General features: G+C 40.0%; 1 protein-coding gene across 1 annotated transcript; it reads right to left on the bottom strand.

Moving 5' to 3' along the window:
* Nucleotides 1-22511: 22511 nt before the first annotated feature.
* On the bottom strand, nt 22512-64750 carry LOC311141004 (uncharacterized protein; the record flags this gene model as incomplete). The annotated part of the gene is made up of 26 exons (XM_084176280.1): nt 64449-64750; nt 58938-59036; nt 54636-54752; nt 52054-52170; nt 51686-51770; nt 51328-51556; nt 48151-49942; nt 47685-47858; nt 47165-47333; nt 39113-39148; nt 37075-37152; nt 34600-34677; nt 33719-33796; nt 32840-32917; nt 31961-32038; nt 31090-31167; nt 30219-30296; nt 29348-29425; nt 28468-28545; nt 27588-27665; nt 26508-26558; nt 26236-26404; nt 26061-26126; nt 25498-25758; nt 25270-25359; nt 22512-23035 (listed from the first exon to the last, which is right to left on the bottom strand). Exons 2-26 carry the CDS (start codon nt 59018-59020, stop codon nt 22512-22514), a joined length of 4743 nt encoding a protein of 1580 aa, XP_084032406.1. The 5' UTR covers nt 59021-59036; nt 64449-64750.
* Between the last annotated feature and the right edge of the window lie 7339 nt (nt 64751-72089).

Below are 72089 nucleotides of genomic sequence, written 5' to 3'. Positions count from 1 at the left end.
TCCACTAAACATAAAATCAACATGTTTTATCTGTCTCTCTGTGACTGCCGATAGCTTCACAACGAAGTTGGACTACAAATACAACGTTGCCAATGTCTTTGCAATTGTTACAAACAAGCGAAGGATAAAAAAGACGCTTGAAATGAAAAGCGAGATGACTGCATTAAAAGATAAATGGCCTATTTGGAGCGGGCATGTCGGGGGAGAACACCGACAGCAGCAGCAGCACTTTCAGAGCAACGCTCTCAAACAGCGCGTCCTAATCCAGTGAAGGGGACACGCTACTTGATGACGGATCAATATGAGGAGACAGAACTGCTACTGCCGGTGTGATGAGAGAACTCTATCCGGTGGAATACGACGATACGAGGACTTCTTTCAGAGAGCGCTCCGTCAACCAGGCCCCAGTGGGCAGAGCTAGGCATGTTGGACTGGGACACGTTTTAATACCATAAAAAGCCTCTCATTTTACAGTGGGTCCACCATGTTCTGTGTAGTCTAGTTACGCTAATATATTTGCAGTTAATTTCGTTTTAGACTTAATCAGTGAAATATGTTTGAGTAGTAAACAGAGAAACAACAAGGAGTCCCAGACAGTTGACAATAGAACATACCAGAGGAGGGCATCGGTTACTAGGCAACCTACATTATTGGGATCATCTGGGCTCGTTGACAAAACAGACCATAAAACGCCTTTACACGCGAAGGTCCGCGGTGGGTCTGTGGAAACTAGCTGATTATATTGGAGACAGGTTTATAGCAGTGAATGGCATCTATTCATTTACTCTCATAGTATTTCTATGTAGAAGCAATATCAGCCAGGGAAACTAAAATTGTACTCACTTTATGATAGAACATTCAGACTTTTCTGCCTGACTGTGGCGTTATTTACCTGAATTGTTAGGATTTCCTGGTTGATCACAACAAAACAACCTAATTCGTTCAAATAGAGATAGAATTAAATGGGGTTTTCTTTGAAAAGATGGGCCTGGCCAGAATAGAACATTCCGGTTTCTGCCTGAGTATTACGAACATCGTGGCTTTAAAAGTCTAGGGTGGATGGAACAGAGTCCCATAACATAACTCATGTGAATTAGAATATTGACAAGGAACAGTGAGAACAAAATACACCAACAAACAAATGTTACCGTCAAACACAATGTTTATTATAAACACACGGTAAACGGTTTGTGGAAAAGGGCCTGAGCTGGACCCAAGGAATGAAACAATAAAGTCAAAAACCCCTAAACTGATCTTGCCTGCCTCAAGAACCGCTAAGCTTACTGCTAACCATACTAAAATACAGTGGGTGGTCCACTCAGGTCTAACTAGTGTGTTTAGACAAGGTTGTCCTACGGGTAGTGTATGCCCAAGGGCCACCTGTTAAACCCCCCTTTCCCCAGGAACAAACAAACAACATAGGTCCAATATGGACTAGACAGCAAACAACATAGGTCCAATATGGACTAGACAGCAAACAACATAGGTCCAATATGGACTAGACAGCAAACGAGTGAGTATACAAAAAACAAGACACCACAGTTGCCATACTCACAGAGAAAGAGAGTCTCTGTCAGAAAACACAACTGACTGGCTTTTAAAACCAGGGGATTCGATATGGTAATGCAAAACCAGAAACAGGCGGGGCAATACTGAGGAACGTCCACTGATTGGTCCACCTCAGCAATCAGCAGACGAACGGATGTCAGACAGGTGGGACACCCCAACGACCACCAATCAGGAAAACAAGGGACACCTGTGATTAGGGCTGAAGGAGAGGGAAAACAAACACACATACAGGATACCTGTTTCCATAACAACGTCTATACAAATCTTGTTTAGGTACTAAGTAAATTTTATTGGCCATCACACTCTGTGTTCAACCGATTTTAAAATCACGATTAAATAAGAAAACAGAGCTTTGGTAGCGTCCTCGTTGCTTTCCATAAAGTAGGATTTCCGGCTAGAATGTTTATTTGTAGTTTGTCTCTAGGGTTTTTGAACAAAACCAAGTAATTGGCGTTCAGGCTAATGGTACGGCTATTTTTACCTTGGTGAAACACATTTTGTACGAAGTAACACACTGACAAGTTTTGATGATGAGTATATTGAGTAAAAGCTTGAGCTATTTCAGGATGTTCACTACGGGCAAAAACCATATCATCCAAAACCAGCAGATTATTTTTTTAATGAGGAAGTAAGAATTCATCATCAGACAGGGATGCTGGTATCCCTTCAACAAATTAGATTTTTATTTTCTTCAACAACTCATCATACAAAAGTTGATAACATGAATAACACCACACAATATTGCCAGGTTTCTGAGATAATACATGTTCAGAATTCTCTAAAATCCTTTTTACAGAACAAGTTTGACCGCTATTGGATGGTCCTGCAATTAAGGCTGAAAATGGTAGTTGCAACCTAGGATCAAAACCTTCTACAGCATCCATTGTATCTTCAGTGTTAAGACACACAAGGATTGTAACATAAAGTCAGTAACCAAAGGGTAAGGTGGTCCCGTCAGGTAAAAGGATTGGAACATAAAGTCAGTAACCAAAGGGTAAGGTGGTCCCGTCAGGTAAAAGGATTGGAACATAAAGTCAGTAACCAAAGGGTAAGGTGGTCCCGTCAGGTAAAAGGATTGGAACATAAAGTCAGTAACCAAAGGGTAAGGTGGTCCCGTCAGGTAAAAGGATTGGAACATAAAGTCAGTAACCAAAGGGTAAGGTGGTCCCGTCAGGTAAAAGGATTGGAACATAAAGTCAGTAACCAAAGGGTAAGGTGGTCCCGTCAGGTAAAAGGATTGGAACATAAAGTCAGTAACCAAAGGGTAAGGTGGTCCCGTCAGGTAAAAGGATTGGAACATAAAGTCAGTAACCAAAGGGTAAGGTGGTCCCGTCAGGTAAAAGGATTGGAACATAAAGTCAGTAACCAAAGGGTAAGGTGGTCCCGTCAGGTAAAAGGATTGGAACATAAAGTCAGTAACCAAAGGGTAAGGTGGTCCCGTCCTGTAGGAGTTCAACATTTCTAAAACACTATTTCGGTCGTTTATAAAACCCTCAACTATGCGATTCCAAGTTTACACGCAGGGAATTTTGACAAAAACAAGCCCCAGGGGAGGGTAAACAGTTGCTTCTATCAAAGCAAAATAGTTTTGTGGTAAGTCAAAGTCACAGTGAATAATTTCAGGATGACCCAAAGGATAACAAGAGGAACTCATTACTTGAGGATAAAGGGAAGTATAATCTATATATCCAATTTCCTCATCAGCTATATAACGTGAGGTCAAAGCATTGGTACGGCCCCCAAACAAGGCCTGGCAGGGCTCCAGGGGTTGGGGTCAAAGGTGGAAAGGAAAGCTGGAACATGAGGATCAGACCTTGTGAGTTCTGTCCCCTCGTACTCCCACATCACCTTCCCTTTCACCCCATCAGCAGCCTGGAAAGAGGACCACTTGTCTTGGAACTCCTGGTACATTTCCCCCAAAGTCTTCTGGGTTAAGACACACATGGCCTGGGGCAAAAAGCAAGATTTACAACCATGGAAGAAACAACCGTTGTACTCAAACACTGTCTCAACAATCTGTGTGTACTCATCTACATGGTAGGGGCCAATCTTTTTTTCACCTTTATTCAAAGCATGTTGAATAAAGATGTTTTTAGCCTGGGACAAGTACTCCAACCATTGAATGGAGCCGCTAGAGTATGACTTGTATTGTCTACGGTAGTTGTCAGGGCGATGGAATAGCATTAGAGTCTGACTTGTATTGTCTACGGTAGTTGTCAGGGCGATGGAATAGCATTAGAGTCTGACTTGTATTGTCTACGGTAGTTGTCAGGGCGATGGAATAGCATTAGAGTCTGACTTGTATTGTCTACGGTAGTTGTCAGGGCGATGGAATAGCATTAGAGTATGACTTGTATTGTCTATGGTAGTTGTCAGGGCGATGGAATAGCTATAGAGGCTGGAGGTAAAAAGTGTCTACGATAAGTTTTCATGCATGCCGATGCAATAGTTGTTCAACTAAAGGGGTCAATGCATGCATCTTTGATTACCTCTGCTCTGAATCTGAGGCATCCTTCTCTTAGTATAACCACATCATTATCACAATATAATTCCATCTCTTTATGGAAATCAAAGGTATTATGGCGTACTGTCTCATACTAAGTCATGAATCTCTCTCTGTCTCTTTGGGAGACATTTGATCACACCTGTACATTTCGGGACCAGGATAAGATCCAATATAATGTCGATTCTCCTCAGACGTGAAGAAATGAGGAAACCATCCTTTCACAGAGTTTTCAAAACCCCAATGCCTCTGGCATTGGAGCCAATCTCATGGGCAAGAAACTTAAACTGTCAATGTATCTCTGGTTGAAGGCTGGGTCTACAAAACACAAGATTTGACTACCTTGGGCTATGACATTGGGTGCAACACCTTGTTGGCATTAGAGAGGGTAGTGTGTACGGCCCAGTACATCACTGGGACCAAGCTTCCTTCCATCCAGGGCCTCTATACCAGGCGGTGTCAGAGGAAGGCCCAAATAATTGTCAAAGACTCCAGCCACCCTAGTCATAGACTGTTCTCTCTGCTACCGCACGGCAAGCGGTACCAGAGCGCCAAGTCTAGGTCCAAAAGGCTTCTTAACAGCTTCTACCCCATTTTTACACTGCTGCTACTCTCTGTTTATTAACCATAGTCCATTTACCTCTACCTGCATGTACATATTACCTCAATTACCTGGACTAACCGGTGTCCCCGCACATTGACTCTGTACCGGTACCCCCTGTATATAGCCTCGCTACTGTTATTTTATTGTTGCTCCTTAATTATTATTATTATAATTTTTTTTTTTTTTACTTCAGTTTATTTTACTAAATACTTTCTTAACAATTTTTTTTCTTAAAACTGCATTGTTGGTTAAGGGCTTGTAAGTAAGTATTTCACTGTAAGGTCTACACCTGCTGTATTTGGCGCATGTGACAAATACCATTTGATTTGATTTGATCAAGGGATTGGAAAGAAAATAGGAATCACGGGATCTAGAATTGTGAGCTATAAAAGTGAAGTTTTTGTACTGGGGTTTTCAGAAACGTTTCAGAAAGAGTAGTGCACCATTGGGGTCCTCTGCCGACCACTTTTCACCCTTGAAAGTCCTGGTAGATACAGAAATAGGCAGATGAAACCCTGATTGCTGATTACTCTCAAAGTCATAAAACACACATTTCTCTGAATGTTCATCTTCATCTGATGGTTGAAGGTAGCACTCATGTTCCAATTCTTGAGCCACTTCTGGGTCTCTGCTTTTCAAAGGCCTTTTACAGATAGGGCAGTGTAGGACACCATATACGTGAGGTTGGGGGTTGTCTAATTTAAGGGTGGCGTTAGATCGTTAATTTGTTTAATTAAGGAGCTAAGTTCTGCGAGTACCTGTGATAATGTGTCCTCATTTGTATGAGTTAAAGGAGGTGTGTGTTGTTGTGTAGGGGTTGGTCCTAGATCCTTCATTTGTTTGATTAATGAGCTTAGTTCTAGGGGTATTCTAGAAGTATCCATGTTACATACTATATATCGTTTGTTTGGGCGTTTTTTAATCAGATTGCTGCTTATCAAATTTGACGTGTTTTTCTTCCAGATGGCTATGTCTTGGATGTACCGACATTTTAGAAAAGAAACCATACGTTTGTGTAACTGGACCTCTCTGGCTTTCAGAGCCCTGTAAAAGGCTGTGAGAAACCTATCTTGAAGATCTATTTCCTGATCCTCGTCCCCACTGACGCTGTCCTCAATCAGTGTAGGCTCTACCTCAGAATGTATTGTATCAAGATGATTAGCCGCATCATACCTCAACACATCATCCTCATCATACTTCAACACATCATCCTCATAATACCTCAACACATCATCCTCATCATAGCTCAACACATCATCCTCATCATACCTCAACACATCATCCTCATCATACCTCAACACATCATCCTCATCATACATCAACACATCATCCTCATCATACCTCAACACATCATCCTCATCATAGCTCAACACATCATCCTCATCATACCTCAACACATCATCCTCATCATAGCTCAACACATCATCCTCATCATACCTCAACACATCATCCTCATCATACATCAACACATCATCCTCATCATACCTCAACACACCATCCTCATCATACCTCAACACATCATCCTCATTATAGCTCAAAACATCATCCTCATCCTACCTCAACACATCATCCTCATCATACATCAACACATCATCCTCATCATACCTCAACACATCATCCTCATCATACCTCAACACATCATCCTCATCATACATCAACACATCATCCTCATCATACCTCAACACATCATCATCATCATACCTCAACACATCATCCTCATTATAGCTCAACACATCATCCTCATCATACCTCAACACATCATCCTCATCATAGCTCAACACATCATCCTCATCATACATCAATACATCATCCTCATTATAGCTCAACACAACATCCTCATCATAGCTCAACACATCATCCTCATCATACCTCAACACATCATCCTCATCATACCTCAACACATCATCCTCATCATAGCTCAACACATCATCCTCATCATACCTCAACACATCATCCTCATCATACCTCAACACATCATCCTCATCATACATCAACACATCATCCTCATCATACCTCAACACATCATCCTCATCATACCTCAGCACATCATCCTCATCATACCTCAACACATCATCCTCATCATACCTCAACACATCATCCTCATAGCTCAACACATCATCCTCATCATACATCAACACATCATCCTCATCATACATCAACACATCATCTTCATCATAGCTCAACACATCATCCTCATCATACATCAACACATCATCCTCATCATACCTCAACACATCATCCTCATCATACCTCAACACATCATCCTCATCATACCTCTACACATCATCCTCATCATAGCTCAACACATCATCCTCATCATACCTCAACACATCATCCTCATTATAGCTCAACACATCATCCTCATCATACCTCAACACATCATTCTCATCATAGCTCAACACATCATCCTCATCATAGCTCAACACATCATCCTCATCATACCTCAACACATCATCCTCATCATACATCAACACATCATCCTCATTATAGCTCAACACATCATCCTCATCATACATCAACACATCATCCTCATCATACCTCAACACATCATCCTCATCATACCTCAACACATCATCCTCATCATACCTCAACACATCATCCTCATCATACCTCAACACATCATCCTCATCATACCTCAACACATCATCCTCATCATAGCGCAACACATCATCCTCATCATACATCAACACATCATCTTCATCATAGCTCAACACATCATCCTCATCATACCTCAACACATCATCCTCATCATAGCTCAACACATCATCCTCATCATACCTCAACACATCATCCTCATCATAGCTCAACACATCATCCTCATCATACATCAACACATCATCCTCATCATACATCAACACATCATCCTCATCATACCTCAACACATCATCCTCATCATAGCTCAACACATCATCCTCATCATACATCAACACATCATCCTCATCATACCTCAACACATCATCCTCATCATGCATCAACACATCATCCTCATCATACCTCTACACATCATCCTCATCATAGCTCAACACATCATCCTCATCATACATCAACACATCATCCTCATCATACATCAACACATCATCCTCATCATAGCTCAACACATCATCCTCATCATACCTCAACACATCATCCTCATCATACCTCAACACATCATCCTCATCATACCTCAACACATCATCCTCATCATACCTCAACACATCATCCTCATCATACCTCAACACATCATCCTCATCATACCTCAACACATCATCCTCAACACATCATCCTCATCATAGCTCAACACATCATCCTCATCATACATCAACACATCATCCTCATCATACCTCAACACATCATCCTCATCATACCTCAACACATCATCCTCAACACATCATACCTCAACACATCATCCTCACCATACACATCATTGACATGATCATCATTGAATTATTGACCTGTTTAGATGCAGTAATCAGTATATCATCATCATCCTCATCCTCCTCTTCCTCCTCTTCCTCCTCTTCCTCCTCTTCCTCCTCTTCCTCCTCTTCCTCTTGTTATATTGGGTCTGTTATGCCTGTATAGGCCTTGGAGGAGCCCCAAAACACAATAGAATAAACAATATAATAAATAGTTTATTAAAATAATAATTAAAATAATAATAATAATAATAAATAAATTATAAGAATACATAAAAACAAATATTTAATTTTTTAAATAATAACAAAAAATATATAATGCTTTTTTAAACAGTTAATGTATTATGTGTTAACATATCAATATATCCTAACTCACTGTTTCTGTTTCTCACTGTTCGGACTTGGGTTACAGGGAAATAGCTGTCTGTTTGTTGACTAAACCTGTTTTTCTGTGGAGTCATGGAAGGCGTGTTTTCTTCCCACTGTCCATTGTCTGAGTCTGTCTTTAAAAAATAATAATAATCATAATATTGTTTTTAACATAGTCATTAAAAGTTATATCTATGATAAAACAGACCATATCCATAAAGAGCTGGTTCTTCAATCCAGTCCTTTTCAGACCAATCGTTCTCCTCGGTCAAAGGTGAAGCCATTCTGTCAACTTGAACTATGTGTCTGTGGAGCCGTGCTGGACTTTGAAATAGTGTCGGTGCCCTATTATATACTGAACGCCTCGGGGGGGTTTGGAGGCGTGTCTAGGTATGACAATCCCTCTGTTCTTGGGTTGGTTTGAGTTTCGTCTATGTCAAAGCCTGCTGTACAGAAAGAGAGGAGAACGTCGTTTTCACAATCATTCAAGCAGTCATTCAACGGAGGAGCCCATAATGCCTGGGTTGAACGCTGTACACGCTTCTACATGGAGAGTCAGCTGTAAACACAAGATTAGGTTTTTAAAAGATAGTACACCTTTTGTTTATTGCTTATTATATAAAGATTATTACCCATTTAAATGTTGACTCACGTCTAAAATATCTTGATGGCGAGTGACTGAGTAAAGATACAGCTTCTGTCTGTTGTTCCTCTAACTCGTTATCCTCTATAACAATCACTTCTGTTTGTGGTGTTGCTTCTTGATCCACATCAATTACTTCGGGTACCTCCTGCATAAATGTAGGGTAACCTGTAGAATTTACATTATATTACAATATACATTTTTTACTTAAAAATACTGATATTTTACATAAAATATAATATAGTAATAATATTAATTAATAGAAAGGTTCAGAACTTTTGTAAAACATCACAGTACAGTAGAAATATATGGCAAATAGAAATCCTATATGGATGGTGTTAAGAGATAGATGGGAGGTGTTGAATGGAGTTGAAGGATGGGACTAATTACAACTAACAACAAATAATAACAAGATAACTAATAACGTAAGCATACTGTGCCCATAATAAGTATATACAGTGGGGAAAAAAAATATTTAGTCAGCCACCAATTGTGCAAGTTCTCCCACTTAAAAAGATGAGAGAGGCCGGTAATTTTCATCATAGGTACACGTCAACTATGACAGACAAATTGAGAAACATTTTTCCTGAAAATCACATTGTAGGATTTTTTATGAATTTATTTGCAAATTATGGTGGAAAATAAGTATTTGGTCACCTACAAACAAGCAAGATTTCTGGCTCTCACAGACTTGTAACTTCTTCTTTAAGAGGCTCCTCTGTCCTCCACTCGTTACCTGTATTAATGGCACCTGTTTGAACTTGTTATCAGTATAAAAGACACCTGTCCACAACCTCAAACAGTCACACTCCAAACTCTACTATGGCCAAGACCAAAGTGCTGTCAAAGGACACCAGAAACAAAATTGTAGACCTGCATCAGGCTGGGAAGACTGAATATGCAATAGGTAAGCAGCTTGGTTTGAAGAAATCAACTGTGGGAGAAATGATTAGGAAATGGAAGACATACAAGACCACTGATAATCTCCCTCGATCTGGGGCTCCTCGCAAGATCTCACCCCGTGGGGTCAAAATGATCACAAGAACGGTGAGCAAAAATCCCAGAACCACACGGGGGGACCTAGTGAATGACCTGCAGAGAGCTGGGACCAAAGTAACAAAGCCTACCATCAGTAACACACTAATCCGTCAGGGACTCAAATACTGCAGTGCCAGACGTGTCACCCTGCTTAAGCCAGTACATGTCCAGGCCCGTCTGAAGTTTGCTAGAGTGCATTTGGATGATCCAGAAGAGGATTGGGAGAATGTCATATGGTCAGATGAAACCAAAATATATATTTTTGGAAAAAACTCAACTCGTCGTGTTTGGAGGACAAAGAATGCTGTGTTGCATCCAAAGAACACCATACCTACTTTGAAGCATGGGAGTGGAAACATCATGCTTTGGGGCTGTTTTTCTGCAAAGGGACCAGGGCGACTGATCCGTGTAAAGGAAAGAATGAATGGGGCCATGCATTGTGAGATTTTGAGTGAAAACCTCCTTCCATCAGCAAGGGCATTGAAGATGAAACGTGGCTGGGTCTTTCAGCATGACAATGATCCCAAACTCACCGCCCGGGCAACGAAGGAGTGGCTTCGTAAGAAGCATTTCAAGGTCCTGGAGTGGCCTAGCCAGTCTCCAGATCTCAACCCCATAGAAAATCTTTGGAGGGAGTTGAAAGTCTGTGTTGCCCAGCGACAGCCCCAAAACATCACTGCTCTAGAGGAGATCTGCATGGAGGAATGGGCCAAAATACCAGCAACAGTGTGTGAAAACCTTGGGAAGACTTACAGAAAACGTTTGACCTGTGTCATTGCCAACAAAGGGTATATAACAAAGTATTGAGAAACTTTTGTTATTGACCAAATACTTATTTTCCACCATAATTTGCAAATAAATTCATAAAAAATCCTACAATGTGATTTTCCTGATTTTTTTTCTCATTTTGTCTGTCATAGTTGACGTGTACCTATGATGAAAATTACAGGCCTCTCTCATCTTTTTAAGTGGGAGAACTTGCACAATTGGTGGCTGACTAAATACTTTTTCCCCCCACTGTAGGTTGTATGTTGGGAGCTTTTGGGAAAGAGCACAGTTAGAAAGATATGGCATATAGAAGCAAACCTGGATGGACATCATGAAAATGATCAGAGAGGTCGAGAGTAAAAGAAGTACAGGAGCAAAAACAGAACAAATATAATTATTGTAAAATTGACTGTGTCCATAAAATGTATATAGTAAGTATAAGCTGGAAGTAGAGGCCTAAGCGTTGTTGTTCACTAGTTTACTCCAATTAGGGAAGGGGTTGGAAAGTAATAAAGGGGAGTATATTTAAAAAAAAAGGATATGTACAGTGAGGGAAAAAGTATTTGATCCCCTGCTGATTTTGTACATTTGCCCACTGACAAAGAAATGATCAGTCTATAATTTTAATGGCAGGTTTATTTGAACAGTGAGAGACAGAATAGCAACAAAAAAATCCAGAAAAAAGTATTTAAAAAATGTTATAAATTGATTTGCATTTTAATGAGGGAAATAAGTATTTGACCCCTTCTCAATCAGAAAGATTTCTGGCTCCCAGGTGTCTTTTATACAGGTAACGAGCTGAGATTAGGAGCACACTCTTAAAGGGAGTGCTCCTAATCTCAGCTTGTTACCTGTATAAAAGACACCTGTCCACAGAAGCAATCAATCAATCAGATTCCAAGCTCTCCACCATGGCCAAGACCAAAGAGCTCTCCAAGGATGTCAGGGACAAGATTGTAGACCTACACAAGGCTGGAATGGGCTACAAGACCATCGCCAAGCAGCTTGGTGAGAAGGTGACAACAGTTGGTGCGATTATTCACAAATGGAAGAAACACAAAATAACTGTCAATCACAAAATCAGCAGGGGATCAAATACATTTTTCCCTCACTGTATTTGTGTATATATGTATATGTATATATATATATATATATATATATATATATATATATATATATGTGTATTATCTCCCGAGTCACTCACTCTGGATAAGAGCGTCTGCTAAATGACGTAAATGTAAATATGTGTGTGTGTGTATATATAAAAAACATGGGGGACTGGAAGTGATACAGACATTTACATTGATAGAAGATACAATCTATCTGCAATATTAAGCTGATCTACCCCCTTAAAAAAACAAATAAATAAAATAATAATATTAATTACCTGAAAATTGTATTTCATCCAGTCTTAAAATGTCTGCAAAAACCAAATACTGAAATACTGTTAAATATTTTAAAAAACGTTGTTATCCATTGAGTGAATTGTTATCCATTGAGAGAGAGAGATAGAATAGTATACTAACGTGATAGGTAATTTATTTCTACAACTGTGATGTAACTGAACATCCACTAGGTGGAGCCAGTGGTCCACTCTTGATTAGACACTTCACATAAAATAGAAATTTGTTTGGTAAAAACAGTAGGATAAATGCATATGTAGGTAGATATATATATATATACTATCATTCTAGATGCACACACACACACACACACACACACACACACACACACACACACACACACACACACATATTCAATTGACTAGTAGTTTTTCTATAACTGTGATGTAACTGTATATCCACTAGGTTGAGCCAGTGGTCCACTGTTGAGTAGAGACTTGGTTTGGCATGCATTTTCATGGGTTCTGAGACACCTTGAGACATGTCACATAAAATTGACATTTGTTTGGTATAAACAGTAGGATATATACATATGTAGGTAGAGTCCATTCTCGTTTAAAAAAATCAATAACACAACATCTCATTCATTATATACTATATCATTTTATACAATACATTATTAAAAACATTCATTTATAATATACAACATAAATTATATATATATATATATATATATATATATATATATATATATATATATATATATATATATATATATATGCATAGTTATATATAAAAGCCTTCATCATATTGAAAATTCAACTCACCTTCAAAATGCTCCATGAGGATTAAATGATTCAAGGAGTCTCTTTAAGATGTATGTCTTCAGGCCTTCTGGTCCTCTGGGTCTTTTTTCTTCGTTGACTGAGACATCCCACGGACGCTCTTTTATGGGGTCAAATGGATCTGTTTAGGTCAGCAGTAAAACAGGACATCTTTAAGAATACAATTACCTTTTTTTGTTTTTAATTGACTGAGACATCCACTGGACATTCCATCCTCGGACGCCTCCCGGACATTCCCGGACACCCCCCCTGAGAGCTATTTTTAAAAGGTTAAAGAGAGAGAGAGAGAGAGAGAGAGAGAGAGAGAGAGAGAGACAGAGAGAGCTGTAATTCATTGAAGGTAAATACAAATGTATTTCCAACCTTTTATTTTCTTCTAAAATGTTGCTACAGAAATGGAAGCATTTATATACAAGTTATTAAAGTTCACTATACAATATTGAATATTAAACTATGACACTAATGTTTACTACTAAACCTATATATGGATCATAAACTGTATTATTACACAATACTGCACCTTACTAAACAATACATGTTTAAATGTATAATTATTATAATAATGTTTTTCTTAGAAAAAAAGCAGAATCAGCATTTTTCTCCTTTTCAGGGGCCTTTTGTAACCCGACACCCCCATCAGTCTCCAAATCCCCGTCTTCAAGCTGTGAGGGACTCAGACGTTGCCTCTTCCACCAGGCTCTCCATGGCCTTCAAGGTTTCACATGTTTTCTTTTCCATGATAGATCAACCTTCTTGCCGATAAGCCCAAGTTTTGTCTTGAGGACAGAAGGGACCATCTTCGTAAATGTTCACGTTGGTGGAAAAACTGTTGCACTTGTTTCATCATATCAAGCACCTTAAACCAATCTACCACTTGAAGCTAAAGACAGGCACAAAATAGTTGACCTCTGTGCAAGCGTTTGAAAATACATACAAACTAACAGATTGGGTGGCATTTGCGCTATTGAATTCAGAACAACCTAAAATTGTCACTTTGGAGTCTGGACTCTACGCTACTGAAGAAATTCGTATGACTTTCAAATCATCTGGCCCACAGACTTCCTCTTCCAGTGCGTACCCAGGCAGAGATGTTCCATTCAGGGCCTTTTAGATCTGACATAGAGCAAGTCTTATCTTAAGCCATTCCCTCATGCGAAACGCAGGAGAAAAACTGAAAAAGGTTGTTGAGACAGCTGTGTGTGAAAATCTTCACTGTTGAATCGTCCGGTTGGCCTCCACTCATATCAATCCCACCATTAAAACAATCAGGTGCATCACAAAGAATGGCATCGATGGTTTTGTCCTTGTGGCCCAGACATGAAGGACACAACACACCTAGAATTGGTCTAGGAGACGTGTTTTCTGGAGTTTTCTGTGGTTCATCTCTCTTGAGGTTTCTTGTCGCTCGTAGTGTTCACAGGACAAGTCTAACACTTACTTATACTCAGGCAGACCTACCCAGAAATTACTTTTTCATTCTACAAGGGGTCACAAGCTCACTACACAGCAGCTCCATAAGTTCACTACAAAAAATTCCCAACTGTTTCACATTTTTCAAACAGTTCAAACTTTAAGTTCAACTAGGTCAGTACACGACACATCAATCACCAGGCCATTACTTTTTATTTCAAACATGTTGTAGAGGGTTCTTTGCACAGTGCTGATATTCTCTTATTCTTAAACAAACTTTAAACTTTAGAAAATGACACAGACAACGGCTTCTGAGTATATGTAAAATATCCTTAGTTATGCAATTGCAGGCAGAAGTTAATACAGAGTTCCGGAAAAATGTTGATCTCTATTCCATGTCCTTTACTACACGCCCAGACCAGCTGCAGGGAGCTAGAGGGAACCATCCTTACCAAAAGCACAGCATTGGTAGTTAAGAAATATCTCTACTATTGTTAATCATATTAATTGTTAACTATTAATATTTAACAAATCAGGTAAATATGTGCTCTTTCTCTCACAGCATAATAGATCATATATTCCCCATCAATGTGCTTTACTTCAAAGAAACAGCTGCACTATCAAGTTACATAAGCACACCCTAAATAGTGAAGAGAACGTCCGGACAGGATGTCCTTAAAAGGTCATAAACACAGGACACAGGAAAACTCACCAATCACTTTTTGACAGCAACCGTCTACTATATTCTCTCTCACAGGAGTCTGTGAAACAAGACAGTTGGAGATTGAAACATTGTATGTGTATTCCCTTCCCCCAACTGCTCTGTTCACTCAGACAAACAAACCAGACTGCAGTTTCCCACGCAAGAATTGACTTCAAATCCTAAATTACTTGATATCTTTCAGAAATGCATAATTTTCCCCTCCTCATAATTCCAAAGGTCTATAGGAGTGTCAAAGGTTTTCATTACAACCATGTCTAGTGCATATTGTATATGGTTTCAATATCTTACTATCAGATTTGATAAATAACAGATTATAACATGAAAAAGCTCAGTGTTGATTTTAAATATAAACATTAACAGTCCACAAAAAGGGTGTGTAAAACATCATGTTGCCTTGGATGATAAAAAGGGTAGAGTGAATTTCTCTTGGCAGTTGTGGCTCCCAGGTCTACAGCCAATCAAGGACTAGCTACCCATCCCCCACTGCTGCTCTCACCCCCCACCCCATCCCCTGACATGCTGGACTCTCAGGTTCTGTTCAATAAAGTGCAGCACAGCACAGTACAGTACAACTTTATTAGTCCATGTTACAGGGAACAAAGGGAATTTGTCTTTCTGAAGGGGTTGGTTACAGATCTGCCAGTTCAGATCCAATCCCACGTTTTGTTGTCTGGCTCAGGACTCAAACCAGTGACCTTTCAGTTACTGGACTAATTATCTAACTTCCACCTCCTAACACTTCTAGCATGGGCTTCCTAGGCAAAGTTACTTTTACACTATCCCATGTGTGGAGAAAACATGAGTCTGTCTCATGATCTGGTAATGAGGTAGTCCTGCCTTCAACTTCAAAATCAGTGTCATCCTCAGGTCAAGTGGGCATTACCTCTTGGTCTAATGGTCAAGACACTGGTTTTTCCCATAGGACACCTGGGTACAGATCCCGCCCATGAAATGTGCACACCTCTCCCAATGCACCATTCCACTGATTCCACCAATGTAGTGTTTGTTTTGCAAACAGCAACGGTGTAATGCCCCTTTCGTCTCAAACCCGGGTCTCCCTGCCCGTAGGCAAGCAAATATATTGTAGTGAATTCAGGGGGTAGCCCCAAACGGATTTTGAACCTGGGTCCATCAACTGTCAAGCCAACACCTTAAGCGTGTTAGGTTCTAAATGAACCTAGTAAAACTCAGGGACGTTTAGTAAAGCTCAAACCAAGTTTATTCACCCATTGGATCATACAGCTGCATAAGACAAAGAACATATTCACACAAGCACTGGTATTTAACCCTTTCTCCTATGCTGAGCCCCTCCTTCCACATCTGAACAGCCAATACACCTCTGTTGCTATCCAGAAGATGAGTGATATATGTTCTTCCTCACTTCATCTAACCTGACCTCTGCCCAAATTGCTCATTCCTCCCCAACTCACGGCTGTCATGTTGACTTGTACCAGACTGTGTCTCTTCTCCTCCAATAGGATCCCTGATGGCTAACAATAACATATCCTGACAGAATGGAAACGTTATACATTCCCCTCTCTCCCTCAGTGACATGAATAAGTCTATTTCATGTTTAGAAGTCAGAACCCAACAAGCGCTACGCCAAGAGGTCCGAACCTCTCAATGATTTTTTCATTCATTTTTAATCTTTATTTTAACAGGGAAAAACAGACCCTTTTACGGCTGTGCCCTGTGTAAACATGTTGACATGTACAGATTTAGACATACAGACAAAAACATTTCAAACATACAGAACAAAAACACAATGATGTGGCTAGGTGTTGGATTAAGGTCGCTACATTACCCCCTTCCTTGGGGAGAGCATGCCCCCACACTTCTTTATAGCAAGTCTCTCACATGTACACGCCTCTTTGATGGCCTCACAGGCACTATCCCACTTCTGACACCAATGTAACAAATTTGGGGGTAGCTCCAACCGGGACTCGAACCCGGGTCCAGCGATTATCAAGCCAACACCTTATCCATTCCACCAAGAGATCAGAAGGTGGTAGTTGGTAGGTGTTGGGTTCAGCTTGCTACAGTATATACTTATATAGGGCAATGTGTGATCTGGGAGCGGCAGCACTACCACTAGTGCTCCTGACACAGCCGAACACAATCTTTACCTTCTGAACCTTAAAAACTGACCTAAAGTCAGATACATTTAGACAAACCACCATGTGAGCAGCAAGTGTAGGGTTAATGGAGTGAAGTGGGGGATGGGTAGGACCACCAGTATCAACTATATGTCTATGAATGCATTACTATTAATGCAGTACTAAAACGGATGGATGCTCTTCATCAACACCATCTCACCTGTGAAACTAGATATCAGCAACCAATCAACAAGACTAATGAAATGGAGCAAATGAAGACATTAGAACTGCTAAAGGTCAGATATTATATTCTGTCACCAATTTCCTACTGGTAGATTTTGTACATCAGGGTTCTTCAATTCCGGTCCTGGAGGGCCGAAACATCTCTGTTTTTCATCCTCTCCTTCTAATCAGGGGCTAATTCAGATCTGGGACACCAGGTGAGTGCAATTAACTACCAGGTAGAAATAAAAAACAGAAGTGTTTCGGCCCTCCAGGACCGGAATTGAAGAACCCTGTTGTACATGATCTGTCAATCCTGAGAGCAACGCTCTCTCTCCTCCTCTCCCCCCATCTCTCTTTGCTGGGGTGAAGTTTCCCCTAGATACAGATCTAGAATCAGCTTCCCCTCCCCCAAACCTAACAAGGATCATTAGTGCGGGGGATTTAAACCTGATCTAAAGCCAGTGTCTATTTGGGAAACTTGTCCCCTCCCCCACAACTCTACATGTGGATGCGGCTTCCTCCATCTCACCATGTTCACAAAGAAAACGGCAGTGTATTTCAGCTGTAAGTATTTTGAAGTTACTAGCTATATTATTTGAATTGAATTGACCTAGCTTCATTATTATTCAACCAATAGAGTGGCCTCTGTGTAGTTGGAGAAAAATACTCTTTACCCCAGGTCCCCTTGAGATGACCAGTAGAGGTCTCTGTGTAGTTGGAAAAAAATACTCTTTACCCCAGGTCTCCTTGAGATGACCAGTAGAGGCCTCTGTGAATGAGTAGTCTGTCTGTGGGATGTTGCAGTCTCCAGATGTCCACTAGATTCCTGGATTAGATTAGATTATTAAGAGATGAATGAGTAGTCTGTCTGTGGGATGTTGCAGTCTCCAGATGTCCACTAGATTCCTGGATTAGATTAGATTATTAAGAGATGAATGAGTAGTCTGTCTGTGGGATGTTGCAGTCTCCAGATGTCCACTAGATTCCTGGATTAGATTAGATTATTAAGAGATGAATGAGTAGTCTGTCTGTGGGATGTTGTTGCAGGTAACAATAAAAATTGCCTCCGATTATTAGATCAGTGGTACTAAGATCTGGGAGCAAATCAAAAACATTAGGAAAGAAATGTGTGTGGTCAATGTTTGGGCCATAGACGTTCAACAGGGTGACAGGGAAAGAGTTCATGTTCCCTGATACTATGATGTACCTCCCATGTGGGTCTATGGACATGGAGGAGAGTTGAAAAGGGAGGTTTTTACCAAAGAGAATTGCAACACCTCTAGCTTTGGAGTAGAAGGGTGATTGATCAATTTGAGAAATCCAGTTGGATCTCAGATGCCGCTGCGCCGTGGCTTTTATGTGTGTTTCTTGCAGGAAAATTATGTCAGCACCAAGTGATTTCAAGTGCTTAAATACCATACCCCTTTTGCGCTAGTGCCCTTGACCGTGCACATTCCACGAGACTAATGTGACACCTTTAACATTTGACTGATTCCCAAGATCGTTTCGTGACATTTATATCCAAGAGCATTTCAAATAAAACATCTTAAGCATGTACAAATTAAAATAAAACTTGTCTGGCAGCAGAAAACCAAACACAGTAACAGACCCCAGAGAACCCCCCCCCCCCACTGCTTCCCCAGAGAAACCCCCCCCCCCCCCCCCCCCACTGCTTCCCCAGAGAAACCCCCCCTCCCCACTGCTTCCCTAGAGAACCCCCCCCCCCCCTCCCCACTGCTTCCCCAGAGAAACCCCCCCTCCCCACTGCTTCCCCAGAGAAACCCCCCCTCCCCACTGCTTCCCCAGAGAACCCCCCCCTCCCCACTGCTTTCCCAGATACCCAACATGTTTCTGATAAGATTTCAGTTTGGCTTGGATGCATATTTGATGTGGTTGAAATACTGTCATCTTTTATAATGCTGATAAAGACAGGGGCCGTCTGTTAAGGTGCTAACTGCACAGTGTAGCTACAGGTTATACACTGAGTGGACTAAATATTCACAACACTGTTATGACCAGTTTCTCTGGTATCTCCTACTTCAGGATGGAAGAGAGTAGTCGACCACTTAGATGGAGAGTTGATTCATTGTTATTTAATGGTTACAGTACTGGATTCAATGACAAGCGGTACGGGCTTAGCCTCTTGTCATCTGAATGACTTCCATAGAAAATCAAACACCTTCCTAATATTGAGTTACCTCCCCACTTTTGAACTCAGAACAGCCTCAATTCATCGGGGCATGGACTCTACAAGGTGTTGAAAGCGTTCCACAGGGATGCTGGCCCATGTTGAAGCCAATTCTTCCCACAGTTGTCAAGTTGGCTGGATGTCCTTTGGTTGGTGGAACATGAGTGTGAAAAACCCAGCAGCGTTGCAGTTCTTGACACAAACCGGTGTGCATGGCACCTACTACCATACCCCGTTCAAAGGCACTTACATATTTTGTCTTGCCCATTCACCCTCTGAATGGCACACACACAATATCCATGTCTCAATTGTCTCCAGGCTTAAACATCCTTCTTTAACCTGTTTCCTTCCCTTCACCTTCTGCAAAGTGGTCACTAGCTGGCACAGGCATAAAGTAATAATATCTGATTTTAATGCTAACTTTAACCTCACTGCTAATCCTTACCTTAAATTAAGACCATAAAACAACATTATTTTCCACAAATGTTTACGATATAGCCAATATTGACTTTGCAGCTGGCATATCTAGAGGAAATGGCGCAGTTCTGCCTCCAGGGCAAGATTCATGACAAAAGTCAACCTGTGACTGGGAGAGGACAATGTAAAATCGATATCGACATTGTTTTGAAAATTAACATGCTTTTTCTTATTTAAAGTATATTTTATTATGAAAAGTACAATATATCCATGCACAATTGTACAATTATGGAGCATATGTCCATATACAATTATACAATTAGTTTTTCAACATAAAATATATGCAACAAAGTATCACATTGGTATTTTAACGGTGTTATTGTAAGAGTTTACATTTTTAAACAGAGATACACCTAAAACACTATCAAAAAGTGCAGTATGTTCTGAGTATGTTACCTTAACGTCAACTCATAACGTCACACTATAACTTCATGGGAGTCTTGTGGATAGACTGCATGTTGCTTTGGGTGGATTCATCAACATTTGCAGAATATTCCTGTAATGTCAGATGGCATCTTGTCAGACGGCAACAGCCTAGTCGGCTGCAGACACTCATAAGGAGTTCAAGTAGTTTATTTGCCATTTGCAGGTATTAAAAGTAATACATACATTGGAATTCCTTGTTGGAGCTCATATAGGACAGTACATACCAGTGGAGGCTGCTGAGGGGAGGACGGCTCACAATAATGGCTGGAACGGAGCCAATGAAATGGCATCAAACACATGGAAACCATGGAAACCATGTATTTGATGTATTTGATACCATTCCACTCAATCCGCTCCAGCCATTACAAGCCTGTCCTCCCCAACTAAGGTCCCACCAACCTCCTGTGGTACGTACACACAAACAGTAAAATATATCATAAGAACATCAATAAAACATGCAAAGTGGTAAAAGATCATAAAAGGAAAAAAATGTCAGTCATGTTCCAAAATGTGTGTGTGTGTGTGTCCTGTGTGTGTTTGTCGTGTGTGTGTGTCCAGTGTGTGTGTGTGTGTATCCTGTGTGTGTGTGTGTGTCCAGTGTGTGTGTGTGTGTGTGTGTGTGTACTTTGTGTGTGTCCAGTGTGTACTTTGTGTGTGTCCAGTGTTTGTGTGTGTGTGTGTGTGTGTCTCCTCTGTGTGTCCAGTGTGTGTGTGTGTGTGTGTCCTGTATGTGTGTCCAGTGTGTGTGTGTCCTGTGTGTGTGTGTATCCTGTGTGTGTGTGTGTGTGTGTCCAGCGTGTGTGTGTGTGTGTGTGTGTACTTTGTGTGTGTCCAGTGTGTGTGTGTGTGTGTCCAGTGTTTGTGTGTGTGTGTGTCTCCTGTGTGTGTCCAGTGTGTGTGTGTGTGTGTGTGTGTGTGTGTGTGTGTGTGTGTGTGTGTGACCAGTGTGTGTGTGTGTGTGTGTCCTGTGTGTGTCCAGTGTGTGTATGTGTGTGTATGTCCAGTGTGTGTTTGTGTCCAGTGTGTTTGTGTGTCCAATGTGTGTGTGTGTGTGTCCAGTGTGTGTGTGTGAGTGTCCAGTGTGTGTGTGTGTGTGTCCAGTGTGTGTGTGTGTGTGTGTGTGTGTGTGTGTGTGTTTGTATGTGTCCAGTTTCTGTGTGTGTCCAATGTGTGTGTGTGTGTCCAGTGTGTGTGTCCAGTGTGTGTGTCCAGTGTGTGTCCAGTGTGTTTGTCCTGTGTGTGTGTGTGTGTGTCCAGTGTGTGTGTGTATGTGTGTGTGTCTAGTGTTTGTGTCCATTGTGCGTGTGTGTGTATGTGTGTGTATGTCCAGTGTGTGTGTGTGTGTCCAGTGTACGTGTCCAGTGTGTGTTTGTCAGTGTGTGTGTGTGTGTCTAGTGTGTGTGTCCTGTGTGTGTGTCCAGTGTGCGTGTGTGTGTGTGTCCAGTGTGTGTGTGTGTGTATCCAGTGTGTGTATGTGTGTGTGTCCCGTGTGTGTGTTCAGTATGTGTGTGCTCAGTGTGTGTGTGTGTGTGTGTGTGTATGTGTGTGTGTGTGTGTGTGTGTGTGTGTGCGTGTTCAGTGTGTGTGTGTTCAGTGTGTGTGTCTGTGTGTGTTCAGTGTGTGTGTGTTCATTGTGTGTGTGTGTGTGTGTGTCCTGTGTGTGTGTTTGTGTCCAGTGTGTGTGTGTGTGTGTGTGTTCAGAGTGTGTGTCCAGTGTGTGTGTGTGTCCAGTGTGTTGGTGTGTGTGTGTCTAGTGTGTGTGTGTGTGTGTGTGTGTCCAGTGTGTGTGTGTGTGTGTCCAGTGTGTTCAGTGTGTGTGTCCAGTTTGTGTTTGTTCAGTGTGTGTGTCCAATGTGTGTGTGTTTGTCAGTGTTACCATGGTTATTATTTACAGGGACACTGAGGAGTCAACATGATCCCAAAACCCTGGATAGAGGGGCTCAGTGAATGTGGAGTGGAATGTGTTCAGGTGGGTCAGTGTGTCAGAGGAGACTCTGTAGAAGGACAGAGTGCCGGCTGGCCAGTCCAGATACACTCCTACTCTGTGGGGGCTGGAGGAGGGGACGTCTATGATAGTGGACTTATTATTGTGACAGGCATAGTAACTGTTGTCAGAGCAGGTCAGACTCCAGGACTTGTCATTGAATCCAATCCCACAGTCATCACCCCTTCCTCTCCTGCTGATTCCTTTATATGTCACTCCTATAACAGCCCCTCTCCCACTCCACTCTACCTCCCAGTAACAGCGCCCAGTCAGACCCTCTCTACACAGCACCTGTTCCCAGCCCTGAAATCTCTCTGGGTGATCAGGATACGGCTGCTCCTCTCTCCTCCATGTCACCTTCCTGTTCTCCTCAGACAGAGAGAGGAATCTGTTTACTGTGTTTAGGTCCAGTGTGAGATCACAGACATCTGATGGATGCAACCAGACACAATATTAGAAATCATCATCATTCACATTAGAATATTAACTCACTTTTCACTAATTCATTTAATTTAGATGTTTCTAGGTATCAAAAGGAGAAGTTAAGGTAACTTGAGACTTGTTGAATGATCATATGTTATACTGTATGGTAATATAAACACAATTATTCACATTAATTACACACACACACACACACACACACTGAACACACACAATCACATTTCTAAAGTAACACAAACACGCCACACACACACATACACAGACACACACATTGTAATGATGGTGGTCTTTGACTTTGACTTCACTTGAATTAAGACTTATTCTTTGTCATATTCTTCACAGCAGTCACACTCACATTTTCTAAGTCCAGGTTTCATCATGTTCTCTCCACCATGTTCCACACTGTAGCGGTAAGCAGAAGAACAGACAGTCATTGAGGGATACACTTGAACTCTCACACACACACACACACACACACACACACACACACACACACACACACACACACACACACACACACACACACACACACACATACGTGTTTATAGACAATATCAGGACTTATGACAAAAATGTGACATATTGGGACATGCCTTTCCCAAGGTCCAAGAGATCTGGGAATCAGAATAGTTTGGTCCCATGATTCTAGGAATACATCCATCTGTTGAGATTTTGTCTAGGGCTATATTTTGTTCAGACCTGATTTTAATAGTATATATGAGGACTTTTTCGGGTTCATGTGACATATAAGGCCCATAGCAACAGCAGCCCATAGATACACACTGATTTTCAGGTTTATGTGACTTATGAAGAACCTGTAAATAGGGTCTGTATTTTAACGTGGTTCCGGTTACATGTTGAAATGTCTGCATAAGAATCATAGGTGTACAATACTTAACTAAAGCTTTTAAAAAATTATTATAATCCTCCTGAGTGGCGCAGTGGTCTAAGGCACTGCATCGCAGTGCTAACTGTGTCACTAGAGATCCTGGTTCGAATCCAGGCTCTGTCGCAGCCGGCCGCGACCGGGAGACTCATGGGCGGCGCACAATTCGTCCAGCGTAGGGGAGGGAATGGCCGGCATGGATGTAGCTCAGTTGATAGAGCATGGCGTTTGTAACGCCAGGGTTGTAGGTTCGATTCCCACAGGGGGCCAGTATAAAAAAATATATATATATGTAAGTCGTTCTGGATAAGAGCATCTGCTAAATGACGTAAATGTAATGTAATGTATAATAATCATGCTCACCAGACAGGTAACCTTCAACAGAAATGCCTATCCATGTTCACATAGCTCATAAATATAATATATTCTCAGTCTACTGTTTAAGTCGTATTATTGTTATTTATAACAATACATTTGCAGTCAATATTCATGTAAAAAAAGAGGGAACACTTTATGCCTTACTTTTATTGAGTGCCAGCGAAAATATGCAAATTAACAAATCAATTGAACACCCAGAATAGACTACCTACACTTTGCCTCCTTCCCTGCTATGCACAAGGCAGTAGAAATGGCATGTTTGAAATGAATGAGAAACTCTCTATTAAAGCATCCAGCTTCTATGAAACATGACAGTGTACATTCAGCTAACCTGTCTAAATAACGTAGGGATTTACATCATAGTTACATAGTGCAAGTTACCATACACGAGGCCTGTTACAAGCACCCATTGAAATGGAATAGTTTAACAGTAATTTAAACACCTTGCCACATTCAACAACTTGTGGTTAAGAACAAAGTGCTTCTGAAAACTTAAGAACAATAACAATCCCTTTAAGTACTGTTTATCTCTTTTCCCTGTCAATGAGAGCAGAGTATTAACCTATATCATCAACTGTTATTCCAAAAAAATTTGACCATAAGTGGCAAACATATGCTCATTAATAGCCCTCAATTATACATAAACATACGAACATGTGGGATCTACAGTCGAGCCTATGTGGCATGTTTGTACAAGAACCAACAATATAAATCATTTAAGGAAAATAAAATAATATGAACATGAAACCCACAGATATTAACACTATCTGAGGAGAAGCTGATTGAAATTGGAATTGAATGGTACCTGAGCTACAGTTGGCATGCTCTAGTTCTATCTATTCATCTTCCTTTTTAATGCTACGTTTCTGTTGTGGATGTAGTATTTGATAGCAACCCAGTCTCTGTCTTTCAGAGCTACTGGCTCTGCTTGGAGGCAGGAGTCACAGTCCTTTTTACCTGGTATTCTGCAGCTTGTTATGAAATGAAGCAAATGCCGCTCAACAGCTTTCACTTCATCACCTGTCCACTTGCTTCTCACCTTCACAGCTTTCATAAATGGAAACAAAATACAACTGATTAACAATGAGCTCTGCTAAAGTGACAAATGGAGGATATAATACAAAGGATTCTAGTTAGTAGTTATATGATGTTATCAATACATGTGAATACAAAATGCTTACTAACCTTGCTTTCCTTTGGAGCACTTTGAGGATGCTTGGGATGTGACTATTTTACCATGTCTTGGTTGTGTGTTGCTCATGTGTACGTTATCCAAGGTGGTTGACTCAGGAGTGCCCTCCATGTTGTCCAGGGTGGTTGACTCAGAAGTGCCCTCCATGTTGTCCAGGGTGGTTGACTCAGAAGTGCCCTCCATGTTGTCCAGGGTGGTTGACTCTGGTGTTTGCCTCAGAAGTGTCTGGTCCCTAGAAGTCTCTGTTGTTGAGCCTTTGCAAAGTAATGATAAATGTGATTATGTTCTATGAGCTTTATGACAATACGTTTGCTTGCTTGTATTATTCACTGTAAACAACCTCAATGTCAGGCAATATTCAATTCTAAATTAGATATTAACTGATATTTGAGATATAAACATAAACTGATTGCAAATCCATAAATGTGGAATTACTTATCACCACCAATGTGATTGTTTAAAAACAGATAGAGGATAATTTCGATAATCCACACAGAAATGTGCATTTATGTTACATAACTTAAAGATATTACCACATATATGCAAGTCAGGATACCTTTGCATTGATGTAGGTCAGCAATGGTTTCTTCGCTGGAATCATCATCACTCATTTCTACTTCATCTGGTTGGGTAAAAAACATTTACGGCCAGTTATTTAAATTAAGGACTAACAACACTTATAATAGTTATATTTGAAGTGACTAAAAACTATATTCCAAACAAAATGTTACCTTCAGGATTGACCTCAATGTCATCCAGCCCTTTCCCCTGCAGGTAAGGCAGTCTTCCTTTTAAGATTGACCTCTGTCTCTCAGCTATCTCTTTTTTAGCCTTCTCATAACGATCCTCACAACGATCATGATGGCGCCTCAGATTTTGCAAATGGCGTATTTTTCTAAGCTGTACAAATCAAAAATTAATTTGTATAAGTCTTACTTGAAATTTCTGTGTTAATTAAGAACATTAACTATTTTATCTAATGAAAATAATGCAGCTTTCTTACCAGCTTTGAAGTAGGACACTGGAAGGGTACAAATCCACTGGACTTGCTTGCCTTGAATTAAATGATGAAAAATAAATATTTGTTTGTAATAACACAGTACCGTAACAGTAAATTAGGATATTATACATTATACTGTATGTGAAAATAATTTGGCTTAAGAAATTAACAATACTGTTTTTGGATCTGGGGTTTTTAAACAAGACTCTATAGAAATGGTTAAAACTGTACAATATCTGCTAACCAACAATATGAAGACCTGGGATCTTGTCAATTGTTATCTGCAACAAATTACAACAATAACATGTCAGAAATATTGTGTTATATAATACAGATCATATCTAATTAGTAAACTAATTATCATACTCAGTTCAGTCACAATATATTCCTACCACCTGTCTATCATTATCGCCTTTGGGGTGAGACTCATTGCTGTGGTCAAGGGCTGCATTGACCACAGATGTTAGGAAAGATAATTCATATGTGGATCTGGGCTTTTTATGCAAGACTCAATAGAAATGGTTATAACTGTACAATATCTGCTAACCAACAATATGAGGACCGTGTAACACACACACTCTACTCTGTTTGGGTCATACCATATCGGGACGTCATCTGAAACACATTTACGTCTTGGACAGACTAAGTACGAAATGAGGACATGACGACTGAACACATCTAGAGTCAAGGTTCCTGACTTTGAGTTATCCTTTTGTGGTCAAATAAAGCTCACAACCTGAAAAGTAATGTAAATGGATCTACTGCCATATGAATTAAATCACACAAATTGATAAGAAGTATGTTAAATGGGCAAAAACATTGCCCAAAAAAGAAACAAACATAGGTATTAGAGAGAATATAGATTAATTTTATGTTTTGAGGGGCGGTTAGTTCTGTCAAATGGTCGGGCTCATTTTGTTTACGCAATGATATCGAAACAAGTTACGGGATGTTGATATTGTGAACATTTTACACAAAAAGTTGGTTGTAACACAGTAAAAAGCCATTTAATTTATATACTGGAATGAACTGAGACATCAATTTAATTTAAATAGAAAATATCTATAATAAATGTGTAATAACCTGTTGGAAGGATGAAGTGGATTTCTGTCTCACTTCTGGGTCTGCTGAAGGTTGATCTGGGATCTTTTCACTTGGTGTCTGCAACAAAATACAACAATAACATGTCAGAAATATTGTGTTATATAATATAGATCATATCTAATTAGTAAATTAATGATCATACTCAGTTCAGTCACAATATATTCCTACCACCTGTCTATCATAATCGCCTTTGGGGTGAGACTCATTGCTGAGGTCAAGGGCTGCATTGACCACAGATGTTAGGAAAGATAATTCATATGTGGATCTGGGCTTTTTATGCAAGACTCTATAGAAATGGTTAAAACTGTACAATATCTGCTAACCAACAATATGAGGACCGTGTAACACACACACTCTACTCTGGTTGGGTCATACCATATCGGGACGTCATCTGAAACACATTTATGTCTTGAACAGACTAAGTACGAAATGAGGACCTGACGACTGAACACATCTAGAGTCAAGGTTCCTGACTTTGAGTTATCCTTTTGTGGTCAAAGAAAGCTCACAACCTTAAAAGTAATGTAAATGGATCTACTGCCATATAAATTAAATCACGCAAATTGATAAGAAGTATGTTAAATGTGCAAAAACACTGCCCAAAAAACAAACAAACATAGGCATTATAGAGAATAAAGATTAATTTTATGTTTTGAGGGGCGGTTAGTTCTGTCAAATGGTCGGGCTAATTTTGTTTACGCAATGATATCGAAACAAGTTACGGGATGTTGATATTGTGAACATTTTACACAAAAAGTTGGTTGTAATACAGTAAAAAGCCATTTAATTTATATACTGGAATGAACTAAGACATCAATTTAATTTAAATAGAAAATATATATAATAAATGTGTAATAACCTGTTGGAAGGATGAAGTGGATTTCTGTCTCACCTCTGGGTCTGCTGAAGGTTTATCTGGGATCTTTTCACTTGGTGTCTGCAACAAATTACAACAATAACATGTCAGAAATATTGTGTTATATAATATAGATCGTATCTAATTAGTAAACTAATTATCATACTCAGTTCAGTCACAATATATTCCTACCACCTGTCTATCATAATCGCCTTTGGGGTGAGACTCATTGCTGAGGTCAAGGGCTGCATTGACCACAGATGTTAGGAAAGATAATTCATATGTGGATCTGGGCTTATTATGCAAGACTCTATAGAAATGGTTAAAACTGTAAAATATCTGCTAACCAACAATATGAGGACCGTGTAACACACACACTACTCTGGTTGGGTCATACCATATCGGGACGTCATCTGAAACACATTTACGTCTTGAACAGACTAAGTACGAAATGAGGACCTGATGACTGAACACATCTAGAGTCAAGGTTCCTGACTTTGAGTTATCCTTTTGTGGTCAAAGAAAGCTCACAACCTTAAAAGTAATGTAAATGGATCTACTGTCATATGAATTAAATCACGCAAATTGATAAGAAGTATGTTAAATGGGCAAAAACATTGCCCCCCCCCCAAAAAAAAACATAGGCATTAGAGAGAATAAAGATTAATTTTATGTTTTGAGGGGCGGTTAGTTCTGTCAAATGGTGGGGCTAATTTTGTTTACGCAATGATATCGAAACAAGTTACGGGATGTTGATATTGTGAACATTTTACACAAAAAGTTGGTTGTAATACAGTAAAAAGCCATTTAATTTATATATTAGAATGAACTGAGACATCATTTTAATTTAAATAGAAAATATCTACAATAAATGTTTAATAACCCGTTGGAAGGATGAAGTGGATTTCTGTCTCACCTCTGGGTCTGCTGAAGGTTGAGCTGGGATCTTGTCACTTGGTGTCTGCAACGAAATACAACAATAACATGTTAGAAATATTGTATATAATATAGATCATATCTAATTAGTAAGCTAATGATCATACTCAGTTCAGTCACCATATATTCCTACCACCTATCTATCATAATCGCCTTTGGGGTGAGACTCATTGCTGTGGTCAAGGGCTGCATTGACCACAGATGTTAGGAAAGATAATTCATATGTGGATCTGGGCTTTTTATGCTTTTTAGAAATGGTTAAAATTGTACAATATCTGCTAACCAACAATATGAGGACCGTGTAACACACACACTCTACTCTGGTTGTGTCATACCATATCGGGACGTCATCTGAAACACATTTACGTCTTGAACAGACTAAGTACGAAATGAGGACCTGACGACTGAACACATCTAGAGTCAAGGTTCCTGACTTTGAGTTATCCTTTTGTGGTCAAAGAAAGCTCACAACCTTAAAAGTAATGTAAATGGATCTACTGTCATATGAATTAAATCACGCAAATTGATAAGTATGTTAAATGGGCAAAAACATTGCCCCCCCCAAAAAAAACAACATAGGCATTAGAGAGAATAAAGATTAATTTTATGTTTTGAGGGGCGGTTAGTTCTGTCAAATGGTGGGGCTAATTTTGTTTACGCAATGATATCGAAACAAGTTACGGGATGTTGATATTGTGAACATTTTACACAAAAAGTTGGTTGTAATACAGTAAAAAGCCATTTAATTTATATATTAGAATGAACTGAGACATCATTTTAATTTAAATAGAAAATATCTACAATAAATGTTTAATAACCTGTTGGAAGGATGAAGTGGATTTCTGTCTCACCTCTGGGTCTGCTGAAGGTTGAGCTGGGATCTTGTCACTTGGTGTCTGCAACGAAATACAACAATAACATGTTAGAAATATTGTATATAATATAGATCATATCTAATTAGTAAGCTAATGATCATACTCAGTTCAGTCACCATATATTCCTACCACCTATCTATCATAATCGCCTTTGGGGTGAGACTCATTGCTGTGGTCAAGGGCTGCATTGACCACAGATGTTAGGAAAGATAATTCATATGTGGATCTGGGCTTTTTATGCTTTTTAGAAATGGTTAAAATTGTACAATATCTGCTAACCAACAATATGAGGACCGTGTAACACACACACTCTACTCTGGTTGTGTCATACCATATCGGGACGTCATCTGAAACACATTTACGTCTTGAACAGACTAAGTACGAAATGAGGACCTGACGACTGAACACATCTAGAGTCAAGGTTCCTGACTTTGAGTTATCCTTTTGTGGTCAAAGAAAGCTCACAACCTTAAAAGTAATGTAAATGGATCTACTGTCATATGAATTAAATCACGCAAATTGATAAGTATGTTAAATGGGCAAAAACATTGCCCCCCCCAAAAAAAACAACATAGGCATTAGAGAGAATAAAGATTAATTTTATGTTTTGAGGGGCGGTTAGTTCTGTCAAATGGTGGGGCTAATTTTGTTTACGCAATGATATCGAAACAAGTTACGGGATGTTGATATTGTGAACATTTTACACAAAAAGTTGGTTGTAATACAGTAAAAAGCCATTTAATTTATATATTAGAATGAACTGAGACATCATTTTAATTTAAATAGAAAATATCTACAATAAATGTTTAATAACCTGTTGGAAGGATGAAGTGGATTTCTGTCTCACCTCTGGGTCTGCTGAAGGTTGAGCTGGGATCTTGTCACTTGGTGTCTGCAACGAAATACAACAATAACATGTTAGAAATATTGTATATAATATAGATCATATCTAATTAGTAAGCTAATGATCATACTCAGTTCAGTCACCATATATTCCTACCACCTATCTATCATAATCGCCTTTGGGGTGAGACTCATTGCTGTGGTCAAGGGCTGCATTGACCACAGATGTTAGGAAAGATAATTCATATGTGGATCTGGGCTTTTTATGCTTTTTAGAAATGGTTAAAATTGTACAATATCTGCTAACCAACAATATGAGGACCGTGTAACACACACACTCTACTCTGGTTGTGTCATACCATATCGGGACGTCACCTGAAACACATTTACGTCTTGAACAGACTAAGTACGAAATGAGGACCTGACGACTGAACACATCTAGAGTCGAGTTTCCTGACTTTGAGTTATCCTTTTGTCGTCAAAGAAAGCTCACAACCTTAAAAGTAATGTAAATGGATCTACTGCCATATAAATTAAATCACGCAAATTGATAAGAAGTATGTTAAATGTGCAAAAACACTGCCAAAAAACAAACAAACATAGGCATTAGAGAGAATAAATATTAATTTTATGTTTTGAGGGGCGGTTAGTTCTGTCAAATGGTCGGGCTAATTTTGTTTACGCAATGATATCAAAACAAGTTACGGGATGTTGATATTGTGAACATTTTACACAAAAAGTTGGTTGTAATAGAGTAAAAAGCCATTTAATTTATATATTGGAATGAACTGAGGCATCAATTTAATTTAAATAGAAAATATCTACAATAAATGTTTAATAACCTGTTGGAAGGATGAAGTGGATTTCTGTCTCACTTCTGGGTCTGCTGAAGGTTGAGCTGGGATAATGTCACTTGGTGTCTGCAACGAAATACAACAATAACATGTCATAAATATTGTGTTATATAATATAGATCATATCTAATTAGTAAACTAATGATTGTACTCAGTTCAGTCACAATATATTCCTACCACCTGTCTATCATAATCGCCTTTGGGGTGAGACTCATTGCTGTGGTCAAGGCCTGCATTGACCACAGATGTTAGGAAAGATAATTAATATGTGGATCTGGGCTTTTTATGCAATACTCTATAGAAATGGTTAAAACTGTACAATATCCGCTAACCAACAATATGAGGACCGTGTAACACACACACTCTACTCTGGTTGGGTCATACCATATCGGGACGTCATCTGAAACACATTTACGTCTTGAACAGACTAAGTACGAAATGAGGACCTGACGACTGAACACATCTAGAGTCAAGGTTCCTGACTTTGAGTTATCCTTTTGTGGTCAAAGAAAGCTCACATCCTTAAAAGTAATGTAAATGGATCTACTGTCATGTAAATTAAATCACGCAAATTTATAAGAAGTATGTTAAATGGGAAAAAACATTGCCCAAAAAACAATCAAACATAGGCATTAGAGAGAATAAAGATTAATTTTATGTTTTGAGGGGCGGTTAGTTCTGTCAAATGGTCGGGCTAATTTTGTTTATGCAATGATATCGAAAGAAGTTACAGGATGTTAATATTGTGAACATTTTACACAAAAAGTTGGTTGTAATACAGTAAAAAGCCATTTAATTTATATACTGGAATGAACTGAGACATCAATTTATTTAAATAGAAAATATCTACAATAAATGTGTAATAACCTGTTGGAAGGATGAAGTGGATTTCTGTCTCACTTCTGGGTCTGCTGAAGGTTGAGCTGGGATCTTGTCACTTGGTGTCTGCAACAAAATACAACAATAACATGTCAGAAATATTGTGTTATATAATATAGATCATATCTAATTAGTAAACTAATGATCATACTCAGTTCAGTCACAATATATTCCTACCACCTGTCTATCATAATCGCCTTTGGGGTGAGACTCATTGCTGAGGTCAAGGGCTGCATTGACCACAGATGTTAGGAGAGATAATTCATATGTGGATCTGGCCTTTTTATGCAAGACTCTATAGAAATGGTTAAAACTGTACAATATCTGCTAACCAACAATATGAGGACCGTGTAACACACACACTCTACTCTGGTTGGGTCATACCATATTGGGACATCATCTGAAACACATTTACGTCTTGAACAGACTAAGTACGAAATGAGGACCTGACGACTGAACACATCTAGAGTCAAGGTTCCTGACTTTGAGTTATCCTTTTGTGGTCAAAGAAAGCTCACAACCTTAAAAGTAATGTAAATGGATATACTGCTATATAAATTAAATCACGCAAATTGATAAGAAGTATGTTAAATGGGAAAAAATATTGCCCAAAAACAAACAAACATAGGCATTAGAGAGAATATAGATTAATTTTATGTTTTGAGGGGCGGTTAGTTCTGTCAAATGGTCGGGCTAATTTTGTTTACGCAATAATATTGAAACAAGTTACGGGATGTTGATATTGTGAACATTTTACACAAAAAGTTGGTTGTAATACAGTAAAAAGCCATTTAATTTATATACTGGAATGAACTGAGTCATCAATTTAATTTAAATAGAAAATTTCTACAATAAATGTGTAATAACCTGTTGGAAGGATGAAGTGGATTTCTGTCTCACTTCTGGGTCTGCTGAAGGTTGAGCTGGGATCTTGTCACTTGGTGTCTGCAACAAAATACAACAATAACATGTCAGAAATATTGTGTTATATAATATAGATCATATCTAATTAGTAAACTAATGATCATACTCAGTTCAGTCACAATATATTCCTACCACCTGTCTATCATAATCGCCTTTGGGGTGAGACTCATTGCTGAGGTCAAGGGCTGCATTGACCATAGACGTTAGGAGAGATAATTCATATGTGGATCTGGCCTTTTTATGAAAGACTCTATAGAAATGGTTAAAACTGTACAATATCTGCTAACCAACAATATGAGGACCGTGTAACACACACACTCTACTCTGGTTGGGTCATACCATATCGGGACATCATCTGAAACACATTTACGTCTTGAACAGACTAAGTACGAAATGAGGACCTGACGACTGAACACATCTAGAGTCAAGGTTCCTGACTTTGAGTTATCCTTTTGTGGTCAAAGAAAGATCACAACCTTAAAAGTAATGTAAATGGATATACTGTCATATAAATTAAATCACACAAATTGATAAGATGTATGTTAAATGGGCAAAAACATTGCCCAAAAAACAAACAAACATAGGCATTAGAGAGAATAAAGATTAATTTGATGTTTTGGGGGGCGGTTAGTTCTGTCAAATGGTTTTGCTAATTTTGTTTACGCAATGATATCGAAACAAGTTACGGGATGTTGATATTCTGAACATTTTACACAAAAAGTTGGTTGTAATCCAGTAAAAAATCCATTTAATTTATATATTGGAATGAACTGAGACATCAATTTAATTTAAATAGAAAATATCTACAATAAATGTTTAATAACCTGTTGGAAGGATGAAGTGGATTTCTGTCTCACTTCTTTGTCTGCTGAAGGTTGAGCTGGGATCTTGTCACTTGGTGTCTGCAACGAAATACAACAATAACATGTCAGAAATATTGTGTTATATAATATAGATCATATCTAATTAGTAAGCTAATGATCATACTCAGTTCAGTCACCATATATTCCTACCACCTGTCTATCATAATCGCCTTTGGGGTGAGACTCATTGCTGTGGTCAAGGGCTACATTGACCACAGATGTTAGGAAAGATAATTCATATGTGGATCTGGGCTTTTTATGCAAGACTATAGAAATGGTTAAAACTGTACAATATCTGCTAACCAACAATATGAGGATCTTGTAAAACACACACTCTAGTCTGGTTGGGTCATACCATATCGGGACGTCATCTGAAACACATTTACGTCTTGAACAGACTAAGTACGAAATGAGGACATGACGACTGAACACTTCTAGAGTCAAGGTTCCTGACTTCGAGTTATTCTTTTGTGGTCAAAGAAAGCTCACAACCTGAAAAGTAATGTAAATGGATCTACTGCCATATAAATTAAATCACGCAAATTGATAAGTACAGTGAGGGAAAAAAGTATTTGATCCCCTGCTGATTTTGTACGTTTGCCCACTGATAAAGACATGATCAGTCTATAATTTTAATGGTAAGTTTATTTGAACAGTGAGAGACAGAATAACAAAAAAAGAAATCCAGAAAAACGCATGTCAAAAATGTTATAAATTGATTTGCATTTTAATGAGAGAAAGAAGTATTTGACCCCTCTGCAAAACATGACTTAGTATTTGGAGGCAAAACCCTTGTTGGCAATCACAGAGGTCAGACGTTTCTTGTAGTTGGCCACCAGGTTTGCACACATCTCAGGAGGGATTTTGTCTCACTCCTCTTTGCAGATCTTCTCCAAGTCATTAAGGTTTCGAGCCTGACGTTTGGCAACTCGAACCTTCAGCTCCCTCCACAGATGTTCTATGGGATTAAGGTCTGGAGACTGGCTAGGCCACTCCAGGACCTTAATGTGCTTCTTCTTGAGCCAATCCTTTGTTGCCTTGGCCGTGTGTTTTGGGTCATTGTCATGCTGGAATACCCATCCACGACCCATTTTCAATGCCCTGGCTGAGGGAAGGAGGTTCTCACCCAAGATTTGACGGTACATGGCCCCGTCCATCTTCCCTTTGATGTGGTGAAGTTGTCCTGTCCCCTTAGCAGAAAAACACCCGCAAAGCATAATGTTTCCACCTCCATGTTTGATGGTGTGGATGGTGTTCATGGGGTCATAGGCAGCATTACTCCTCCTCCAAACACGGCGAATTGAGTTGATGCCAAAGAGATCCATTTTGGTCTCATCTGACCACAACACTTTCACCCAGTTCTCCTCTGAATCATTGAGATGTTCATTGGCAAACTTCAGACGGGCCTGTATATGTGCTTTCTTGAGCAGGGGGACCTTGTGGGCCCTGCAGTCCTTCACGGCGTAGTGTGTTACCAATTGTTTTCTTGGTGACTATGGTCCCAGCTGCCTTGAGATCATTGAAAAGATCCTCCCGTGTAGTTCTGGACTCATTCCTCACCATTCTCATGATCATTGCAACTCCACAAGGTGAGATATTGCATGGAGCCCCAGGCCAAAGGAGATTGACAGATATTTTGTGTTTCTTTCATTTGCGAATAATCACACCAACTGTTGTCACCTTCTCACCAAGCTGCTAGCGAAGGTCTTGTAGCCCATTCCAGCCTTGTGTAGGTCTACAATCTTGTCCCTGACAGCCTTGGAGTGCTCTTTGGTCTTGGCCATGGTGGAGAGTTTGGAATCTGATTGATTGATTGCTTCTGTGGACAGGTGTCTTTTATACAGGTAACAAGCTGAGATTAGGAGCACTCCCTTTAAGAGTGTGATCCTAATCTCACCTCGTTACCTGTATTAAAGACACCTGGGAGCCAGAAATCTTTCTGATTGAGAGGAGGTCAAATACTTATTTCCCTCATTAAAATGCAAACGAATTTATAACATTTTTGACATGCGTTTTTCTGGAATTTTTTGTTGTTATTCTGTCTCTCACTGTTCAAATAAACATACCATTAAAATTATAGACTGATCATTTCTTTGTCAGTGTCAAACGTACAAAATCAGCAGGGGATCAAATACTTTTTTCCCTCACTGTATGTTAAATGGGCAAAAACATTGCCCTCCCCCCAAAAAAAATATAGGCATTAGAGAGAATAAAGATTAATTTGATGTTTTGAGGGGCGGTTAGTTCTGTCAAATGGTCGGGCTAATTTTGTTTACCCTCTGATATCGAAACAAGTTACGGGATGTTGATATTGTGAACATTTTACAAAAAAAATTGGTTGTAATACAGTGAAAAGGCATTTAATTTATATATTGGAATGAACTGAGACAACAATTTAATTTAAATAGAAAATATCTACAATAAATGTGTAATAACCTGTTGGAAGGATGAAGTGGGTTTCTGTCTCACTTCTGGGTCTGCTGAAGGTTGAGCTGGGATCTTGTCACTTGGTGTCTACAACAAAATACAACAATAAATATTCTGTATTATAATCTATTTAATTAAAACTGAAAAAATCATCAGTGTATATACACTGCTCAAAAAAATAAAAGGAACACTTAAACAACACATCCTAGATCTGAATAAATGAAATAATCTTATTAAATACTTGTGCTGACAACAAAATCACACAAAAATTATCAATGGAAATCAAATTTATCAAACCATGGAGGTCTGGATTTGGAGTCACCCTCAAAATTAAAGTGATAAACCACACTATAGGCTGATCCAACTTTGATGTAATGTCCTTAAAACAAGTCAAAATGAGGCTCAGTAGTGTTTGTGGCCTCCACGTGCCTGTATGACCTCCCTACAATGCCTGGGCATGCTCCTGATGAGGTGGCGGATGGTCTCCTGAGGGATCTCCTCCCAGACCTGGACTAAAGCATCCGCCAACTCCTGGACAGTCTGTGGTGCAACGTGGCGTTGGTGGATGGAGCGAGACATGATGTCACAGATCTGCTCCATTGGATTCAGGTCTGGGGAACGGGCGGGCCAGTCCATAGCATCAATGCCTTCCTCTTGCAGGAACTGCTGACACACTCCAGCCACATGAGGTCTAGCATTGTCTTGCATTAGGAGGAACCCAGGGCCAACCTCACCAGCATATGGTCTCACAAGGGGTCTGAGGATCTCATCTCAGTACCTAATGGCAGTCAGGCTACCTCTGGCGAGCACATGGAGGGCTGTGCGGCCCCCCAAAGAAATGCCACCCCACACCATGACTGACCCACCGCCAAACCGGTCATGCTGGAGGATGTTGCAGGCAGCAGAACGTTCTCCACGGCGTCTCCAGACTCTGTCACGTCTGTCACCTGTGCTCAGTGTGAACCTGCGAGAGCACAGGGCGCCAGTGGCGAATTTGCCAATCTTGGTGTTCTCTGGCAAATGCTAAACGTCCTGCACGGTGTTGGGCTGTAAGCACAACCCCCACCTGTGGACGTCGGGCCCTCATACCACCCTCATGGAGTCTGTTTCTGACCGTTTGAGCAGACACATGCACATTTGTGGCCTGCTGGAGGTCATTTTGCAGGGCTCTGGCAACCTTGCACAAAGGCGGAGGTAGAGGTCCTGCTGCTGGGTTGTTGCCCTCCTATGGCCTCCTCCACGTCTCCTGATGTACTGACCTGTCTCCTGGAAGCGCCTCCATGCTCTGGACACTACGCTGGCAGACACAGCAAACCTTCTTGCCACAGCTCGCATTGATGTGCCATCCTGGATGAGCTGCACTACCTGAGCCACTTGTGTGGGTTGTAGACTCCGTCTCATGCTACCACTAGAGTGAAAGCACCGCCAGCATTCAAAAGTGACCAAAACATCAGCCAGGAAGCATAGGAACTGAGAAGTGGTCTGTGGTCACCACCTGCAGAACCACTTCTTTATTGGGGGTGTCTTGCTAATTGCCTATAATTTCCACCTGTTGTCTATTCCATTTGCACAACAGCATGTGAAATGTATTGTCAATCAGTGTTGCTTCCTAAGTGGACAGTTTGATTTCACAGAAGTGTTATTGACTTGGAGTTACATTGTGTTGTTTAAGTGTTCCCTTTATTTTTTTGAGCAGTGTATATAAAGCGGTGACAAAATACATGCAAGAAGGGACATGTATTTATATATTTTATAATTCTTTGACAGATCCCGAACGGTCTGCCGACTGGCCAAGGAAATTACCACCAATATCACACATTCTAATAGATGTTGGGAGGTGTAGTTCATAAATCTTGAATATTTTTCCCCATCCCCCAACTGCTTGCAAAAGAATCACAACATAACTTCTGAAATTGGATGTTAAAGCCGTATGTGTCTAATGCAGCGGTACGCAGTGATTTTTTCACTTGTGTAAGACTTGAATGTGTTTCAAATGACATCCCAATATGGTATGACCCAATAAGTGTAGCGTGTGTGTATAACATACCTTTATAGTCATTGATCCATTTGACTTTATACAAGGCTTGTCACTTCCAGAAATAATAAAATGAATAACCTCAGCCTCAGGACTAAGTCTGGCTCTTCGTTTTGACATGCTCTTCAATTGCCCATGTGCTCCTCAACTAGAAAACATCTACATTGGATGACAAAAAGTCAGCGAGACAAATACAGAAAAGACTAATACTTGATTTGAATCGAATAAGGATATATCAAATGGTATTAGTCTGCCTTTAGTCATATCGTGCTCATGTTCTTACTAATGCAGTATCCGGTTAGCTTATTAGGCTAACTGATCAGTGCAAACCTTATGCAACTGCAATCACAATAGCAATCTTTTCACAGTAAGCACAGTAAGCAATCTTAACACCTTCAAAGATAAATACTGTTATAAAAGTATAGTACTGTAAACTCTACAAATAACATTATCTGAACTGAACAACCAATATCATCACTTTGGCTTTAAATGGAAAAACATGATAGTGCTAAGTAACATTTGTGGTCAAGAACACTTAAATGTAAGAACAGCTTAGATAATAACAATCTCTTTAGTTGTAAATGAAGAAAAATAAATGTATTACCTTCATTTCTCTTGCACATCTTCCAGTTCTGAATTTTCCATGTGGCAAAAGTCCTTTTCTTTCCTTTCAGCTAATTTGCTAACATTAGCTTATCTGGCTAATTGATGCTAAATTACGTTTTTATTTGAGGGATTTAGGGGGATTTTATGATAATAAATAAATAATATGCCATTTAGCAGACACTTTTATCCAAAGCTTAGTTATAGTTGACTATGATGACATGTATTATGTGTATTCAAGTAAATCTATCTTGAATAGTTGGAAAGTGTGCTCAAACAAAACCAGGAAATGTCACGTAACTAAAGTGTGTCACATGTCTAAAGTGTGTCACGTGACTAAAGTGTGTTTAAAGTGTGTTAATGTTCCAAAACTGACCACTAGGTGGCGTATTCACAGGTGAGCAAAAAGCGTAAACACACACACACACTTCAAATCATGAGATTGTGACATTTAAAGACTTTTCAGATTTTTGGTTTAGGGGCATTCTATGGTCGTCTAGAACACTGTAGTGAGCTCGGAAAAATGAGGACTCCAAAAATGTCCTCATATTTCCGAGCGTCCTGACATTGAAGGTGAGTTGTCATAAAATTGTCTTCATATGTCACCAAAACGAGTACACACACACACACACACACACACACACACACACACACACACACACACACACAGTCAGCATATAACTTTGTACAAGCGGTGGTAAGAATGTTTGTCTGTGTGTGTGTCCAGTGTGTGTGTGTGTGTGTGTGTCTGTGTGTGTGTGTGTGTGTGTGTGTGTGTGTGTGTGTGTGTGTGTGTGTGTGTCCAGTGTGTGTGTGGTATGTGTGTGTGTCCAGTGTGTGTGTGTGTGTCCTGTTTGTGTGTGTGTGTGTGTGTGTGTGTCCAGTTTGTGTGTGTCCAGTGTGTGTGTGTGTGTGTCCAGTGTGTGTGTGTGTGTGTGTGTGTGTGTGTGTGTGTGTGTGTCCAGTGTGTATGTGTGTCCTCCTTGTGTGTGCCCAGTGTGTATGTGTGTGTGTGTCCAGTGTGTGTGTGTGTGTGTGTCTGTGTGTGTGTGTGTCCAGTGTGTGTGTGTGCCCAGTGTCCAGTGTGTGTGTCCAGTTTGTGTGTGTGTCCAGTGTGTGTGTGTGTCCAGTGTCCAGTGTGTGTGTCCAGTTTGTGTCCATTGTATGTGTGTGTTCAGTTTGTGTGTTGGTCAAGTGAATGTGTGTGTCCAGCAGAGCATATGAGCGGAGTGGAGCGGGAGCGAGTGTGGAGCGTGAGCGGATGGATTTTGAACAGAGCGCAGAGCGGCATTTTTAAAAGGACGGAGCGTCGCCCTATGTCCCGCTCTAATTTCGCTCGCTCACACCAAGAGTCTGAAGCATGCTCAATCCTGACCCAGAATCCATCTGTTTAATTTACTATGAAACTATGATAAATCAGTACTTTACTTTGTCAAATTTACATTTGAGAATCCCATTCACATGCTTCAGCTGGCGATCAAAAACGCCGTTAACGAGCACGACAACATTAATAGGCTGTTAGTGAAAGTCGGGCACCTGGTGAAAAGTGTACGCAAGAGCACAGAGGAAACCGACCAATTAGGTGTCCGCCCCACAAATGCCTGCGCCATTCGATGGAGCACCCAGCTGCTGATGATTCAGTCGTTCATCCGGTTGTTCCAAAAAGACCCGTTATGGCAAAACAAACTCAAGTCTAATGTTGCTAACATCACCCTGAATCAAGTACCGCAGCTGACGCACCTTGTCCGTGTGCTGACACCACTAGCAGACCTCACAGACAAAATGCAGAAGGAGCTGGGGAACCTGGGGATGATCCTCCCTGCTGTCACATAAATCAAATCCCTGCTCACCGATTACACTCACGCTGCACTTCCAATGGGCATCGCTGCTTTTGCAGAAACATTGGCAAACAACGTGTCAATTCACTATGGAATATACTATACTGATTAACATCTCATTTTAGCGTCAGTGTTAGATCCCCGTTTCAAGACAGAATGGATAATCCGAGATGAGTCTGTATGCAACAAATTCGGGGAGATAAAGTAAGGCTGTGGTTTAAGCTAAAAGTGAAATACATGCAGATTTCGTTCCTTTTTTGGAGTGAGCGGGGGCGATTTGAGTGGAGTGCGATGCAAACTGCGTTGAGCACTGAGCGATAATGAGCGGACTGGCCTGATGTGGCTTTGAGCGGGGGGAGCGGAGGGGTGAACAACTCTGTGAGCGAGGAGCTGAGATTCTCACCGCTCCACTCCACTCATATGCTCTGGTGTCCAATGTGTGTGTGTGTCCAGTGTGAGTGTGTGTATGTCAAATGTGAGTTTGAGTGTGTGTGTGTGTGTCCAGTGTGTGTGTGGGTGTGTCCAGTGTGTGTGTGTCCAGTGTGTGTCCAGTGTGTGTGTTTGTGTGTGTGTGTGTTCAGTGTGTATGTGTATGTGTCCAGTGTGTGTGTGTGTCCAGTGTGTGTGAGTGAGTGTGTGTGTGTGTGTGTCCAGTGTGTTTTTGTGTGTGTGTGTCCAGTGTGTGTGTGTCCAGTGTGTGTTTGGGGGTCCAGTGTGTGTGTGTGTGTGTGTGTGTGTGCTTGTGTGTGTCCAGTTTGTTTGTGTGTGTGTGTGTGTGTGTGTGTGTGTGTGTGTGTGTGTGTGTGTGTGTCCAGGGTGCACACACACACACACACACACAAACACACACACTGGACCACACACACACACAATGGACCCCCCCACATACACACACACACACACACACACACACACTGGACACACACACACACACACACTGGACACACACACACACACTGGGGACACACACACACACTGGACACACACACACACTGGACACACACACACACACACACACTGGAAACACACACACACACTGGACACACACACACATACTGGACACACACACACACTGGACACACACACACACTGGACACACACACACACACACAGGAAACACATACACACACTCTCAAACACACACACACACAAACACACACACACCACAAACACACACAAACTGGACACACACACGCACAAACACAGTATGTGTGTGTGTCCAATGTGTGTGTATGTGTCCAGTGTGTTTGTGTGTGTGTGTGTGTGTGTGTCCAGTGTGTGTGTGTGTGTTTGCCAAGTGTGTGTGTGTGTGTCCAGTGTGAGTGTGTGTCCACACTGGACACACACATACACACTGGACACACACACACACACACACACTGGACACACACACACACACACACACACACACACACACTGAACACACACAGACACACAAACTGGACACACACCACACACACACACACACACACACACACACACACACACACACACACAAACAAACTGGACACACACAAGCACACACACACACACACACACACACACTGGACCCCCAAACACACACTGGACACACACACACTGGACACACACGCACACACACACTGGACACACACACACACACACACACTGGACACACACACACTGGACACACATACATACACACTGGAGTCACACACACACAAAAACACACAGGACACTCACACACACACACACACACTGAACACTCACACACACACTCACACTGGACACACACACACACACAGTCTTATATAACTTAGTCCAAGTGGTGGTCAGAATGTTTGTCTTAACTAGCCTGATAACTCCAACATATCTGATATGAACATTGACATAAACCATCTACATACTTGAGTTTCTCCAGTCTGCAGTGTGGATCCTCCAGTCCAGCAGAGAGCAGTCTGACTCCTGAGTCTCCTGGGTGATTGTAGCTCAGGTCCAGCTCTCTCAGGTGTGAGGGGTTTGACTTCAGAGCTGAGACCAGAGAAGCACAGCCTTCCTCTGTGACTAGACAGCCTGACAGCCTGCAAAGAGTCAAATCATATTAAAACCACACTGCTATACTTTGGTGGTCAAAATAGTGGCAGTATATTTTTTCTACATATTAAGATACATCAGAGTCCTGAAACCTGCCATATCTATTCATATATGTATATATACAGTACCAGTCAAAGGTTTGTTACTTAAATTATAGTAAAAAAAACAGTCAAAAGTTCTTTACTATTTTTTAAATTGTAGAATAATAGTGAAGACATCAAAACTATGAAATAACACATATGGAATCATGTAGTAACCAAAGAAGTGTTAAACAAATGAAAATATATTTTATATTTGAAAATCTTCAAAAAGGCCACCCTTTGCCTTGATGACAGCTTTGCACACTCTTGGCATTCCCTCAACCAGCTTCATGAGGTAGTCACCTGGAATGCATTTCAATTAACAGGTGTGCCTTCTTAAATGTTAATTTGTGGAATTTTTTTTCTTTCTTATTGCGTTTCAGCCAATCAGTTATATTGTGACAAGGTAGGGGTGTATTCAGAAGATAGCCCTATTTGGCAAAAGACCAAGTCCATATTATGGCAAGAACAGCTCAAATAACCAAAGAGAAACGACAGTCCATCATTACTTTAAGACTTGAAGGTCAGTCAATACGGAACATTTCAAGAACTTTGAAAGTTTCTTCAAGTGCACTCGCAAAAACCATCAAGCGCTATGATGATACTGGCTCTCATGATGACCACCACAGAAATGAAAGACCCAGAGTTACTTCTGCTGCGGAGGATAAGTTCATTAGAGTTACTAGCCTCAGAAATTGCAGCCCAAATAAATGTTTCACAGACTTCAAGACACAGACACATCTCAACATCAACTGTTCAGAGGGGACTGTGTGAATCAGGCCTTCATGGTCGAATTGCTGCAAAGAAACCACTACTAAAGGACACCAATAAGAAGAAGAGACCTGCTTGGGCCAAGAAACACGAGCAATGGACATTAGACCAGTGGACATTTGTCCTTTGGTCTGGAGTCCAAATTGGAGATTTTTGGTTCCAACTGCCGTGTCTTTGTGAGAAGCGGTGTGGGTGAGCGGATGATCTCGGCATGTGTAGTTCCCACCGTAAAGCATGGAGGAGGAGGTGTTATGGTGTGGGGGTGCTTTGCTAGTGACACTGTCTGTGATTTATTTAGAATTCAAGGCACACTTAACCAGCATGGCTACCACAGCATTCTGCAGCGATACGCCATCCCATCTGGTTTGGGCTTAGTGGGACTATCATTTGTTTTTCAACAAGACAATGACCCAACATACTTCCAGGCTGTGTAAGGGCTATTCGACCAAGAAGGAGAGTGATTGAGTGCTGCATCAGGTGACCTGGCCTCCACAATCACCCGACCTCAACATAATTGAGATGGTTTGGGATTAGTCGGACGGCAGAGTGAAGGAAAAGCAGCCAACACGTGCTCAGCATATGTGGGAACTCCTTCAAGACTGTTGGAAAAGCATTCCAGGTCAAGCTGGTTGAGAGAATGCCAAGAGTGTGCAAGCTGTCACCAAGGCAAAATGTGGCTATTTGAAGATTTTCAAATATAAAATATATTTTCATTTGTTTAACACTTTTGTGGTTACTACATGATTCCATATGTGTTATTTCATAGTTTTGATGTCTTCACTATTATTCTAAAATGTAAAAAATAGTAAAAAAATAAAGAAAAACCCTTGAATGAGTAGGTGTGTCCAAACTTTTGACTGGTACTGTATATAAATGAATGAATGTATCATTATTAACAGTAGATAACATGTTTCTAAACACTACTAAATTAATCCTTGTGTGTGTGTCTGTGTGTGTCCAGTGTGTGTGTGTGTCCAGTGTGAATGTCCAGTGTGTGTGTGTGTGTGTCCTGTGTGTTTGTGTCCTGTGTGTGTGTGTGTGTGTGTGTCCAGTGTGTGTGTGTTCATTGAGTGATACAGGAATACTGACCTCAGAGTCTCCAGTTTACAGTGGGGATTCCCCAGTCCAGCAGAGAGCAGCTTCACTCCTGAATCCTTCAGGTCATTGTTACTCAGATCCAGCTCTCTCAGGTGTGAGGGTTTTGACCTCAGAGCTGAGACCAGAGAAGCACAGCCTTCCTCTGTGACTAGACAGCCTGACAGCCTGAAAAGAGTCAAATCGTATTAAAACCACACTGCTATTCTTTGGTGGTGAAAATAGTGGCAGTATATTTTTTCTACATTTTCAGATATATTAGTGTCCTGAAACTTAACAAATCTATTCATAAATGAATGAATGTGTCATTATTAGATATGACAAATTATCATAACATTGCTTGTAGAGAGAAACATGTATAGTACGAATATTTGAGTAGACTGACTAGAGCAGTTTAAAAAGCAGTATCAGTCAAAAGACAGACAGTGAGGTATCAGATTTAGATTGTATTGAGTATACAGTCCACACCATATCTATTTTAACAGTGAAGCTAACATTTTAAATGTGGCTCTGTACTCCAGCATTTTGGATTTGAGATCAAATGTTTCATATGAGGTGACAGTATATAATGTCACCTTTTATTTGAGGGTATTTTCATACATATCTGTTTCACCGTTTAGAAATTAAAGCACTTTATGTATCTAGTCCCCACATTTGAAGAAGTCATAAGTATTCTGACCAATTCACTTATAGTGTATTAAAATAGTCAAAAGTTGAGTATTTGGTCCCAAACTCGTTGGTTGCATTTGCAGGTTGTTTTTGTTGTGTTTTGGGTTATGTTTTGTCCAATAGTAACTGAATGGTGGATGATGACTGGAGTCATTTTCTGTCTAAGTGAGTAGATAACATGTTTCTAAACACTACTAAATTAATCCTAATGATGCCATGGTTAAGAAAATTCATGAATGAATCATGAATAATAATGAGTGAGAAAGTTACAGAGGCTACAACAAAACATGCTAACCTCTCACCATTACCAATAACAGAGGGGGTATGATCCTTGTTCCTCTGTAACTTTCTCATTCATCATCATTCACGATTCATTCATGATTATTCATAATCATGGTAGCATCCACATGAATGTAGAAGTGTTCAGAAACATCTTCTATTCTTACTGACAATACAAGTGAAGTGACTCCAAAATGACAGGACATTATTCACCATTCAGTTTCTATTGGGAAAAACATAATATATAACAAAACCAAGACAAATTGCAAATGTATTCAACAAGTTTATAGAATCACAAGCTTGATGTAATCACTGCAGGTAAGGAATATGGGACCAAACACTAAACTTATGACTACTTTAATACAATATAAGTGAATATGTCCAAATTATTACGACTTTTTCAAATGGGAGAACTAGATACATAAAGTGATTTCATTTCTAAACAGTAACACAGATATGTATGAAAATATCCTCAAATAAAAGGTGACATTATATACTGTCGCCTAATATGAAACATTCTATCTCAAATCCAAAATGCTGGAGCATAGCACCAAATTTAAAACTGTAAGCTTCACTGTCTAAACACATATGGTGTGGACTATGTGTGCCTGGTAAACACATGTGGATCTGTTGAACAGTTATCACTTGTTGACCAACTACAGGAATACTGACCTCAGAGTCTCCAGTTTACAGTGGGGATTCCCCAGTCCAGCAGAGAACAGCTTCACTCCTGAATCCTTCAGGTCATTGTTACTCAGATCCAGCTCTCTCAGGTGTGAGGGGTTTGACTTCAGAGCTGAGACCAGAGAAGCACATCCTTCCTCTGTGAATAGACAGCCTGACAGCCTGTAAAGAGTCAAATCATATTAAAACCACACTGCTATTCTTTGGTGTTGAATGAATCCTAATGATGCCATGATTGAGAAAGATCATGAATGAATCATGAATAATAATGAGTGAGAAAGTTACAGAGGCTACAACAAAACATGCTAACCTCTCACCATTAACATCAAATAAAAGGTGACATTCTATAATGAAACATTCAATCTGAAATCCAAAAAGCTGGAGCATAGCACCAAATTTAAAACTGTAAGCTTCACTGTCCAAACACATATGGTGTGGACTATGTGTGTCTGGTAAACACATGTGGATCTGGTGAACAGTTATCACTTGTTGACCAACTACAGGAATACTGACCTCAGAGTCTCCAGTTTACAGTGGGGATTCCCCAGGACAGCAGAGAGCAGCTTCACTCCTGAATCCTTCAGGTCATTGTTACTCAGATCCAGCTCTCTCAGGTGTGAGGGGTTTGACTTCAGAGCTGAGACCAGAGAAGCACAGCCTTTCTCTGTGAGTCCACAGAATGACAGCCTGCAAAGAGATCATCATGATTTCACAAACACAATGTTAATTTAACACCAGTAGTGTAGAAGGACAATGGCAGATGCATTTGGTTTATTCTCTTAAACAACATATAGATTAATCTTCCGTCTCCTAGAATTGTATGGTCATATTGTTATACTAATGTGAACATCAATGCATTGATTCAGTAAGTTTTTCAATATAATATAATATATTATATACATATTATAATATTTTTTTTTTTCTAAACTGAATATTTATTCCTGATGATTAGTACTTAAATGTCATTTTATGTACTCACAGAGCAGCTCTGGAGGCTTTGACCACTGGCAGCAGCCTCAGAAGACCTTTCTCTGATCTGGAGTATTTCTTCGGGTCAAACACATCCAGCTCCTTTTCTGAAGTCAGCAACACAAAGACCAGAGCTGACCACTGTGCAGGTGACAGTTCTTCTTCTGAGAGACTTCCTGATCTCAGGTATCTTTGGATCTCCTCCACTAGAGAATGGTCATTCAGTTCATTCAGACAGTGGAACAGATTGATGCACCTCTCTGGAGAGGGATTCTCCCTGATCTTCTCCTTGATGTACTTGACTGTTTCTTCATGGCTCTGTGAGCTGCTTCTTGTTGTTGTCAGTAGACCTCGTAAGTGCTTCTGATTGGACTCCAGTGAGAGGCCCAGTAGGAAGCGGAGGAACAGGTCCAGGTTTCCTGTCTCACTTTGTAAGGCTTTATCCACAGCACTCTTGTAGACAGTAACTTTACGCTTGTGTCTGATCCTCACAGAAAAGTTCCTGGACGTTGATTGAGGTTCGGCCATTAGATTCTCATTGTTGTTGATGAATGAGAGGAACACATATACAGCAGCCAGAAACTCCTGAATGCTCAGATGCACGAAGCAGTACACCTTGTCCTGGTACAGCCCACATTCCTCTTTAAAGAGCTGTGTGCACAATCCTGAGTACACAGAGGCTTCATTGACATCAATGCCAGCCTCTTTCAGGTCTTCTTCATAGAAAATCAGATTGCCCTTCACAAGCTGTTGAAAAGCCAGTTTTCCCAGTGACAGAATGCTCTCTTTATTCCAGTGTGGACCTGTCTCTTCTTTCCCAAGATATTTTTCATTCTTCTGTTTGGTATGACACTCCACAAGATGTGAGTACATCTCAGTCAGAGTCTTGGGCATCTCTTCTCTCTTATGTTTCAACATGGGTTCAAGGACTGTTGCAGAAATCCAACAGAATACTGGAATGTGGCACATGATGTGGAGGCTCCTTGATGTCTTTATGTGTGATATGATTATGTTGGCCAGATCCTCATCACTGAATCTCTTCCTGAAGTACTCCTCCTTCTGTGGGTCATTGAACCCTCGTACCTCTGTCACCTGGTCAACACACCCTGAAGGGATCTTATTGGCTGCTGCAGGTCGGGTAGTTACCCAGAGCAGAGCAGAGGGAAGCAGATTTCCCTTGATGAGATTTGTCAGCAGAACATCCACTGAGGTTGACTCTGTGACGTCACAACAGATCTTGTTCTTCTGGAAGTCTAGGGGCAGTCGGCACTCATCCAGACCATCAAAGATTAACAAAACGTTGTACTTGTCGTAGTTGGAGATTCTTGATTCTTTGGTTTCCTTTGAGAAGTGATTGAGAAGTTCAATCAAAGTGTGTTTATCCCCGTTCATCAGATTCAGCTCCCGAAAAGGGAATGAAAATACAAATTGGACATCCTGATTTGCTTTTCCTTCAGCCCAGTCCAGAATGAACTTCTGCACAGAGACTGTTTTTCCAATGCCAGCGACTCCCTTTGTCAGCACAGTTCTGGTAAGTTTGTCTTGTCCAGTTAAGGGTTTGAAGATGTCGTTACATTTGACTGCAGTCTCTGGTCTTGCTTGTTTCCTGGTTGTTGTCTCAATCTGTCTCAGCTCATGTTCATTATTGACCTCTCCTGTTCCACCCTCTGTGATGTAGAGCTCTGTGTAGATCTTATTGAGAAGTGTTGGGTTTCCTTGTTTAGCGATCCCCTCAAATACACATTGAAACTTCTTCTTTAGATTAGATTTGAGTTTACGTTGGCAAATCACAGCAAGCTCATCTGAATGAAGAAATAACACAGAGGATATTAATATTACATCTGTTTTAATGCCTACAGTATTCTAGGACTGTTATAAAATTTTAAATTATAATCATTTCTTCGCTTAACTGACTGTATAAATGTGTAAATGTTTTCATAATGCATTACTGACTGGTGTGACTGATTATATTATTATTGGTATTCTCTCTCTCTCTCTCTCTCTCTCTCTCTCTCTCTCTCTCTCTCTCTCTATCTCTCTCTCTCTCTCTACCTCTCTTTCTCTCTTTCTCTCTTTCTCTGTTCAGGAGTACCAGGTAGTTGAGGTAATAACTAGACTATATACAAGGAGTACCAGTACTGAGTCAATGTAAAGGGGTACCAGGTAGTTGCGGTAATAACTAGACTATATACAAGGAGTACCAGTACTGTGTCAATGTAAAGGGGTACCAGGTAGTTGCAGTAATAACTAGACTATATACAAGGAGTACCAGTACTGTGTCAATGTAAAGGGTTACCAAGTAGTTGCAGTAATAACTAGACTATATACAAGGAGTACCAGTACTGAGTCAATGTGCAGGGGTACCAGGAAGTTGAGGTAATAACTAGACTATATACAAGGAGTACCAGTACTGAGTCAATGTGCAGGGTACCAGGTAGTTGAGGTAATAACTAGACTATATACAAGGAGTACCAGTACTGAGTCAATATGCACACACCACTTTTCCGTTATTAATTTTTTTAATTTTTTGAAACAAGTTATGTTTTTCATTTCACTTCACCAATTTGGACTATTTTGTGTATGTCCATTACATGAAATCCAAATAAAAATCTATTTAAATTACAGCTTGTAATGCAACAAAATAAGAAAAACACCAAGGGGGATGAATACTTTTGCAAGGCACTGTACCAGTGCCTTCAGACAGTATTCATACCGCTTGACTTATTCCACATTTTGTTGTGTTACAGCCTGAATTCAAAATGGATAAAATTGATATTTTTTCTCACCCATCTGCACACAATCACCCATAATGAAAAAGTGATTGTTTGTTGTTGAAATGTTTAAAAATGAAATACAGAAATACTGTATCTCATTTGGTAAGCAACTTGTGTCTCAGGTTATTTTCCTGCTGAAAGGTGAATTCCTCTCCCAGTATCTGGTGGAAAGCAGATTTTCGTATAGGATTTTGCCTGTGCTTAGCTCCAATCCATTTCTTATTTATCCTGAAAAACTCCCCAGTCATTAACGATTACAAGCATACCCATAACACTGACTAAAATGTAAATCTCTAGGTGTTGTGTTAAGGCTGCTACAATATCATTTAGTTACACAGCTACTTTAGCTGTACTTTAGCTAAAGCTTTTAAATGTTCTAAAACAGCATTCAACATGAGGCAGACAGCTCTTACTTTTCTCCAGTGTGTCTGCAAGCTCCTTCTGGTTCATTTTCCTCAGGACGTGCAGTGTGATCTTCAGAACCCCCTCTCTGGCACTGCTCTCCTGCTTCTCATCTTCAGCATCCACCACTTCCTTATCCTGCTTCTGACTCTCAAAGCCTTCTGGGAGTTCTGGACTAAGAATCCTCTTGAACATCTTCAGCTCGTTCTTCACAAATGTCATAATATTCTCTTCAAGCAACTGAAATAAATAAAGTAAATTAGTTAAGCAATAGAAGAAATGCTTTCTCATTAACACATGAATGAATGATTGACAGATCAACTTTACTTGAGGTAAACAAAAACAAATGTACTTAACAGGACCACATACACTGAATATGGAGGCCAGGTCTGTTTGATGACTCTGGGAAGACTGACCACTGAGAATCTCTGACTCTGATCTCTCCTGGTGGTTTCTGTGGGCAAAACATGAGATTACATCTCCTCATCCTGGGAGTACACACACACACACACACACACACACACACACACACACACACACACACACACACACACACACACACACACAGGGAGGGAATGTTGTGTTTGTTTAATATTGTTTCAGGACTATGAAAATTGAAAAATGTATTAGCCTATGCATTATGAAAACAACAAAAATAAATGGGAAAATGGGAGAGGAGAAATGACTAGAGACAGTGTTGTTTAACTCACTGACCATGACCCATGAGTTCTTCTTACCTTTGTTCAGTAGAAAAGTCTCCCTCTCTAAACCATATAGGAAGACCCATAGACTTGTCACTCTTCATGGACACACAGCTGGGTACAGGGGAGGCTGGTCTCTCCTGCTTGATTGGACTTCAACACAACAGAGACAAACATTACGTCTCTCATCTACTCTGAGCTCAGATGTGTGTGTGTCATGTGTGTGTGTCCAGTGTGTGTGTGTGTGTGTGTGCGTGTGTCCATTTTCAGAAATGTTAGTAAATTAGCTTCTATTGTTTAAAGAAATGATCAAATAAATGGTTGTGTTTTCTCACTATCTAATCATGGCAGGGGGTTGTTCAATAACAGACATGTATTTCTTTAAAATCGATCAATTTATGGCTTCATTTCAGAGAGACAAATGTTATTTTTTGCAAAATGCTATATATCTGCCTCACTCTCAGAGAAATAATTAGTACTAATAGATTTTACACAGTTAAATGTAACAAATAACTACATTTTTAATAAAGAACTGTAGAAATGATACACTTGTGACATCAATATTTAAATATATTTAAAAAATAATAATAAATACAGTAATATGAGATCTTTATGTAAAACATTTACATTTGATATTTTAGTCATTTAGCAGATGTTTTTGTCCAGGACCTGGTTTCCCAAAAGCATCTTAAGGCTAAGTTAATTGCTAGATCCTTCGTAGGAGCATTGTTAAATCTCTGAGCTGTTTCCCAAAACCATCGTTATTAACGTTGCACTTGAAAACGCTCATATTCTAACACCTGCCTCAGACCACTTGTAGAACAGCCAAGTGCGTCGTTAGATGTTTTTTTGCCCTCCCGCGTCACTTTATACACAGAAGATCTCCGCTAAACATAGAATCACATGGTTCATCCGTCTCTCTGTGACCACCGATAAATTAAGAACAAAGTTGAATACAAATACAAAGTTCCCAATGTCTTTGTAATTGATTCAAACAAGGGACATATAAAATGATACTTCAAATGAAAACCGAGATGACTGCATTACAATATAAACAGTAGGCTATAGGCCTATTTCAATCATATTGAAATATATTCAATGTTCAATATATTTAGTTTTATTTTGCTACTTGTAGGCTATTTTCTGTAATTTGTCTCAATATATTTCATGATGTGTAGCCTAACATGTGCCCAATGATGTGCCGAATCTGTGATTTAGTGCATTTTTATTGTGTAAGCATTAGAATAAACTACCTCCATTTTTGCAGCCGTAGGTAGTAATATCTTTCTAGAAGCTGATCCGTGGTCAGTATTGTGAAATAATTATAATGTTAAGGAATGATTTTAATGGAGAAAACTGATCAGAGAGCTGCGCTCCCCTTCTTTCGATCCTATCAGTGTCGATACATGCTCCACCGGACGTGACTGATCCAGTTTCTGCTGGTCTGCCTGCGGATATGGAACTCTGACCTGTTCAACGGACGTGCGACCTTGTCCCGAACCTGCTGTTTTGATCCTCTCTCTCTCTCTCTCCCTCTCTCTCTTTACCAAACTGCTGTCTCGACCTCTGAATGCTCGGCTATGAAAAGCCAACTGACATTTACTCCTGAGGTGCTGACGTGTTGCAACCTCTATAACCACAGTGATTATTATTTGACCCTGCTAGTCATCTATGAAAATTTTAAAATCTTGAAAAACAATCTGAACTTAATGGCCATATCCTCTTATAATCTCCCCCTAGCATCCTCTCTAGGTTTCTTCCTAGGTTCCTGCCTTTCTAGGGAGTTTTTCCTAGCCACCGTGCTTCTACATCTGCATTGCTTGCTCTTTGGGGTTTTAGACTGGGTTTCTATATAAGCACTTTGTGACAACTGCTGATGTAAAAAATGTATTCTGGGAACGCATATGAAGCAGACCAGGCCAGGGTTTGGGGTTTGGAAGTCAATGAGAGGTAAAAATGATTTCCTTTGTTTTAAATTTGGAAAATGTTCTGTCTTAAGTAGTTTAACAAACTGACACATGTTAGTCAAAAACAACTTTATATCGAAGGAGTGCCTTTGATTTGACGGCCTGCACATTCGACCATTAGACCCAATGAGGTATTTCTGCGCATGAGCTTCAAATCAAATCAAATTGTATTTCTAACATGCGCCGAATACAACAGTGGTACACTTTACCGTGAAATGCTTACTTACGAGCCCTTTCCCAACAATGCAGTTAAAAAGTCACCAAAATTAGCTAAATAAAAAAAGGAAATAGTAACATAATAAAATAACAATAATGAGGCTATAAGGAGTACCAGTACTGAGTCAATGTGCAGGGGTACCAGGTAGTTGAGGTAATATGTACATGTAGGTAGGGGTAAAAGTGACTAGGCAATCAGGATAGAGATTTCATCTCCTCATAGAGGGAGTGGACACACACTCACTGACAGACACACACACACACTCACACACACACACACACACAGGGAGGGAATGTTGTGTTTGTTTAATATTGTTTCAGGACTATGAAAATGGAAAAAAGGATTAGCCTATGGATTATGAAAAATGGGAGAGGAGAAATGACTAGAGACAGTGTTGTTTAACTCACTGACCATGACCCATGAGTTCTTCTTACCTTTGTTCACTAGAAAAGTCTCCCTCTCCAAAGTATAAAGGAGGTCTCATAGACCGGTCACTCTTCATGGACACACAGCTGGGTACAGGGGAGGCTGGTCTCTCCTGCTTGATTGGACTTCAACACAACAGAGACAAACATTACGTCTCTCATCTTCTCTGAGCTCAGATGGGGAAACATACGAAGAGTTTCATTCCAAAACGCTATATATCCATTTTCAGAAATGTTCGTAAATTAGCTTTTATTGTTTAAAGAAATGATGAAAGAGATTGGTGTTTTTTTCAGTAGCTAATCATGGTATGGGGTTGTTCAATGACAGACATGTATTTGTTTAAAATCTATCACTTGATGGTTTCATTTCAGATAGACAAATAATCATGTTTTTCTTGTGCAAATTGCTATATATCTGCCTCACTCACAGAGAAATAAGTAGTACTGCTAGGTTTTACACAGTAATAATATATATCTGCCTCACTCACAGAGAAATAAGTAGTACTACTAGGTTGACACAGTAATAATATATATCTACCTCACTCTCAGAGAAATAAGTAGTACTGCTAGGTTTTACACAGTAATAATAATAAAAAAGAATGCTCAATCGAGGTGTTACTTTGGCAGATAATGTATGTATCTAAATAAATCGTTTTAAAAATTATATATATATAGTGCACTAAATGTATGTTGTTTTTGGTTTATATCAGTTTCATTGTGTGATGCTATAAATTGTTATTTTATGGTTGTAAGTGGTAAAATGAACTAGAAAATGACATATTTTGAAATTCTGAGTAATTACTACTTTAGTAAGGATATACTTTATTCAGTACTACTGCAGTTGCTAAATAATTCCAATAGATGGCAGCGTAAAACCATGAATGACATTTCAGAAGCTCAGTTTAGTTTTCTCCCTGGATACACCACCACTCCCCCTCACAGGAAAACTCCTGCACACGCTTTTTACTGTCCCTTTCCACACTGCTAACGCAAGAGGAACGACTGAAAAAGCATTTAACAGATTACTGTGAAATAATATAATGATGATTCATGTTTATTATTAGCTGCTTCTATGCTCATGTTTTGAAATTCTACTTCATTACTATAACGATTATCAATAAGCCTGAACATTAATTTAGTCACCTCTGGTCAAGAAAAACATATTTTCCTAGTACATTCATTGTCAGATTCATCAACCAGCAGCGAGCACTCTGCCTTCTAGCACAAGCGAGGGGCATGTTGATGTACATTTGCTAACCGCGAGGGTTGCATGATGTAATTTATTTGCGGGCTGGAAGAGGCACTCTTGTCTTTTCAATTCCGAGGTTGTTTAATCGCAATATTAGATATTAAAAAATGCATGTATACTAGGGTTGAGGTTGGAGCATCTGACTAGTGATTATTTACCCGGGGTTCAACACCTGCTATAGTCACTATTTAATTGCTCTTCCAAAAGCATCACAGGCCTAATACGAGATATATAGCTAACTAAAGTAATGAGTGACCATTTCAGAAAATCATGGGACATATAGTATTTGGTTGCATGCTATTTTATGTCAATCATATTGCTGCTTGTAGCCTATAACTTATGCTTTGTGGTCTTATACTGCCATTTATTGGAAATATTTAGCTATTAAAAGTTATTAATTCACGTACAGACATTGGCGAGGCAGCTGAGAAATAAAGTGTATTAGATCAGTCTCAATCCTGCCCCACGCCAATTGCTGGACTTTCACACAGAGGTTACTAGGTCACCCAATTCAAACCACATTTGAAAAATAAAACAAATGTGTCTTATTTATCAAGTGTTCTGTTTTGCAATTATACAAATAATAAAATAACAACAAAATAATCAAAACGCTATTTAATACTATAATTGTATTTACTACGATAATATTATTACTAAAATAGTTTCTAAAAGTGTTCTAGGCTACCCTACCCTAGAATTAGGGGTTAGGGTTACGGCTAAAATAGGTTATAAGTAGGGTAAGAGTTTCTGTTTAGCACTTTGTGACATCTGCTGGTGTAAAAAGAGCTTTATAAATACATTTGATTGATTGTTAGGTTTAGGGTTTATATGGCAAAAAACAGTATGGGTTTATGGCACTCTTGCTCCTCCTTGTGGCCGTATGTGGGTACTACATAACTCATTCATGACACTTGCTAGGCTCTTAATCTGAGGTAGCAACTGCGTCAGATCTACAAATCCATTCGCTAGACCACCCGATTAGACAACAATCACGCCATTATACCCATTTGGTTTGCAACTCAGTGAACCTGCACAGCATTTGGTAAATTTGATGCCTACGAAGGACGAATTCGATGCATATCAAATTATTATTTCTTAATTAAAAAATGTCTTCTGGCTGTTTAAATCGGCCACATCTTGAAAAAGAGTACAGGGACATGCGTTTTGTTTAGATTGTACACTTTTTTCTTAAAACAAATATGGTTAACCATGACCAGAAAATGTTTAATGTTTGATGGCTATCCGCCAGCCATCGCCTCTTAAACTGTGTCTCACCTCACTATTGGTGACCACAACATGTACTCAGGTGAACAGTGTGCGCGCTCACCAAGTAGCCGTAACCTTGTTAATAATAATTTACCTGAGGTAAACCTACAGGGTTAACGCAGGCAGGTCTCATTGATAACAATAGTGAAGCTGGCATTGTGACGCAGAACAATGGCCTGGGAATAGAACGTTCTGAAGGCGAGTCAGTGTCACGGAGCTCAATAGAACTAATAGGAGCTGGTAGGGTGAAAAATGCCCAAACATAAGGCCTGTTTTTTCGCGATTACTTCATAACCAGGGACAGAAGGTAATATTATGAAACTTGGCTCAATGGCGGATGCAATGAACTAATTTTATCAGAAATAAACATTGTAAAAAATGTAACTTGAGGCGCCCCGAAAATAATATTAAAAAGTTCAGTCCTTGGACACAGAGGGGTTAAATGGTAAAGTTACTGTCCATCTAGTGAAGAGAGGAGAACCGGACAGAGGGAGCGTAGCCAGCATCCGTCAACGAGAGAGGGAGAAGCCCTCCACGGTATTTAACAGGTGGAAGAAACAACCAGGGAGCTCCATCGGTCCACAAGAAATGCAGGCAGCCGGTGTTGATGTAGTGGTAGCTAGGATAACTAGGATGCTGCTGGTAGAGTAGCTAGCTTAGCTAGCTGTACCGACTAGCTTGGCTAGCTAGCAGGTCGTTCGTCTGTCCCTCGAGGATGATGACGAATCCGGTGAACCACAAGATGAAACAAGGATAGTGAGTGAAAAGGATCTGGCTACACTCATACTGTCACTGACCATTACGCAAAAAAAGCAAATTGAACAATAAACTTCGGTGTCTCAACACTGTAACGAACTCCGTCGTTATTCCCCAAGATCACCTCAGACCACTCTGCGCGTAACTGGACAATATGCTTGGCGCCAAACCGTACGTGGACACGGACAGTTTCAGAACGCGGACATGAGCACTGCCACACAATAAACTAAAAGCAGTCTTTAAAGTCGGGTACATTAGTATTATTATTTTTTTATTATGTCACACAAAACAAAAATCGTTTTTTATAACAATATTTTGAGATCTGGGCCCATATCCAAAAAGCGTCTCAGAGTAGAAAAATTGGTCCTCTCTCTCCCCAGACAGACTCATTTAATACTGGGTCGTTACAATATTTTGAGATCTGGGCCCATATCCAAAAAGCGTCTCAGAGTAGAAAATGTGTCGTATAAGTGCTGAGAATAAAGCTGTTTTAGTCCTACTCTTATGGATATAAATTAAAGCTATGCATGAAGTCTCTTTATTCATAAGCGTCCACCTAGTTGGCAGATATTTAGGACACCTCATGAGCTGTCCTAACCAGTTAAGAGTTACCAGCAGGTGTCTTGATAATAGAAACATGCAGCGAGTCAGTGGTTCCTGTGCAACATGTAATTGCTTTGGAGCAGTGGTGACCTGTCATTCAGGGCAGAGCCCCACCTGTTTAGCAGATGCTCTTACCCAGAGCGATTTACAGTAAGTGCATTCATCTTAAGATAGCTAGGTGAGACAACCAGATAATACAGTCAAATATACAGGATACGAACATTCAATTTCAGCTAAACAATGGATATATAGCGTTTTGCAATAAAAATAATAATAATGATATACATCTCAAATCTATTAATTAAACATCTGAGAACAGTAATATTGAAGGTACCCATAAGGAACCATTTCTGATTAAAAAACACATGTGAAAAATGGTGGAAATAGCATTTAGGAAATAAACTCTTAATAATTCTTAAACAAAATTGTCATCTCACCTCTTAGCTTTGGTGTCATGTCCCCCAGAGAGACTCATTTTAGAGGCAGGGCCCCCCTCCTCTCTCTCCCCAGAGAGACTCATTTTAGACCACTGACCCCTAAACAGAGATCCAACATGTTGGTTGTAGTTAACACATTAATTCTTGAATGTGAATTGTTATCATTTATTAATTATCTCTTACAAAACATTTACTAACAGACATATCGAAACAGTCAGGTGATTTAATGCAATCACATGAATATGTAGTTGTGACATCTCTTCACCATGGCCATGTCACACCCTTATTTGTATTCATTAAAAGTCGGCCATTTATTATTTTTGAATCTGTTATTTTCTAAATGTATCTGAGAATGTAGACAGAAGGGCTAAAACAGGCTTGATTGATCTGGGGGGGGGGGGGGTCAGTGATCTATACAGAAAGGTTTTTTGCAACAATTAAGAGATTTTATATTATTTAAAGTAGGCTAGGTTATAATGTAAAACAGTTGTTTTGTTGTTGTGTAAAACAGATCAAGGTCTATACCTCAGCAAGTGGCGACCTGTCATTCAGGGCAGGTGAACTTTCCTGTTTTGCATGTTATTGTGGCATTAATACATGTCACATATCAGTTTGCTAACAATGTAAAAAATATATACACTACCGGTCAAAAGTTTTAGAACACATTCAAGGGTTTGTCTTTATTTTTAGTCTTTTCTACGTTGTAGAATAATAGTGAAGACATCAAAACTATGAAATAACACATATAGAATAATTTAGTAACCAAAAAAGTGTTAAAGAAATCAAAATATATTTTATATTTGAGATTCTTCAAATAGCCACCCTTTGCCTTGATGACAGCTTTGCACACTCTTGGCATTCTCTCAACCAGCGACCCGTCATTCAGGGCAGGTGGCCTTTCCTGTTTTGCATGTTATTTTGGCATTAATACGTGTCACATATCAGTTTGCAAAAAATGTAAAATAAATAAATATATATATATCATTGAGTTAATAAAGCCGCAAAAAAACATGGTCTCTTTTTTGTTTTCTTGAGTAAGGCAGCTCCAAAATGCAGGTGTTTCAGCCAAGCTCAGTGCTTTCTGTGGTGGTGTGGCAGCCAGCGGAAAATACAGAGCGCTGCTTCGTGATTGGCTCAGTGTTCTGTCACCCATGGGGACACTACGTCACCGCCAAGTCTAAGGGTAGAGCTAGAAAATTCAAGCCCCTTGGGTGCTGCCACAGAGTTACATTAGAAGTGCCCATCCAAGAAGGTCATTGGCCACAGATAAAATTACATCAAATCACATTATATCTACAGTAGCTTTGATTGGACTGATCATGTCAACATCATACTTTCAAAATCTTAGCCAGCAGTCATCATCACGAATCAAGTTGACAATCTACAGGCAAATCCTTTTTAATCCTTTTCATATGAAGATAAATAATGAAGAGAAATGATAGGGCAGCTGTTGGGACTCTGCTGTTGGGACTCTACTGTTGGGACTCTGCTGTTGGGACTCTGCTGTTGGGACTCTGCTGTTGGGACTCTGCTGTTGGGACTCTGCTGTTGGGATTCTGCTTTTGGGACTCTGCTGTTGGGACTCTGCTGTTGGGACTCTGCTGTTGGGACTCTGCTGTTGGGACTCTGCTGTTGGGACTCTGCTGTTGGGACTCTGCTGTTGGGACTCTGCTGATGGGTCTCTGCTGTTGGGACTCTGCTGTTGGGACTCTGCTGTTGGGACTCTGCTGTTGGGACTCTGCTTTATGTAGGCCCTAACAGTTTGTGGCCACCGTTTGTCACCGTTATAGTGCAATGAATGTATTGTTTAGTGTTGTGTTGTGGAGTGGCTTTGCTGGCATGCATCCCCCTTTATTTATGTTTTGCCCCACCAAGATTGACATGCTAAAATCACCACTGACCTTAGCTATAGCCTAGATGACCAGCCTAAACCTGTTCAGATCAGTTCCCATAACGTTATAGACCTAACAGTAGCAGGACAGAGCTTGTAGCCTAGGCATGGTATTTTACACACCATTTCAAATGGAGACCATCAGGTTTGTCAGCATGATATGTGATCATAGCTCAAACCTACTCTGACTATTGAATGTCTGATGTCGACCTAACCTTATAATAGTTTGTAGTTTAGCCTAGACTTACCAGGGTCTGCCCGTCTTTCCTACATATCAACACATTTATCCGACTTCTAATGTTACCGAGAAATATGTGCCACAGTTTCAACAGCCATTGTGTAACTATGTAGGCTGCAAACATACTTTCACGTTCATATGAGGAAATCACATAACTTCTTACAGTCGCTGGTGCAGCCGCCTGTTCTCTTGCAGATGAAGTAGCTTTTATAGGCAACTCATTCAACCAGCCTAAACAACAGTAAGTAAAAGATGTCAAATGGTCGAAAGTCAATCCTGATATAGCCATGTACATCAAAGAGAGGTGTATTGCTACAGATGTAGGATCTTAATTTTAGCCAGTTTGCTACAGCAGGAAAATAATTCTGCAGCAACAGGACATTTGAATTATTATGTGGATTATAATGAATGATTAATTTTATAATAGAAAAGTGCAATTGATCATCTTCAGAAACCTTTTTTAAACCTTAAATACACTCAAATACACTACAAGTTTCATTTCTCCTGCAACTGGGTGATCCCATTAAGATCCTACATCTGTAGAGAGATTATGTCTTTATCTAAATAAGGCAGTTTGAGTTATTAGCAATAACGTTGCAACTGTCAGCTGCTGTAAACCTATGTGATTGGATGTTATAGACCCCCATCTGAACAGTTTCTTTCCCCATGCTGTGGCCCTCACCAACTGGCCATCTGGGCCATAGAGACTAAAGGACTATATACTCTATGCTGCACACCACATCAAGCCATCTCTGAACTGTACACTACCATCTGGTCCATAGAGACTAAAGGACTATACACTCTATGCTTGACACCACATCAAGCCATCTCTGAACTGTACACTACCATCTGGTCCATAGAGACTAAAGGACTATACACTCTATGCTGCACACCACATCAAGCCATCTCTGAACTGTACACTACCATCTGGCCCATAGAGACTAAAGGACTATGCACTCTATGCTGCACACCACATCAAGCCATCTCTGAGCTGTACACTACCATCTGGTCCATAGAGACTAAAGGACTATACACTCTATGCTGCACACCACATCAAGCCATCTCTGAACTGTACACTACCATCTGGTCCATAGAGACTAAAGGACTATACACTCTATGCTGCTCACCACATCAAGCCATCTCTGAACTGTACACTACCATCTGGTCCATAGAGACTAAAGGACTATACACTCTATGCTGCTCACCACATCAAGCCATCTCTGAACTGTACACTACCATCTGGTCCATAGAGACTAAAGGACTATGCACTCTATGCTGCTCACCACATCAAGCCATCTCTGAACTGTACACTAAATAACTGAACTATACTGCATTAGCACTCTGTTCATCTCTCTTAGATATATTTATACTGGTACTGTATATGTGGACATCCACCGTATATCAACTGTATATCCACTGTACTGTATATCTGTATATCAACTGTATATCCACTGTACTGTATATCTGTATATCAACTGTATTCCCACTGTACTGTATATCTGTATACCAACTGTTCATTCTCTTATAGCTCTATGCTCACTCTTCCTAGTTGTGTATAATGTTGTACAGACATTTGTGTAAACTCTTCTGTCTGTATTCTGTCTCTAAATGTTGTCTGTCACTATCACCATGTAGAATTATGTGTACAGATGTAGGATCTTAATTTGATCACCCCCCACTGCAGAATAACTTTCCCGCAATGCAGGAAATGTAAAACTTGTAGTGTATTTGAGGTTTTAAAAGGCTTCTGAAGTTTGTAATTTCCACTTAGAAATGCCAGACTTGAGTTTCGCTTAATAAAAATGTATCAACCGCTACAAAAATGTCCATTCATTATAATTCACACTTCCTGTTGCTGCAGGAATATTTTCCTGCTGTAGCAAACTGGCTCAAATTAAGATCCTACATATGTATGTGCAAATGTACTTGGCGAATAAAGGTGATTCTGATTCTGCAAAGGTTGAGTCTTGAATATTGATATATTGAATTTGACTTGCCCATGTTCAGTTAGCACCATTTTGTATGATTAAACTGACACAAACCTGTCTCAGTAGAAGTAGACTGTTAGGTCTGAGTGTTTTACATACATTCACTGTACTAGAATTACACCATACATTTAATTTCTCTACACACTTTACAATCATTCCTGGCATGATTCTCACCTTGTAGCCTGAATTCACAACCAGAACATGTCAAGTCATTGAGATATCTACTGTTGTGCTGAGAGAGCACCTTCCTGATGACTAGCACTCTGTGTATTCTTATGGGTGAGGCCTGAGCTGGAATGTGAAGCTAACTGAAGCTAACTTTAGAAAACCTGTATATCTAGCTTGCATCATAGTACACCCCTCAGGCTAAGTTCAGGTTACAGCATGAGGCAGCCATCAACAGCCGAGTTGTAGGCTACAACCTGGGTCGTATTCATTAGTTTACTCCGCAGCCAACAGTTTTAAAATGTTGCATAAACAGTTTACTCCAAACGCTGTACAACGTGACCTAACCGGTTTCTGTTGCCAAACGTTTTGCTACGGTGGGCACTAATGAACACACACAACCTGTTTTGAGGAAGTGTAAGTTGTTGTTAGTCTTTCCACAGTATTTATTTGTCTCTCTTTCACACAACATACCTTCCTGAGTGAAAAGAGTTAACAGTAGATTAGAAAGAGAAAATGTTGTTGATTGTTGTGTTTTAAGCCTGTTTTGAGAAGACAAGTCTATAGACCTATGATACAGTACACTCCTAGAAAAAAGAGTTCCAAAAGGGTCCTCTGGCTGTCCCCATAGGAGAACGCTTTTGGGATTCCAGGTAGAACCCTTCTGGCTTCCATGTAGAACACTCTGTGGAAAGGGTTCTTCATGGAACCCAAAAGGGTTCTACCTAGGACCAAAAAGGGTTCTACAAAGGGTTATCCTATGGGGACAGCCAAAGAACCCTTTTAGATTCTAGATAGTGTAGGAGCAATCACCCTGGGGCACTCAGATGGAAACAGAACGAATTCACCCCACGCATCTAATTTATATCCAAAACATTTTAAGGAGAGTAGGCCTATTATAACACTGTCCACAAAACATATCATCAACTATATGAATACACATAACAATATCATAAACTATATGAATACACATAACAATATCATCAACTATATGAATACACATAACAATATCATCAACTTTATTAATACACATAACAATATCATCAACTATATTAATACACATAACAATATGATCAACTATATTAATACACATAACAATATCATCAACTATATTAATACACATAACAATATCATCAACTATATTAATAAACATAACAATATCATCAACTATATTAATACACATAACAATATCATCAACTATATTAATATCATAACAATCGTCGTCTTACCTTTTTTATGTCTCTCAATAGAAGTAGAGTCTGGAATGATAATTCGGTCGTGGAAAGTTCCCTTAGTATGTTCTGCTCATTTCCATATCAGGTTCTACCTGTTCTCTCTCCCACTCCCTGTCTCTTTATAGCTCTTACAATGTGCCTTGGCAAACATTCTACAAGTGTCTGGAACTCCAAATGTAGTTCTGATTTAGTGTTCCAAATGAAAACAATTTGATTAAACTGGTTAATATGGTTAAAATACATTAAGACTGAGTAATGCTGTGATTGTTTTTATTATTTTGTATTGAAATGTTTGACTTTATCCTTTCAATATAGGAACAATTTGTGAAATGACAGCCTTCTGTAAATATGGACAAAAGTCTATGGATTAATTTGATGGTATGTGTCTTGCAACATTATGTAAAATGACAGGTTGAGAAACACTGCATCTTCCTAGGTGCATATGTGAGAAGGAACGCAAACTGTCTCCCTATGTGTGTGCCATCCCTAAACATCAAGTGTTTGTGGTTCATTAAAATGTTTATTGTCAAGGTAAAAAAAAAAAAAAGAAAAAAAAAAGTGGCTTGAACTCCATTGGAGGGATGTGACATCATTCTTCCACAATAAATTCCATTATTTAGTGTTTTGTTGATGGTTGTCTTCAATTGGGTTGAGACCTGGTGACTGAGACGGCCATGGCATATTGTGAAACATCAGCAAGTTCAGCAATCTTCATCACTGAAGCTCCTGCCAAACGTGCCCCAACAATCACCAATCGATAAGCTCTTCCCGAGCAGGGTTGCAGTCTCTCTTCGTAACAGCTCCTCTCTCCCCAGTGGTAGCAGCTCCTCTCTCCCCAGGGGTAGCAGCTCCTCTCTCCCCAGGGGTAGCAGCTCCTCTCTCCCCAGGGGTAGCAGCTCCTCTCTCCCCAGGGGTAACAGCTCCTCTCTCCCCAGGGGTAACAGCTCCTCTCTCCCCAGGGGTAGCAGCTCCTCTCTCCCCAGGGGTAGCAGCTCCTCTCTCCCCAGGGGTAGCAGCTCCTCTCTCCCCAGGGGTATCAGCTCCTCTCTCCCCTAGGATTTGAAGACATTGGTGGCTTAGCCCACAGCCAGTAGGAGGGTCCGGGAAGGAATTTCAACAGTTAAATCCATGAATACATCACCAGTGTATTGCCAAAAACCACTCAAGAACTTCAAACATTGACTCTGACCTGTCCAATGAGCTAAACTGATTAAAAAATCCAACAGTACCTAAACACCCCTCTCTCTCTCTCTCTCTCTCTCTCTCTCTCTCTCTCTCTCTCTCTCTCTCTCTCTCTCTCTCTCTCTCTCTCTCTCACAAACACACACAGTGCAGTAATTAGAATCCCTATATCAGCTTTTAGTGATACTCTACTGTGTGTTCTCCCCTCCTCTGTCTCTCTCCATCACTTTCTCTGTGTCGTCTATTGATGTCTTTCATTTTGTCTGGTGTCTCTCTCCATCATATCCTATTCTTCTGTTGCTGTCTCTGTGTCTTGTCTGGTGTCTCTCTCCATCATATCCTATTCTTCTGTTGCTGTCTCTGTGTCTTGTCTGGTGTCTCTCTCCATCATATCATATTCTTCTGTTGCTGTCTCTGTGTCTTGTCTGGTGTCTCTCTCCATCATATCCTATTCTTCTGTTGCTGTCTCTGTGTCTTGTCTGGTGTCTCTCTCCATCATATCCTATTCTTCTGTTGCTGTCTCTGTGTCTTGTCTGGTGTCTCTCTCCATCATATCCTATTCTTCTGTTGCTGTCTCTGTGTCTTGTCTGGTGTCTCTCTCCATCATATCATATTCTTCTGTTGCTGTCTCTGTGTCTTGTCTGGTGTCTCTCTCCATCATATCCTATTCTTCTGTTGCTGTCTCTGTGTCTTGTCTGGTGTCTCTCTCCATCATATCATATTCTTCTGTTGCTGTCTCTGTGTCTTGTCTGGTGTCTCTGTCCGTCACTTTCTCTGTGTCGTCTACTGATGTCTCTCATCATGTCTGGTGTCTCTCTCCATCACCAGAAATATTGGTGAGGGTTAGGCCTACTCCAATACAACATTGAAAACATGAAAACACGACTACATAACACCATTAAATACAGTTGGAATATGATTACAACACTCAAACTTTTTCCATCAAACAGAAAAGCAACAAGAAAGCTGGATAAACACATTTAGATTTCTACATACTGCACTTTGCTTCTGCATTACCCATATAGCTGTTTAAGGTCATAAAAAGGCTGAGTGCAGTATCAGCATTTAAGGGGTCATAGGTCAGATCAGTGGTCATGGTTGATTTGATTGGACAAAAAACCCAACTTTAAAGCCATTTTTCTCAGATTCACTGTTTGCGTGGACTGCTCTTTGCCTTTGTAGGATAGTAGTTCAGGTGGCTTCCCTTGCCCTTAGTCTGCCTCCTGTCCCTCCTATCGCCATGGAGACACCCTCCTGAAAACAATGACTCCATACTTTGCTGAAACCTGTTCTGCCAGTTCATGTCCTTAAAGATGAATGTTGGAATGTTCCAATGTGGTTACCCCAAAAAGATGCCAAGATAGATCACACATCCATAACTGGTTTCCTGCTTGTAGCAGGCCACGTTCACAGGAATCCTTTTCTCTAGCAATGAGTCATATGATTTCATGAGAATATTTTTCTGGAGTGAGAGTGTAATGCAAGTCAAGGTGTCCTTGGATGAATGTCAACAAGATTTATAACCAGCATTGTTAAATTAACTGTTGTAATAAATAAATAAAATATTTTTAAATGTATTGTCACAGACACCGGATAGATGCAGTGAAATGTGTTGTTTTACAGGGTCAGCCACAGTAGTACAGCGCCCCTGGAGCAAATCAGGTGTAAGTGCCTTGCTTAAGGCCACAGACAGATATTTACCTTGACTGCTCAGGATTTTGTTCCAGCAACCTTTCAGTTACTGGCCCCACTAGGTAATCTTACCATACCAGTTCACACCCTAACAGACGACACTGTTCAAGTGTTCAAATGTAGTCCGTGAAGAGGTATTAGGATTATGTACACAGCTATTCTGCCGTACAATTGCAAACTGCTGCTACACATTTGGTCAAAGATGAGTTTAGACCTAAATCAGGCTTCATAGTATCTGTTATATCTTGTGACAAAGTGTCCTGTTTCAATTATCTTCTGTTTCAGAGAAAATGGAGGGTCTAATTTGATGTAACTACAAAATCCCAGTAAAAACCAAGGAAACAGCAGTAAGTGAGGTTACTGCCATCTGGCTTTGTTCCACCATGTTCTACTGCAGTTACTACGGTTTTCCTTGGTATTCTATCAGGCTCTGAGTTCAGGCCATCCCGACCATCACACTCACCCTCACACACTCCATGAGACAGCCAGTGATCCAGTTATCACCAGAATAAACACCGCCCAATCACGGGGAAACATTATGGTTTAAGTCACATTGAAATGCAAATACCCAGATAATGGTAAGAAAGACAGCAAACAAAATATTGAAACGCTCGCTAACATAAAGAAAAGGACAGCATTGATAGTAATACAAAGTCACATAAGTATAAACATTCTCCGTGATGAAATAGTTCTTACCTTATGGATAAAAAAAGCTTGAGGGTTGCTACAATACAACATTCAAAACATGAAAACACAACTACATAACACCATTAAAAACAACAAGTAAACTGGATAAACACATTTAGATTTTTTAGATACTGCACTTTGCTTTTGCATGACCCATACAGCTGTTTAAGGTCATACAAAGGCAGAGTGCAGTATCAGCATTTAAGGGGTCATAGGTCAGATCAGTGGTCATAATAAGATGATACATCAGTGCATTTACACTTATCTACCTACGACATATTTGGCTGGACAGCAAAAACAACTTTAAAGCCTTTTTTGTCTTCAGTTGTACTGTTTTCTAGTTGATGCTCTTTGCCTTTGTAGGGCCGTTTATTAAAGCAGTCAACGGACAACAACTCTTAATGCCATCATGGGGAAAACACTTTTGAAAGCAGTTTTGGCCTTTGTTAAGGAATGGAATTAAGAATACAGTTGAAGTCTGAGGTTTACATACACCTTAACCAAATACATTTAAACTCTGTTTTTCACAATTCCTGACATTTAATCGTAGTCAATATTCCCTGTCTTAGGTCAGTTAGGATCACCACTTTATTTTAAGAATGTGAAATGTCAGAATAATAGTAGAGAGAATGATTTATTTCAGCTTTTATTTCTTTCATCACATTCCCAGTGGGTCAGAGGTTTACATACACTCAATTAGTATTTGGTAGCATTGCCTTTAAATTGTTTAACTTGGGTCAAACGTTTCGGGTAGCCTTCCACAAGCTTCCTACAATAAGTTGGGTGAATTTTGGCCCATTCCTCCTGACAGAGCTGGTGTAACTGAGTCAGGTATGTAGGCCTCCTTGCTCGCACACGCTTTTTCAGTTCTGCCCACAAATTTGCTATAGGATTGAGGTCAGGGCTTTGTGATGGCCACTCCAATACCTTGACATTGTTGTTTTAAGCCATTTTGCCACAACTTTGGAAGTATGCTTGGGGTCATTGTCCATTTGGAAGACCCATTTGCGACCAAGCTTTAACTTCCTGACTGATGTCTTGAGATGTTGCTTCAATATATCCACATCATGTTCCTTCCTCATGATGCCATCTATTTTGTGAAGTGCACCAGTCCCTCCTGCAGCAAAGCACCCCCACAGCATGATGCTGCCACCCCCGTGCGTCACGGTTGGGATGGTGTTCTTTGGCTTGCAAGCAATCCCCTTTTTCCTCCAAACATAATGATGGTCATTAAGGCCAAACAGTTCTATTTTTGTTTAATCAGACCAGAGGACGTTTCTCCAAAAAGTACGATATTTGTCCCCATGTGCAGTTGCAAACCGTAGTCTGGCTTTTTTATGGAGGTTTTGGAGCAGTGGCTTCTTCCTTGCTGAGTGGCCGTTCAGGTTATGTCAATAAAGGACTCGTTTTGCTGTTGATATAGATACTTTTGTACCTGTTTCCTCCAACATCTTCACAAGGTCCTTTGCTGTTGTTCTGGGATTGATTTGCACTTTTCGGAACAAAGTACATTCATCTCTAGGAGACAGAACGCGTCTCCTTCCTGAGCGGTATGACGGCTGCGTGGTCCCATGGTGTTTATACTTGCGTACTATTGTTTGTACAGATGAACGTGGTACCTAAATGCTATTTCCACAATTTTTCACATGAGTTTTTTAATCAGAAATGGTTGCTTATGGGTACCTTCAATATTACTGTTCTCAGATGTTTAATTCATAGATTTTAGATGTGTATTATTTTTAATTGCAAAACGCTATATATCCATTGTTTAGCTGAAATGGAATGTTCGTATCCTGTATATTTGACTGTATTATCTGGTTGTCTCACCTAGCTATCTTAAGATAAATGCACTTACTGTAAATCGCTCTGGGTAAGAGCATCTGCTAAACAGGTGGGGCTCTGCCCTGAATGACAGGTCACCACTGCTCCAAAGCAATTACATGTTGCACAGGAACCACTGACTCACTGCATGTTTATATTGTCAAGACACCTGCTGGTACCTCTTAACTGGTTAGGACAGCTCATGAGGTGTCCTAAATATCTGCCAACTAGGTGGGACACTTATGAATAAAGAGGCTTCATGCATAGCTTTAATTTATACCCATAAGAGTAGGACTAAAATGGCTTTATTCTCAGCACTTATACGACACATTTTCTACTCTGAGACGCTTTTTGGATATGGGCCCAGATCTCAAAATATTGTTTTAGAAAACGAATATTTTTTGTTTGACATAATAAAACATGAATATTACTAATGTACCCGACTTTAAAGACTTGGTTTAGTGTATTGTGTTGCTCTGCTCATGTCCGTGTTCTGGAACTGTCCGCGTCTACGTACGGTTTGGCGCCAAGCATATTGTCCAGTTACGCGCAGAGTGGACTGAGGTGATCTTGGGGAACAACGACGGAGTTCGTTACAGTGTTGAGACACCGAAGTTTATTGTTCAATTTGCTTTTTTCATAATGGTCAGGGCAGCGGTGGTGTGTTCATTAGGGCGATATGGGCGACGCACTGCCAAACGGGAAAAGGAAGGGATTTTTTTTCTAATCAATTATATCACGGCAACAGTAGTTATCAGTGTTCTAATCTAGACGTCTGATCTGCCACTAAATGTCCAATAAGGCTAAAGTCGTGCTTCAAATGGCCCCGCCCCTTTTGGGGCGATTTCAGTCAGGTTGAAAATCGCCCCAGAAGTCTCTCATAGACTCTCATGTAAAATCTTTTTTTTTCAAATATCAGAGCTTTCAATACAATCTCTATGGGTTCCGGGAGGGCTTGCACTTACGCGCTGTGGTATCGTGTCGAATGCTGGTGGGTATTGCTGTCGATCAAAGAATCCCCTTAGGCTGTATTGTGTTTTAGAGGCTTTTATTAAGACCACTAGGTTACAGCATAAGTACAGACCCGCGGTGTCCGGAGAACCAGTCCCAAATAAATCTTACTAAGTTCTAACTCTCCGTCGTTGTCCCCCCATATATATAGCCTTCCAAGAGTTGAATGGCTCCCTCTACTGTCCAATCCCCGTATCTTACAACCCACTTCCTGTCTGTCATATGTGGCGTCACGCTAAAACCTTCCCTCTTGATACCAAAAATCAACATTCTTTCAGTTCCATTTAAAAACATTTAACACCATCATATTGTCAATACACTACATTCCCCCCTTTCGAGACAACCTAAACGTCTCGAAACCCAACAGAATAGGATAATAAGAAGTAACAATTTATCTTATTGAGTATCTTTAACATTAAACAAAAAACATTCTTCTCTAGAGTGTAAATACCTTTCTATGCAATAACTGTTTATGAAGTGGGAATACATTACTATGACATATGAAGAAATCTCTATGGAGTGTAAGAGCGAAAAACTGTCCGGCAGCCATCTTTTCAGATATCCATCCATCAATCAAGACAGTAAAATTCTCTCACGGTCCCTCTGCCCCAGGCAACCACCGTCGGTACTCCAGATAACCTCATAAACCATGTAAATGCATTTTGAAACTATGATGGAATTAAATACACATGTAAGCCCCTGCAAACAAAATCCTATCCATAAACATCCATTGTACGGCTGGTCAACCCATTGGACCGAACAATGAAACTCTCCCTTCCTAGCCTCTCTGTCCCTAAACATTCACGAAATAAACAAAAACATCTAAGATCCTCACATGTATTCAATAACATCCAACATCATTCTACAAAAATTAATACCTGAGACTATTACACAATTATGTATTACACATGTCTATATTTCATTGCAGACACTGGAATGTAGTCCACTACACTTCATCTCCCTGTAGTCTTGACTTGGATGAATGGATTGTTGATGATGAAATCAGCCACACCCTCCTTGTTTCATCTCCTCCAGTCATATTGTCCCTTCATATTGTCTTTGTTTGAGTATTTCAATCTCCACATGTTCTCCCAAATGCTTCTGGAATGAAAAGAAAAGAAACGACCAAACAGTATCCTTTGCAAAACAACCCTTTCAAATTAAACATCAATATCAACTAAGAATATAAACTGATATATAAATGATGCATGAATCACATAAACCTATTCCCCCCTTTGATTC

Source organism: Coregonus lavaretus (assembly GCF_964263955.1).
Source record: "Coregonus lavaretus genome assembly, chromosome: 2".
In the NCBI taxonomy this organism is placed as follows: Eukaryota; Metazoa; Chordata; class Actinopteri; order Salmoniformes; family Salmonidae; genus Coregonus; species Coregonus lavaretus.
This window is presented reverse-complemented; position numbering and strand designations above follow the sequence as displayed.